Source organism: Platichthys flesus, chromosome 12 (genome assembly GCF_949316205.1).
Source record: "Platichthys flesus chromosome 12, fPlaFle2.1, whole genome shotgun sequence".
Lineage (NCBI taxonomy): Eukaryota > Metazoa > Chordata > Actinopteri > Pleuronectiformes > Pleuronectidae > Platichthys > Platichthys flesus.
In genome coordinates, this window is record NC_084956.1 from 7,879,736 (window position 1) to 7,951,824 (window position 72,089).

Here is a 72,089-nt window from a genome sequence, read left to right on the forward strand (position 1 = left end):
CCAGCCTTGAAAGAACCATTAAGATGTTTGACAGGAAACAATGGTACTGCTGATTTACAACAACAAAGTTTTGATGGACATGGAAGGATGCCACGTTTTTTCACAGTGAGGAAACATTATTTTTCACATTTGGAAAGGTAGGAAACACTCAGTAAAATGTCCTCTGACAGCAGTGCTTTGTTATTTCCTTCACTATCTATTAAATACTGACAGGGCATGTTTCCTATATATATATTTTACTTTTTCCAATCTAAGTAATGTTTTGCTGCCGTCTAAACCCTGTGATGTCAAACAGGCCCGATGCCAGGAGCTAAGTGACTAAGGGGGCTGTTACATTTACAATTGCATTTATGTTCACAATTGCAAGGCCATCAAGAAGCAAAATAAGGGGAACAATAAGGCTACTGTTTCAAAATCAAAGAAGCTGTGCTTGTTGTGGAGATGTCCTGCAGATGGTGGGAGTAGCTCGGCCTCAGCTCGCTCGATCTCAGCATAATCATTGGTGCTGGAGCCACTGGTTTGACTTTCCTCACTAAATCATTTTCTGATATCCATGCTTGTCCGACTAAGTTTTCACTGTGAATCTGAGGGTAAGCAAACAAGCCGGTTACAGCACATGCTTGATCTGTTGAACTATAAACAAGCTAGCCGGTCATTTCCAGTCCTTCATCCAAATAGAGCTGTCCATGGTTCTGAAACAACAGCTGAGCAACAGTCACATGTGTCTCGGCCAAGTAGCCATGTGGAGCTCGGCCTGATGGCATGTATCCTCTATGTACCTGGTTTTTATTCCAGCTACCAGACCCTCATCTTCATCTAAACTATCAGTCCTGCAATAAAAGCAAATGTAAATATTAAGTCCTGCATTATATTTCCAGCATCTGCATAGCTTTTGTAAATAATGAAGCTGTCTTTGTTCAAACAAGATATGTTTGTGAATACAATAAACACATAAATGCAGGTTCCAGGGAAACAAAGTTAACTCTATTAAAGAGAAATAAAACGCTTTACCCATTTGAGTTACAATATAATTGCACAACATGCAACAACATACCAACATTCAAAATGCATCTTTTTTGGTTGCAAATACAATGATTCCTGTCTGCATTTCTGCTGCGAAACAGTGTTGGAGCTTTGCAAGTATGACCATATTTAACCTTCTTTAACAGGCATATCAATTTTGCTCCGGGCTCCTAGTTTAATGTTTTGCATGTCACATCCCCAAAGATTAAAAATGAATTTCAAAGATGGTAAATAGTTTAAAACGACAGACACACAGACGCAGTTAATGTTCTGAGCCGGATTGTTATGTTTGTGTAATTAGACTTTTATGGGCATTTATCAGCTTGCGATGGTATTTCTTTGTGGCTCATTACATGCTGTAATTAATCATTGTGCAACGTGTCTGCCTGATCCTATTACAAATGTTCTTTGCATGACCGATACTCAATTTTTCATCGTGGCATGTCTCTTATTCAACTTTTAAATTAGCTGCACTTTTAGGACAAATGCGCATCTAAATGGTGGATAATTACAATTCCTCCTTGAGATTAATCTGATTTGTCAGCTTTTCAAAAATTATGCATGAAAATACATGCTGTTAATGTAAACCTTAATTGTTGAAAATGTATAAAGGAGGTATACAGGAAACACAGAGGAAATTATACAGCAAAAGAAAGGGGGATTTAGCCATTTTTGTGAGAGATCTGGTAGAATAGAAGTGAAACAGGGTTTACAGTGACATCGTGCTCCACCACTGGAGACAGGCCTTGGCGAGCAAAGGGTTCGTTATAGCCTAGTAAGCAAACAGATGTTAATGCTGACGTTAGCTATGTGGCCATAGCATATAGCCCCTTTAAATTAGCACATAGGCACATTTTTCAGTTTCAGAAATAGACTTGTGCCTTCTAACGAATGAAAGAACAAATAATCCAACTTCCTATGAGATTGTCGACTGAAGCAATTTTCTCCGCACACAGCGAATTATGAGACTTTAATTAACCTGCACAAGTTGCACATTTAGGCTGTTTTGTGATGAAGCTTTTACACTGGGCTGTATCGAGCTTATCGGCCATTTGAAATCCAGTTTGCATTGATTTCTGTTGTGTTGTAGGAAAAGGCCACCAGCAATCCATCAAGTAATGTGTTTCATGTTGATCATAGTGACTTCAGCTACCACGGAAATGAAAAAACAAACATAGCCTATGTTGCGTTTCCACTGAAACGGAATAGGAGATCATTTGACCTATTTGACCTTAAACAAGTGTTAACAATGTGCTGTAATGTGAAGGACTCTGCCGCTGGAAAAAAAGGTTTTCAAATTAGTTTTTATCTATGTTAATTCCCACTTTATACCATTAAGGGTGTAGTTTTGTAAGCGCAGCGTTATATAAATACTCAAATACCTTTGTAGCTGCAGCATAAATTATGTAAATGTTTTATCAGCTCTTGTCATGTGAGGTAAAGCAAAGAAAAGCCTCAATCTGATCATTTACATTCAGTGCAAACGTGAAAAAAACATTAAAAAAACTACAATAATCAGTTTACAAGGGCAAAACCTAAAAGAACTGAAGTTTGTGTTTGGGGAATATTTCATCAGACCAAGAGACACTGAACGTCACTTAATGACCGCACTGCAACCTTGAACACATTCTCTGGGGCTTATAAGTGATACAATGTTATCTTTAGCCCTGAATTAAATGCAAATGTTACTAATGTCCTTAGGAAATGTCCCTTTGCGCTGAATTTAAATTCAAATGTAACCCGAAACTAGTCGGTTTAATTAATTTGTCTTAACTCTGCCCCGCACAAATATCAAATGTCTTTGCTCGGTTTCTGCTCCAGTGATAGTGTGTGTGTGTGTGTTTGTGTGTGTGTGTGTGTGTCTGTGTGTGTGTGTGTGTTTGTGTGTGTGTGTGTGTGTGTGTGTGTGTGTGTGTCTGTGTACCAGGGCATGCAAATTCAAGTGTCTAATTCTGACTTTGTTTGTGTCTGCTGGTCTCATAAAAGAAGACTCTATTTATATGAGACATATGCTGAAGAGGGATCCAAGAATTTCTCACAGGGACGATGGCGGAAGATGCAGGAGGAGGGGCCCTGGCCTCAGCTGAAATCTGATTGGCCCCTGAAGTGCCCCTGTCCTGTCAGTATTGTGATTCAAGTAATTGTATATGACAATTTGTTAGTTTTTTATTTTCTAATCTTTTTTGAAGTGTGGTTTTGCTCAAAGTTTTAGAGCTAACAGTAAACAAGGAAAGTGCTCATCTGAATCAGAAGCTGTGCACGGAAGCTGGACATATAATTGCCCCCTCTTTGTAAACTGAGGCCCCTTCATGGCCCCCGATTTAGAAAAATCATATCCGCCAGTGGTAGGCGGCCAGCAACATTTACAACGATGGAGATGTTTGTGCGTAAAACGAATCAGTGGAGGTCAAAATCGCCTCCTCTTCACAACTGCAGTTAAACGTAGCCGTAAACTCGGGGGTCTCTGGAGTACCAGGGCCTCTGACGCCCGCCCCCCCGTTTCCCACCAGCAGAGTGGCAGTGAAGCAAGCGTGCATGAGTACGAGTGGGAGGCAGATTCACTGGGATACAAAACAGTGGCCGACTGCGCCTGATGCTGACACATGCAGCAGGATCGTCTTCTCCTGCTCCGAGCCTTGCTGACACATCCTGAATATGCATTGCCTCATAGTTACTTTATGGAGTCTAACACGTTTCTCCGGTGTTATTAGACGTGAAATCTGTTCACTGTTTAAAACCCTCTCCAGCACAACCAGGGTCTGTCGGACAAATGTTAGTGGTGAATAGTTTAAAGGGAAGATTTTTACACAGACTGACCTGGGCACAGGCTGTGACGGTCTCTTTGTGTTCCTCGTGGCATCCCTTTGATATAGGAGTGAGAACGACTGCTCATGTGTGTGTTTGCTTCAAAGTATATGCTTACATGTGTGTGCAAGATGAGTGTCTTACTCTGCAGCAAAAGGACACTCAGGAGTTTGCTGCTTCCATAGTGTGCAACTGATGAACAGTGATGCAGTGTTTTGTTTCTGAATAAATACTGTTGAAAGCTGAAAAATTCTTTGTTATGAACATACCGAGTGTTTTAAATTCCCTTTTTTATTTTATATATGTTTAACGCGATAAGAAGTGGTTTCAGACCTGGTAAATCGTTGTTTACTATACAGCGATGATGCAGCAAAAAACATATATCAAAGCGAAACATACAATATTATAAAATGTTGCTCATAACGGCAGAGAGAGAGAAGCTCCGGCAGAGTGATGCCGAGCGAACCTGTAAAATCAATATTTGCCATGTTACAAGCCCAGATACCTCGCTTGTAAAAGTTTACTGTACGGGCGGATTAGAATGATGGAGGGAGTCACGGGCCGGCAGATTTATAAGACGGAGAGGCAGAGACGGGGTGAGGAAAGGAGACGGAGAGAGATCCCCTTATCTATTTTTATGTCATTGATTTATTCACACATGGAAATGAGGGCAAAACAGTATTTCATCAGTGATTAAAACTCGATAGGGAGATCGAGCCCCTGTGTCGTTGTCTTTGCATATTCATTTTGTTTCACATTATAGAATAATTGCACATTGATTACCCATGTCCGAGGGCCGATCGTTACACGGGAGGAGAGGGAGCATCTCCTGAAGCCCACTGCAGAGCCCGAAAGACAATTACATCCTTATCGAGTAAAAAAGGGATTGTGATGCAATGATTTTATAATGAATATTCAGCAATGATGAATTATTAAGTTCAAATTTGTCCACATAGGACATCTTTTATCCTTATTAATGGAGTTAATGAAGTCGTCAAGCAAAATTACAAAGAGGAAATAAAAGAAATATGAAAGTAAGTGGATGAAATTCTTTGTGGATTCATGAAGCAGCATTATTGAGCTGTGAACAGCCTGAGTGTGCATTTCACCATCAGGGAGGTGAGCCACGCTGCAGTGGAAACAGCACACTGATGTCAAATGCAAACTTGTGACACTGGTCACACTTCAGGCACTTGCAATTAAAAAGTTGTTTATCACAGCTCCTAGTCATTGTATTGAAATGCATGGCAATGAGCTGCAGACTTTTAATCAGACTTAGGCAGCGCTAAGAATGAAAGTATACGGATGAAGGATGATAGCCGCGGCTGCTTTCCACTATTAACTTCATGACACCCCGGCGAGCTCCGGTGAATATTTAAAAGGGGACATTAGTTAATATTGTGTTTTATTTCTACAGCAGCTTTAAATATTCAACAATTTGGGGAAACAGCTAATTGACACCTACTTTAAACATGAAGCAAGTGCAAGCAGCTGATTGTGTTAGCTTAGCATAACAACTCTAAACATAGCCTGCAAATACAACTCTCATTCCTACGCTTCAGTTTTTGTGTTAATAAAAAAGGTGAGACATTATTTGTAACAACCGCTGGTGATAAAACTTTGTGCAATGATAGTACATCTACTATGCAGTACTGCATGAATACTGCATTTACACTATACATTTTTATCATGATCTATATTACTTACATCTTCTTTTAGATCTGTGTTTCAGTTGTTATGTATATTGTTTTATACATACCCATTTTTTAATAAACTTGTTCAGTTTCTTTCTATATATATTGAACTTCGTATTTATAATTAAAAAAAATCACTATCTGTATATATATATTTCTATTTTTGGTTGTTTAAATAACGCATGCAATTATTTCAGTTTCTGAAACCAATTGTCTCAAGAAATAAAATTTTATTCTGGCAATTTTGTATAATTCCTTTACACTATTTGCACTTGCCTCCTCACTGTGGAGTCTATACAGAATAATTCCCCGGCGAATAATATCATTTTCTGTTATTTGTGGCCTCTTCTCTCCTTTCATCAGCTGCTCCAGATCTGTGAGCAAAGCTCCGACTTGCAGCGTATACTCTGTGTCTCTCCTGTATCGAGGGCACATAAGTCACCTGATGTGTGCATGACATGTCTGCGGTGGAGGAGGAAAGGGCGTAGCAAAAGTCACTTGATTGCTTTCATTTTGTTTATGTCCCCCCCCCCCCCACACATTTGAAGATCTCTATTCTTAGCCCTGTCTCTGCTGCCTCACTCTGTCAGGACACTCTGCAGGGTTTTCTCTCCCTGCCAATATTCTCCATTACTTCTCTTCTCCCCTGCTGCTTTCACCCTCCAGATCTCTCTATTTCCCCTCTCACCTCCTCCCCCTGCTCACCTGCACTCCGGGCTGCAAGGGAATGACCTGTGCATGCAGTGATTTGCAGCTGAAGCTCATCGCAAACCAGGAAGTCAAAGCTGTCATCTGTGTTTTGATTTAAACAACTGTGTGATTGTGTATATTGCTTTGGCTCTTTCACCTTTTGTCATTACCTCTGGCGTAATTCGCTGAAAAAAAGGGGGCTTCATTTTCCAGCTGCACGCAAAAGCCATTTCATGCATATTTTAAGTGTCTTTTTAAAATTTAAATAAACCTCGGCGACAGTCGATGCTGTGACTGGTGATTCGCAATGCGTTTAAGGGGCGATGTGTGCACGTGTGGTCGTGCAGGCTGTGAGGAATGCGCTCAGAACGCGCTGGATCTTTTTCCTGTGGCTAAACGCGCATAGCGATCTTTCATGACGGTATAAATGTTTGTTAAAGTGCTTTGGGGCTGCTGTGTCATCTCAATAGCCTCCAGCAGCCTTGAGTTTAGCTCACATCTCTGTTTGCTGAATATCAAATGCAGGCGTATAGCGTGTGAAGAAAGAGGATCGAGGTTTCAGGACAGAGGCAACGCATCCGAGACGTATCCTGCTTTGCTTCACCTGCGTTTCGCTGTGGATGCGTAACTATCAAGCTCGCTCTGCCTTTTCTTTTTTTTTCTATTTGTCAGAAAAGAAGTCTAATCTACAGTGAAATGTGACGCAAAGGGTAGAGTCAAGAAAGAGCACTTAGCCGACTTAACCCCAGACAACCCGACCCAGACCTTTCTCTGCCATATTTAATTCATGCTGACTAAACAAACTATGCAAATTGATACTGCACTTTCTTTATTTATGCATCCTTTGAGCAAAACCGGTTGTGTAACAGCCACAGCTCTCTCATCTACAAGCACAGATGTTGTGGTCATGTCCCATATGTTCCTCTGCAGGTTTTTCGGTTTTCTATCGCATTCATTCTTTGCATCGGTGCCACCGTGGGCCTGATGCTACGTCCCGGCACGTGAAGCTGCTGCTCAGAACAGATGCAAGTTTGACAGCAGAACACAAACTACTGGCCACTCAGCAAAAGTGCAGCATTGCTCAAGGACATGTCAGAAAATCTTCTTGCAAGATCTCAAAAAGCTGCAAGATCTTCAGTATCAGCTTCCTCTCACAGGCCACTCACCCTGTTACTCATGTAATGGTTTTAAGCCATGGGGTGACAAGTTAGCTGATGGATGAGGTGATTATTTCCCTCCCTCGCTACACTCGAGGACAGTCCCCAGCTCCTAATTGGTAAGAGAGCAGACGACAAGAGCAGAGAAGTCTCAGTCCCTTTCTTCCCTCTACCCCTCGGTCCCTCCCTTACTACTTCCCCAGTTTCCAGTCATTTAACTAATCTTGTTTTATCCCCTTGTCGACAGACGCAGGACTCAGACGGTAAAATGGAGTGTAGTAGAGATAACTTGCATGGCAGGGCCACACTAATTTAATGGGAACAGATGTTTCCTCCTGCTAGAGTGACAGCAGATCCTTCCCCGGCTCCCTGAAGGGAGGAGCGGACACATTGCAGATGGTTGGTGCGCCTGTGGTCATCATTACTAAGACCCAGGTTTAGCCGGAGCTCCGGTTCTGTTGGGGTTGTAAAAGCAGTGATGGACGGAGACAACTTCCTCTCAGCCGTAGGTGTCACGGGTGTTGCAACACCGGCACTTTCACAGAAACATGATTCCATCTCCCAGCTGCACACTTTCACTGATGGAATGAAACAAGCTCCCCAAAGCATACAGGGTAATCCATTGGTCAAGTTAGATTAATTCAACACCCGTTCAGCCAATCTATTTCACCAGCCCAGCCGGCTGGGGGAGATTAAACAGAGATGATATATAAACACCTCAAATAGCCACAATATCTCCGATACAAAAGCTGCCATCTTGAGCAATCGGAGTCTGAGCAGAGGCAACCAGGGGGTGGAGCTGCAGTAGCTAGCTCAACCAATTCTGACCAATTGACCAATCAGTTTCAGTTGTCAATCATAAAAATTCCACCCTGTTTTCATGGCATCAAATGACAAATTAAAACCAAACTTTGTGGGAATAAACACCTGCAGATACATCAGTGGGATTGAAACTTCCTAAAGTGATAGAAAACATTTTGAGAAAAAGGTAGTTGACATTAAGGCAAGATCTTTAAAGGTAGGTCCCTGTCCCATCCACTTACATGGAGGAGGCATCAATGACGTATAAAGCAGCCAGCCTACAAAAGCCCATTGAGAAACTTTGGCTTCACTTTTGGGAAGTGTTCACATCGTTCATCTTTATGTATGGAAATGTTATATAAGGAAAGATTTTACAGACTAATCTTAAGTCATTCCTTAAAGCTATAGTATGTGAATAGGAGTGAATATAGAACGTCCAGGTGAAACGCATGGTGATGTAATATACATTTTGAACCCAATATTGTTTGCATGTGGTGGTGAAGAAATATAGAAATGTAAGGTGTGTGCTTTAGACCATAGCCAAAGGTTGAGGGTGTTGTGATGCTCATGTTTGACCCCTAGAATCCCCAAATTTTAAAATGAGCTGCTCCACCCCTGGTAAGGGAAGCCCTTGGATGAAAATGCCTGAAAAAAAGGCCTTTGTCTTAAACCTTGAAGCAGAAGCAGTGGTGCAAATGATGAGCGATAGAAGAGGCAGGAGAGAGAGACAGGTGTGCAAACACAGTCTGCATATTTCTGTGGTCGTCCTTGTGTACGTCTGTGAAATCCTTTCTCAGCGTTTGCACTGCATGTGTACGTGTGGGCCTTGCTGTATTTGTGTCTGTGGGCATCGGAGACACAGTGTCCCGATCTCATCACAGGAGATGGACTCCGCAGACAGTGAGACAGCGGAGCCTGATCGACCCACACTGCAAAACAAACGGAGGCAGCAACAAGAAGCATTAACACTCCCTCAGAGGGAGTGTGCCTGAAATGTATTCCTCTCTGTGTCCCTGTGTCTCTTTGCAGGAACACCGTGAATCTCTCTCCCTAACACAATCTAACTCAATTCTCCCTGTTTGTGTCATGCCAAAATAAGAAAGCATTTCATCAAGTCTTTGAGTGTTTGCCTCACGCTTGTAACTCGAGTTGTCAGCTGTGCTCCGCAGGTCAACATCACACCACATCCTCCGGGCTGTAGCACCACCATTCATTTATCTTTCTCCTTTTCATTATCCTAAGTTAAATATTAAGGGGTGAAAGATTGTTTTCATTAAAGCTGCTTTTAATATATTTTTTTACAATATTCAAAACCCCACTTCGTGTTTAAATCAGGAATATCAGCTTGAAAACATGGAAATAAGGTGTTTTTATGGATTCTGGCACAAGATACGGTCGGAAAACAAATGGATTAAAAGCAGAGTCAGTGTAACTTCTGTGATAAACATGATGAAAGTGTTTTTAAGCACCACTTATCAAGTACAGAACAGTATCACTGTATATCCTGGGGCTGGCGTTGAGGAGAACTCCGATCCTGCATCAAACCTCCTCCAGATATCTGAGTAGTTTTTGCTTTGATAGCGCCGTCAGTTCCTTCTGCACTGATTTCCCCCAGTGATTGCACATCCTAACATTTTCAACTGAAAGGTAATCCGTTCAGGTAAACAATGATTTTTGGCAATCACTCGTCGTGCCTCTCTCCCCAAACCCATCTGCAGAAACACATTTTATGATACAATCTACCCACACTGCACAAACGGATACTCAGGGATTGTGTCGGCGCGGAGCATAAAAGCTGTGTTTTGCGTTGCATCTCCCATGTGTGTGTTTTTTCTTCATGTCTTGTATTTCTTGCAGAGTGAGATCGTGATCGGGTCTTGATGCTTCAAAGTCCAGTTATCACACAATATATATCCCCCCCCAGCCCAAAAGTTCTCAATGGGTTTCGAAGTGGAAAGACTCTAAAGCAGGACTGGTGAACCATAAGGTCTAGACCCAGACCCAGATCCAGACCCAGATGCTAGGAGCTGATAGATCACTGAGAATAGACTTATTTTGAGTGTTTTGTTTTTTATTTTGTTTTTACGCAAAGCTTTTTACTGTGTCTTTTATTGTTATTTGAAGTGAGAAAATCACATTCTATTTTTTAGTGCATATTCACAATTCTTTCAGTCCACTGAGTAAGCTGACAATAAACATTGCTCAAATGATATTACATTATACTTTCTTTGATTTAACAGAGACTTGTTCACTATGTACAGATGTTGGTACATGTAATCTTGCACTGAATCATAATGTTCTGCACAGTTGCTTGAGGGTTTTTTTTCTGTCTGGACCTCTCTGAATTTTGATTGAACACCCAGAGGACGACTTCTGTCTCCGTGTCTGCTGTTATCATGGTATATTACATATTTATGCCACATAGAGACGTACTGGTTCGTCCTCCATGATACCACAGCCCATGATTTTCTGGATATGGCCATTCATCCACAGACATTCAAGGGAAAAAAAACACAGTTTAGTGTTGGTGTTACATGATTGTGTTATAATGTATTCACCACATTAAATTAAATCGTATCTCACAATATGCAAAGCCGCCTATAGAAGCCATTTGTTTAGCGGGAGGCCTTGTTTTCACAGAACTGAGAGAATGGAGCTTGAGCACCGCTAACGTCCCCTGACAACAACAGACGCATCCAATGTAAAAAAAAAAGCCGTGCCACTTCTGATTGTACAGTATGTTCTTCCCGCTCCATGCTACCCAATAGGCGAGGATGCAATTTATGTGCATATTAAATGCGAGATCACTGCTGGTTTCGGGAAAGAAAAGCTGTCATATTCGTGAGAGGATGTGCCAATTGGAAAGGTCACAACTGTCTATAGGGAACAAATGAGGCCGGTAATCGTTTCTCCTGCCAGCTTTCCACGGGCACATAAAAGACCAGGTGCTTGTCGGGAATCTTGATGATCCCTTATAAGTGAAATCAGTGACGCGCACCCGGCTCAATTAAGCAGCTACCTGCCCCAGCAGGGACTGATCCCATTCGCTGGTCGACAGGAAAGAGACGTCCCACTGTGCGGTGACAGCATCCCAAAGAGGAGTTAGACAGATATGACCGGCTGGAAAGTAACTGAACGAAGTGAGAACTGCTTGAAACGTACTCGTCAAGGTCGTGTGTGGCGGCGGCTGAGGAGGATTACAGAGCCTAATGGACAGTGCTTGACTTTAATGAAGAGCCCTGATGAGGAGGCAGATTGGTCCCCGTCGGCTGCCATTCCCATTTTCATGGGTGCCCAGATGCATCACGGAGGGAATTTCATGGCTGGTTGCTGACCCCTGTGGAGTAAATCCACATTTGTGTACCCAGTATAAGTGTCAGTGTGTTTGTCCATTGCACTGGTGGTTTACAGTAGTCGATCCATTTCAGTTAGAACGAAGGGTTCAGCCTGGATTGTCTGATTCCTGATCCACACCCGGCCGTGTTTGAGATTTCCAACATGGGGCACATTCACCAGCACAATGCACTGTAAATGGGTTTCAGGCTGTAGGTCAGACAGGCTTACACACACAGGGCTTATATGAAGTGTAATCAAAAGGATGTTAAACTCACCCATTAGAGGGGAGGGGAAGCGTCTGACACAGCTCTTTTGTAATCTGCAGCGCAACCAGAAACTTGAATTGGATTGTGGTCCAGTCCGTGATACATTTTCTTATCAGTTGTTGCCGTCGGGGGCCCCGGCAAAAAGAATGACCCCAAAATAAAGAGGAGAGATGAAGGACAGCGGGGACCTCATGCTCGCCCGTCACCTCCTTTGAGCTCAGAGACACTCGATGCGATTTGACACCGGTGCTTTATCCCGCCCGAAATCCCCTCCCGACACCCACTCTGTGAAGGTTAATGGGGGATAAAGCATTTTGTTATAAAGCTCACAGCAGCGTCTTTTCACTTGGTCGGGTGTTAGAGCCAACAGGCGGGACCGAAGGAAGAATTTACACCACAGCCAGAGGCCACTAGTCAACAACATGTCACCGTGGCCCGTTTCAGAAGAATAAAGCTGCAGGTACAAAGCTGGGGATGCTCAGAGACCAAGAGCATTTTGCTGCATTTCCTCATTCTCTGTGCTAAATGTTAGATCCATGTATTGAAATGTGAGGGAGAAAAACACAGAGGCTGTTTGATTAAATGCACATTGGGAAGTCCCTCTCTGAGCTGCGATGAGTAAAGGGATAAAGGACAAATTGGTTTGTTTAACAGGGCAGAAGTTTATCTGACCAGAAGGTGGAAAACCGTTTTCCTCCCTGAAGGTCTGAAGCTCTCCTGAGCTTTGAGGAATTGACTGTACCTAAAACATAGTGTCTGAACGAGACCCTTGTGAAACCAGGAAATCACAGTACATTGAGAACCTGAGGTCTGACTCTATAGCGGGCGCAGAATTGATGAGTCAATGATGTCACTTTAGAATCGGTGTTAATCTGCCTCCGAAGGCCCTGACGAGTATTTAAAACACAATCAATGACCACACAGTGATTGCTGCTATAGAGATGCTCTTTGAAGATCCTTCATTTGTGAGATCTTTCTTAACAGGTTTAAATGCGGCTGATGTATCCACCTCATTCCCCTCACAGTGCCGTTTGGTTAATTGGAGCACAGCACGACGGCTGACGGTCTTTTTTTCAACTTCAATATTGAGTGAGTCTGAAATAATTCAATTATGTAGCGAGGTAAATTAGATGAGTGATTGGGACCTTGTTGCAACTTGGTGAATCACTGTTCACCGTTCAGCAATTCTGCATTCCAGGAGGTTTAGGAACTATTTATAAAGCAACACTGCCCCCTGCTGAAATGTGGAGTGTGCTACTGCTGCTGTACAAATCATACGGAGCACAAGCTGCAGCAGGCGACAGCAGTTTGTGCGTGTGTTGCTGACCTGGACTTGGTGCAGTAGAATGAATATTTATGCAGAGACTTGATCACTTTGAATGGTTTCAAACTGGAAACACGTGCATGTGTTAGCTGGAAACTCCCAACCAGTGATGATGGTGGTGCAGCATAGAAATAGAAATTCAGCTATAAGCATAGCAGGCTTTTGGTAAGTTACTGTTACATAATCACAATGTAAGACAAATGATTGCTTATCTGTGACCGGAATCAGTTACTGGTAAATACTGAATCAATGCAATCAGATGCTAAACTCTCACTTCAATACACTTGATGACAGGGATTTCCATGATACCTCTGATGCATATGAAGTATATATTTATTTTTCCTGTGATATGCATAATCTGCCCTTAGATGTCAAAGTAGTTATGACATAGTTAATTTGAGACACTGCTGATTCTTTCACTTTTTGTCCGTCCTAATTGTTCTCAACATAATACTTCAGCTTTTTCCACCAGAATCGGACCAGAATTACACCATAAGCATTTTTCATTAATATTTATAAAATGGCATTATCAAAACAACAACAAACATCTGTGTTTTAATTGACTTATATTGACAATAAATGTTTTCATTTCCTTTAAGTGATGTTTTTTAATAGACCAAAAACTACCAAACTGTTATGACTGTTACAGTTTAAACAATAATGATTGAGTCAGACAGGAAAGACGCCTGAGAATAACAGATCCCCTGACTGTTTCATTAAAACTACAACAAATGAAAAAGCCACCCTGCTGATCTCAGACTCATTCAAGATGGAATCACACCGTGGTCACTTACACACTGGTAGAGAAAGACTAATTACTGCCTGAGTTCTTTATTAAAACAACAGCTTGTTTTTCTGAGCCCCCGGGATCCAGTGACCTTTAGTTTTAACTGGTTTTATCTGTTGTCACCATCGGTAACTGCAGGTGTCACCCAATCAAATGGGACTGAAATGTTCCACGTTGCCACTTTAAAATGTATTTATTTGGCAGGAAAACGACTCCATTAACTCAGCGCAGCTTCCACTAGAGGTCAGCAAAAATTGCCCAATTATACTAAATGATTTGTTTTTGTACCTTTGAAAAGTCAATAAAAAGCCACAGAGGATTATCCCACATAGTGTACAGCAGAGCATTAGTCTGTCACATTTTCTAACTGTGATAAATAACGGCAAAACCATTTATCCCCTGAGATGCTCAACAACCTGTGCAGAGTGGAAATTCGCTTACTGCACATCCTGGGGACAGAGGAGCTTTTACCTTTGCTTCCCTTTCAAGAAAACTGCCGTCACGCTTTTCTTGGAAAGTCATATTTCTAACTCACGAGCCAGACATGCAAAAGCCACTTGCTGTGAACAAGTAGGGAACTGTGACTCATAACCTGAGCAGTGGAAGCAGCAGCAGCAGAATAAAGACATATAACAACCTGGATGCACAATTAGGGATGAAATATATATTCAGTTTTATTCATACAAGTAAAATTCTTCAAAATAGTTCAAAACTGAATAGACCAAATTGATTGTATGAACACATTATTGCGTTATAACACATGATACATCTTCTATGAATTGTCAACGTTGTTTTCTCCATTGTCTCAATAGATCAAATCATAACTCTATTCCCTCTTTGCTCATATTCCCAGTTTCTCTGAGCAAGTGAAGTCAGCATGACAGGTTCACTGTAACCAGCAGATGGCTCTATCCAGATGTGCAGAGGAAAAGTGTTTGGGCCACTTCTTACTTCACTGTAAAGGTTGCCCCTATTGATTTTAGGATGTATTGACCCAAAGCACTTTATTTATAAATTAAAGTAAACAAAAAGAAGATGTATTGACCCAATGCACTTTGTCCTTTATTTATAAATTAAAGTAACAACAAGAAGATCTCCCTATAGCATTGGGCTCTGAAGTAAACAAATATATGTCAATGGATATGTAAGTTTGCACTGTGGCATCGTATGGCCTGAAATAAAACACAGAGTTTGATAAGGTCAATGTGAATTCATGATGCAAACCTCAAGAGGGACACTGCAGGAATGTTAAAGTCTTTCTTAATATATTGAGCAAACGTCACAAGCTGAAATGCCAAGCACCATATGGCGAAAAACAGACAACAATGTGTGTATTTTTTTGACGCACAAAACTGCCCTTTATCTTCCAGCGGTGGAGGAATGTGAAGGATGCGGAGTGTCCACCTGAGCCGCTGCTGTGCGCCCGGGGGAGGGAGGGTCTCCACCGTTTCCACTCCGGCTGCCATAACACGGCTCGGCTCGGCTCAGGCGCTATAGTCAGGGGGGAGAGGGAGTAGACGACGGGCATCCTCAGGGAGATCTGCCGGAAACATGTTCACCAGGGGAACGTAGACGCGTGTTTTCATCACCGGCTGCGGTCAGATGATCCGACAGCCGCGCGCCGTTTGTTATTCTCAGAAGGAAACAAGAGAAGACGTCGCGGCGAGCAGGGAAGACACAAGCAGACTTCACCATCATGACCACCACCACCATCGTCATCGTCAGCCGCTGCGCCGTGTGAGGCGAGGTCATCACCGCAGAGAGCCACGGTAAGAAAAACAAACCCGGTACCTTTTCATCCATCTGCGGATTTATGCGTAAACCAGCGACCGGCGTGTGTCTGGTTATTTACCAGTGCAGCCTCGTTGTGTTTCTTCCCCCCCCCCCCCCCACACTCTCATGGCAGCTCTGATGCATTATGCTCCATGTATCTTACAATAAACCTACCACATTGTAATTCACTAAGATATTACGCGTTTGCTCCAAACACCGTCGCCACGGAGGAGACGCAGGCCAGCGGGGATCTGTATATCATGGGTATTTGTTATTTGTATTCCGCCCACGCCGCCTCTCCTCCACACAGACAACATGGACCATACCGGGTAAATATGGGTTAGTGGAGCAAATCCTCACGCCCTGCAACCATCGGCGGGCCCCATGTGATGCCCCCCAGGCTTTAATCGATACTTGTGTTTTACATTTACAGCAGAGCCATGTGAGAAATGGCTGTTTAAAAAAAAACCCATCTAGACCGGTTTGAATGGGCGCATCGAGCATGCAGCATCCTCGCTGGTCTAGACTGATGATGCTGCTACACGTAGTATACATGTCGTAGTAGACAGGGGCCTGCAGGCTGCACACGACAGCAGCCATGCTGGATACTTCAGCATCGTCAGATAACACCTGGGAGTTAATGCACAGGCATGTTGGAGTATCAGTTTCAAAACACACCATTTCTTCGTTTCTCTGTATATTTGCTTCATTTCCCATCGTAGCAAAAATAGTGACACGTCTATCTGGAGCACGTGAGCAGGAAAAGATTCAACACTTGTGTTCATATATGTATTAATTATAAATGTCCCTCATTCACAATAACTCAACCTTCACTTCCGTCATCGATTGGACGCCCTAATAGAAGCTGGTTGTTAATTTTAGAATTACTTCATACTCCTGGTGTTTAGTCTGAATACCAGGCGACGTAGCCCACTTCTCTGTCCCCCTGGGAATACGAGAGCTATAGATAGACGCACGGATTAATTTCCTCATGATGACTTTTCAATATCCTAAGGTGAGAATTATGCCCATTGTTTTAAACACACACACACACACACACACACACACACACACACACACGCACACACACAAACTGGCCTGACTGTGACTGTTGGCCGCTTTGAGTGTTATACATTGATATGATACACTGATGTGACTGTGTGTGTAGGCAGACCTTAGTTATTGTTAAGTCAACATGACTTCTCTGATTACACTCGTGAGATTGTCCATGAGCTGGAGGGGTAATGCACAGGTTGCCATAGATGACGGATGGTGATGGTGGTCAATGCGAATTCAATACTTCAATTCAAGTGTAAACATGTGAGCTGAGCGAAGAACTGAGGAAAAAGCAAACGAGGGAGAAGAGGGAGTGGAGGTAGAAGATGAAGTATATGTCAGTGTGAGCATATTAATGTGGCTCACAATATTTTAACATCTAATTGGTCACGCGATGGCTCTGGAATCCATTTAGTTTCACGTTTCAGACTAGAATGTCAAAGGCCAAATCCCAAAAGTCCCTCATGAAACCAACTTTAAATTCACCTCATCCGGTTTACTACTTTATTTTGCATTATCTTGATTAAACTCTTTAATCATGACTTGAACCTTTAGTCATTTGCACTACTCAGAGTTCAACCTAACCATCTTTTATTTTCATTAGATTTTCTGGATAGTTACCTTTCGTAATTCGCTGATTCGACCTGTCTGACCTTTGTCACAGTTGCCATCTTTACCTGCCTACTGGACATCATGGAAACAATCGTATACCATCTCAGATAAAGACTTTATTAAAGTCTATGGATCGTCTGCATGCACCCACTGAGTGCCATAAGCTGTTTGGTGAAACAAAAGGAAACATTATGAAACACTTGATTGCACTGCAGTCTGGCTGTCTCTGCAGTGGTGATTATGATGAAGGGTGTTGGATGTAAATGAGTGTGCTCCTTGTGTATGCAGCTGGATGTAGGCCAGGCTCTGCAAGAAACACTCAGTCACTGCATCCACACATTTGAATGAAGAACCGTCCATTTCACTGTCACGACCAAATTTAGAAAAAAAGTTTCTTATTTCACATTTAACCTCTGACTCTGAGTCTGGCTCCTGTTTGACATATATCATTAGCACTGCTATTTCAAACTCAGCTGCAGGCTCTTCAGCTGACCAGGACTTGTGGTGTTCATGTTGTCGCTATAAGGGGGGGAAAGCAAGTGTCCATTTTAATGTCGGCTGATGCTAATAAACAGATAGAGATTTTTCAGGAGACACTGGGGTGAAGCAGTCCTAGAAAGTAAAACTGAACAGAACCATACACACGGTGAACCTGAGAGATCAACACACTAGTATTAAAGAAAACTTGTGCAAATAGACACAACACATGCAAACGGACAAATCATCTTCATCAATTTGACAACACATGCGTTGCAAGTAGAAAACGCGGTGCAAATACTCACAACACAAACAAATACTCACAACCCAACCAAATACACACAATACTTAAATCGTCACAACACCACTGGGAGTGTTGATGGGCAAAGCTGAGAGTAGTTGGCCAATGATCTCTCCCTGGATTCAAAAGGCAGCAGAAGAGATGCCACCCAGTGGAGGACAGACAGTGACATGAAGAGACACATGAAGACACACATGAAGAGACACATAGAGACACATGAAGACACACATGAAGAGACACATAGAGACACATGGAGAGACTGGAGAGAGCTGAGCAAAGAAACCAGCAGAAGTTTCTGGTCAGTTTAAGTTGTCTTTATTCATTTATTGGAGACCCCAGTGCCAATTGCCACAACAACCAAATCCACACAACACAAATGCTGTCCACAGAAGCAATACTCACAATAGATAAATACTCACAACACAACCAAATATCTTGCACCAAACAAAACCTTGTAACACATACTCACAACCCGTTTTGTGAGTATCTGGATCTGTTGTGAGCACGTTGCTGTTGTTATGAGTACTTGGATTTGTTGTGAGTATCTGGATGTGTTGTGAGTTGTGAGTCAGTATGTTATGGTTATGAGTGAAGTGCATTGGTTCTGTCAGTGTTTTTATCACTTTGGTGAAAGGAGCTAAGTTGTTATCTTGTGTTGAGCCGAGTGTTGAAGCTGTGATTGCGATGCTTATTAACTCGTGTCCCTGGTTTCACCTTTACTCTGCCCCAGAAGTGTCATTTACAGAGTTCTCAAACCTGAGGCTGGGGATTACTCTGCTCATCCTTTGATATTAAGCCATAAAAAAAGTATTATATCTCAGCCGTTAGAGCCAAAGCATTGATGTTCGTGGCCCAGGTCCCGACCTCTTCAGTCGCCCTGTCAGTCATAGTTCAGGATTCATGTGAGCAGGGAGTTATATGAAGTCTCAAACTGGCTCATCTTTGCAGGAGCACTGAGGGAGAAACATTTGTGTATTTGGTCAAAGACACAACTCTTTCCTCTTTATCTTGCTTTTTGACTGCCGTTGACTTTTCTGCACTTTCTCTGCAACCGGATTTACAACCGTGTAGACACCCACCATCGTCTGAACCCGCGTGCAAGAGTGAAATTAGATTTTCTGAGCCGACCGTCAAAACTACAGTCTTGACTCACTCTTGACACTGAGCTTCATGACTGGTTGCTGGACCTGTCTGCTCTCTGAAGACCTAGTTTACCCCCGTTATGAATAAAAGTGTGGATTCATCATATCAGGAAACAACGTGAGACTCAGGGGTAAAAACCATCAATATTGGATTTGGGTGTCAGGATGACAACATGCGAGTGGAGTGAAAAACTTTATCTTTATTGAATTCACTGAGTATGTGGGCTTAGTGAATCACTCAAATGCGATTTGTGCATATATTTTGACCACAGTTAAAGGGTTAGGGTTAATAACAATAGCATATTTAACTTATTTTCAATTATTAACAGTGATAATAGATAAAAGAAGTGGCATTATAGTCGTGCTTAGCTGCCGTCCTGTGTTGCCTGTTTGGGTATGAATTAATGATTGAAGCACAGAGTGCCGGGTGATGACTGCACTGCCGTAAAACTTTAATGATCTGCATGTTTCCCCTCTTAGTCAATGGGCCGAGTGGCACAGAAATGAAGTGCCTGTGCCTGCAGTAATCGTATGTGCCGTGAGCACGTCTCCGTCTCTTTTAGACCGAATGTGCAGAACAATGCTCTGTTTGAAAAGATGAAGACAGGTTCATAAATGTCTCCCACAGGACTTATAGGCAAGTAAAATACAGTATAAATAGCTTAACGTATTTTATAAATTTTGTATACCCATTATCATTTAGCTGGGGCTTTTTAAAATGAATAACCATATATCATGACTAGCCCAGTTCTCGTATTGTCACTTCAGTAAGGCACATTACCTATTTTATCTATTATTTATATCTTTGTATCGGTGCTTAACTGAACTTTTCTTAAACCCACTGTATAGCAACGCTGCTCCTTTAAAGAGCAGCCACAGTGTGAAAGAAAGCAGCAAGCTCCACTTGGGAACTGAAACAGGCTCAGATCCGGAGATCCCTGCTAATATTACCATTTCTGCCTGGCCGCTCCTTCAGTCATCTTTGATTGACAGGTTCAGTAACGAGATTTACGTTTGTGGGCCAGGTCAAAGGTCACCCCCGAGCTGTGTATAGAGAGATTTTTTTCCCCCATAAAGGTTTTCAGCTTGACCTTTTTTAGCATCGCCACATTTACCACATCCACATAAAGAATTAATGAGTCGGAGAGAAACTTTTATATATAAATATACAACATAAGGGCTTGTAACAGATGATTTATAGTAAATGTAAACTTCTCTTAAAGCGACGCTATGTCACTTTTACTGAGCAACAGCGACCCCTGCAGCCACATGTGGGAACAAATTGTGCTTGTTAGTGCTTAAGTAGTTTTCATATGGAGAAAAACAAAGCCTATCAATGTTTTTAGTGGACATATTACTTTGTTCTCCCTTACACTGGATTTTAACAACTAAACTGTGGATATTACCCATGATCCTCTGCTTCCTGAACCAGACGAAGTGCCACTGTAACAAATACACCAAATGCTGTTCTTGATGTTCCTAAATTACTCAACGTTTCTGATCTACAGCTCAGCATTACTCTTGATCTTGCTGGGCCTGATTGTGACAATTTACACTGCGACTATCAGTCAGTTACATAATTCTCATATATAGTATATAGTGTTTCTTTAAAGGTTCAGTGTTCAGGATTTAGTAGCATCTGGTGGTGAAACCTCATATTGCAGGCAACTTAGTATCTATAGACCCTATAGTGGCCTACAGAAAATTTAAAAAAGTGAAAGGTTTGGTTTGTTCCTTCTTGGATACTGTGGAAACATGATGGCATCCGTAAAGGAGAACCTGATATGAAGAAAAGTTAGTTAATATAATATCTAATATTTCATTTCTGCTGATTGATCCCCTAAGTCCTACACCCTTTTTCTTAAATTTCTAAAGGAAGATCATTTCAGCAACAAGGCAGACAAGCAGCTTCAAAATATTGATACGTGTTGTTTCAAAGGCATTAACTTGGTTTTCCTGCCTTGAGTGATACTGAAGTCTCTTCTGGCTTATGGACTTAAACTGACTTTTGTTTCTTATAAAGGAAAGAGTGTAATTTGTGTCTCAGTTGTCCCCCCAACTTTATGAAAGTAAACTAAATCATATAAAGGACATACATTTCTCAGGTTAATGTAGGTGCCTTTAATTTTTATTTCAAATACAAAAGAATGCAAAATTAGTTGAGTAGTTCAGGGGGAAGAGAGGTGTTTCCCATACGTCGTCCGTTCATGTCCCCTCGCCGCAGCTCAGACTGAGGCCTCATCCAGCCGGGTCCGGTGACTCATTCACCTCCTCTGCTCTCCGCTCGGCTGCGTCACGCCGGCCAAGTGTTAACAATATGGCTTTGTGTCTCACACACCTGTGGGCAGCGGGGCTCTGGGAGAGTGGGAGTGGGTGGGCACGAGGAGCGACGATTGAATAACAGCACAGTAACGTCTTTGTTTAAATAGTGAGGAATTAATTCCAGCATAGTTTATGTGGTGTCCGTGTCGCACTCGAGGACGGATTAAGGGCCGTGGGCGGTTGTATATTTAATTTGGAAGAACAGTTTGTGGAAACCACTCTCGTGCTTTTACAGTTATTAGATTTGAAGAAAATTCTGGCCTTGGCACACATGAGGAGCTCACACACATATTTTAATTTGGTACAAATTAGTTTTGCATGGTTGAAGATGAATAGCTTGATAATGTTTTTGCTTTGCCACAGTGGATTCTGTGACTTGCAGCAGAGGAGAGAACGAAGCAGTAAACAGACATCGGGCATGTACAGCACAAATGGCTGGGTGTACACACACACGCACACACACACACACACACACACACACACACTCTCAGAAGACATTACATTGACTTACATTGAGATCCTGTAGATTTACTCTAGCTTTAATCAATTACTTGTCTTACACTAACCCTAACTTAAACCAAACTTGAACCTAGCCTAACCTTAATTTAACCTTAAAACATGTCTTTACGTGTAATGATTTATGTTATGGGATCTTGCTCTTTCTCCCCATAATGTAATGATAATGTATGAGTAATACCTGGACCACAGACACACACACACACACACACACACTAACTCTGATTAATTGCAGTTCATAGTCGTACTCTAAAGACAAACCACGCACAGATGCATACTCCCACTCACTCCACTTCTCTGTTGTTGAGTATTACCACATTTCAAGCTCGTCTGTCTCAGTAACATGTAGAGTGGCTTTGGATTTGAGTTCAACCGAATGTTTTTCTGCTTTCTTTTTGCAGGTCCTTCTGATCCCTCTGTGCCTCGATCCCAGTCTGAAGCTCCAACACGCCTCAGAACGACCTCAGTCACCGCCACGCACCTCGAGTCATCTCCTTATCTCGCACTTTTATCGAATCCCTCGGAGAGGATGTGAGTAAGAGAAAGCCTGCGGGTAGAAACACCCCGGTAAATCCAATACAGTAAAGGACGTGGTGTCACGTGGATGCTATGGACTGAGGGGGGTCAACTGAAACCAGATCTCCCTGGCTCTATACTTGGAAATGTAAGTCTTTTAATAATCCATCGGACCAGAGTGTATCTCGGGGAATCAATTGCTATTCATTCCATTAATGGGAATAATCCAATAATTACAGTGTCTGCTTTCTGGGTGAGACTAATTGGATTTCACATCATTTCTTCCCATTGATTATTTTGACCTTTACCCGAGCAGCAGTTTGAGAAGGTGAGCCACAGATACACTAGCATCCTCCACAGTGTCGTGTCTCTTTGACAGGAGGTTTTTTCTATACGATGTTTCGATATTTTGAAAGACGGCATTGTTCCAAAGCCTCTGTTTCGGTAGATAAAGCAAGTGACTTAACAGACAGTGCAGCTTCATCCTTTTTACTGCGTCTGTCTGTGTACCAAGGATGTCTTCCATTATGGCTGTTATCTCTGAACCCACAATCTAGACATTTATCTCCTGCGGCTCCCCTCCTTCCTCCTCTCCTCCCCTCTCATCCCTCTCATCTCTGCTCTCCTCGCTTCTTTGCTGCCACACTTACCTGACATGTGTTTGTGCTCTCGCTCCATCCTTCTCCTCGGCACTTGACAATGGAAGCGGTGGCTCTTTCTGCCGTTCTTTCTCTTTTTTTGGGCTCTCTCTTTGTTCCTCCTCTCTTTGGAAACAACAACAAAAAAAATGTTACTTTTATCTCTCTGGGTACAAGACATGCCATCCATTCTGTGCCGAGCAAAAAATGTGGATCTGTCTTTGAAGCTGTATTGATCTAGGGGAAAACTGAGACAGGATTGGATGCTGTTATCTTTCTAATACACTGTTTTTATATTTCATATCCACTTTTATCCTTTCTACCAATAAACACAGAATTCTTTATCTTTATTCTAAAGCAAAATGCTACTCGGCAGTACAAAGGCCATCCATATTGTTAACAGTATTCTTTGTGCGTCGCTGGTGTTTGACACACATACGCCGCAGTGTAGCTCCAGATCAGATCAGAATCCATAGTTCAACATGCATTACATGTGGCAAATATCTGCGAGTGCTTGAATACACAGTGTCACTGATGGCACGTGTTGAATAATTTAGATATCATGCATTTTTCAAATCAGTGATTTCAATTGCGGGGGAGCTTTTAGCAGGGTCGGGTCAAAGGCTTTGTTTACCTGCCATACATCATATTTCAGTCGCTGTGCAATGGGGGACTTGTGGTGTGGTGGAGCGAGAGTTTACAATTTGGTTGAGTGTTCATGGAGTAGGGTTGTCGGTCAGATGGCTCACCACTTTGGTCTCGATGGACATATCTCATGGTAAATACAGTATATCCACTAACATGTGGTTCTGTGGGTCCATTGAATGATGGAATTTTCTACATGTATCCATAATAATAATGTGAATCAGCAATGTAAGTGCAGATTTTATTTAGGTTGAGCTTAATTCCTTGCATGGAATGACACGTGAACAGCACATACTGTACCAATGGAAGTCAGGTATATGATTGAAGTGTTTTCAGGCTTTTCACTACTATACAGATTTGAATATGACATATAACAACCTTATCGTCAGCCGGTTCTCATTGGAAAATCATCCTGTCGTTGCTTTATCCCTGTTTTCTCATCCCTGTGATTGAATGGCGACCTGTGCAGGGTGTCTGACCCCATGTCAGCTGGGATTGACTCCGGCCTCCCCCGTGAGATAAGCAAAAAGAGATTAGCAGTATAGATAATCTGTGGAAGGATAAAATGTGCATGTCATTAATTATTTAAACGAGGTTTAACTAAGGTCAGGAGCTCAGCAGGGAGGTATAATGCCCGTGCTGTGATTTAAGTATTCCAAACCATGTAGCGGTGTTTGCATGGGGACGTGTTTGCGTTGTCTCGAACTGTGATATTTACGTTGAAGCTGAGGGAAATGACAATCTGCCTTCCGGTGACATCCTGCCACATGTTGCATGATGGGATGAAACCTTCCACATTCCTTTGGTTTGGCGTTTCTATTTCTGATGTCAGTTTTCTTTGAGGCTCCATTTCAGGTTGTTTTTTTTGTGTGTGAGCCGCGGTGAGGGAGACGTTCAGAGTGAGGCAGAGCAGATTCACTCTCGGGTGCTGGGACTCCTGGGATTGGAAGTCTGCAGAGTTTATCTCACTCAGGTTTTCTTTTTCACTGAAGGGGGGGGTTAGGTTTCACGCGGAGAGCTTCATCATCTCCGTTCGTAATGTTAGCGTTACGTCATGCGCGAACGGGGCTGATGTGCTTCTGCACTCCAGACTCAAGTGATGCAGCATAATTTAATTTACTAGGAACGTTTATGTCAAGCAGGTGCTGGGGGTTGAGGTAAGCACACTGATGTTAGTATTTCATTAAAACAGAAAGAGAAGCAGGGCCCTGGACTGAATGAGGCAATAGCTGGTGGGAATGGCGAGGCCAATTATACCGAAGCATCTTTTCCTTGTTTGGAACGGGTCTCTGCAGCAACTCATCTTTCATATGAAGGTCGGATGATGTCACATGCTAATTAAGTTATATAAATAGTGTAAAGTAAGTGGCATGAATAATGAGGTCAAAGTGAGTCATGGCTGCTTAAATGAAGAGGAATGTCGACTGTTCAAGAAGAATCCAGAGGATAAAAAAAAACTAAATCTTCACACAAATCAGCGTTTTAATGAGCGACGGCAGCTAAAGTCGTGTCCTCGCCATGACTCTGCAGTTTTCTCACTTTTTAATGCCTCTGAGTTTGAACTGAAGATGTTAAGATTGTGTTTACTATCAAGGACTTTTGATGCCTTGTGTGTCTAAGATGGCACTGAAAAGCTTTTCACGGTCAACCTTGAATTTGAATTTGATGCCAAATATTTGTATGAGCACTACAACAGCTCTGGTTCTGGACATTTGACCTCCAAAAATGAGTTGATGAGTGACAGTATAGTGTAATAAGATGTCTGATATTTATACTGTATCAACACATAAGACTCATCTCTATATATTTCTCTTTTCCAGCTTATTTTTTGTTTTGTTTGTAAGCAAGATTATGCAAAAGGATGGAAGGATGTGGTGCGATGTGGGAAGAGCCCGTTCGATTTTAGGGGGCAGATGCTTTTGTTTTTTATTAATTCGCTGATTTCAATTATTCATGGTTCTTTGTCAGTCTTGTTTAGGGGACTGATATTTATGAATGTGTGTATGAATTTGAATACAAAATTTTGATTTAGCGAATCTAAATGTGGTTTCACAAGGGGACTGTTTCACCTTGACAGAGACGTGCGCTCCACTGAGTGCCACTCAGTGCACTCACTTATAGCGGTGGCACATTCAGCACATTTTTCATTTCACTCCTTTGATTTCCTATATATATATATATACGCTGTGCATACTGCAGCTATTGCCAGGAGATGACAGATTCGCAGTGGCCTGTGCAGTGACCCGTGTGCACAGCGTGCCTTGCAGCATGGAGCCACAGGATGGGTCAGAGTGAGTGGATGGGACTCGCACAGTGGGGTGGAGTGGGGAACAGGTGCCGGCGCTGTCAGCTTGTTAGCACCGGACACAGAATTGGCGCCTCCGACAGAGTGAGGCCCATATGCAACACATAGCCTTTGGCTGCGGGACGTATGTGCAGGAATGCATACATGTGAAACGAGAAAATGTGTGTGTGTGTGTGTCTGTGTCTGTGTGTGTGTGTGTGTGTGTGTGTGTGTGTGTGTGTGTGTGTGTGTGTGTGTGTGTGTGTGTGTGTGTGTTTTTGTGTGTTTTTGTGTGTGTGTGAGATTCCTGTCTGGCAAGGAGTATTTGAATTGTAGACTTGAAATATAGGACATGGATATGAGGGAATTAAAGGAGGGTTTTAGTGCACCAATGTGTTGCACTGCTGCATTGAGAGTCTGGATAATGAGCAGAGAACAGAGCTCCTAATTTGTTGTTTTTATATGACTTTATAGGTTTTGACATGAATTTGGTTTTTGAGCACATTATTAGAGGATTATTATGTAGATCTGTCTTCTACAAAAGCTGTGGGAGATATAGTTATGTGAAACCCCCGGGGTTGTGTGCAAGACATTCTCTGAAAGATCACAAATTAGGCCCCTAGATGAACCATTTCTGGAAGAACTAAATTGACACAATGAATTATTCCATCCAGTCTCATGGCCGCCATAACGAGTAGGGAAACTTAGAACAGAGGATGAATTAGGGCACTCAGTTCTTGCTCCTCTCGTTTATTCCATCAAAGCCATTTAGACAGATCTGCCCCGTTCGCCCAATTTAATCTGTGATTTCTCACCCTCTCATTTGGAGAACGAGGAGGGAGGAGACGGATGTGAGTTTGGAGAAACGGGCTGCTACATTTTTTGGAGATAATAAGACACAAGGATAATGTGTCGGAATCAATTTAATTCTGGTGAGGTTGAGAGGAAGTTGTAACGGGCCTTCCTATTGGAAAGACGCTCCCGGAGCTTCGCCCCCAAATAAATCAGCAGTGGCTCCCGGCAATGAAATAGAACAGAGGAAGACTGTGAATGTGGTTTAGAATAAAATGATGGTTCACTGCAGAGGGATGGAAAGAGATGCTTTAATGAAGAGACAAAAAAAGACGGCAAGATGAGATTTAAGATGGCAAGTTCTCCCTGTGTCTGCAAAGAGTTCCTGTGGAGACTCCGGCTTCCTCCCTCAGTCCAGAGCCATGCAGATTGGGTTTGGTTAATTGGACACTCGAACTGACCGTGTGCTTGTTTGTCGATGTACGTTGACCTCGCGATTCACCGGGGACCAGCCGGGTGCAACCCCACCTCTCACCCACTGCCAGCTCCCACTTAGCAAAATTGTTTTGTCCCCAACTTGGCCCACATCCTTTATCCGGCCCACATCTCACATCTGGCCTACATACCTTACGGACTGTCAGCACTTAGGCGGTTTGCCAGATCTGGGCCACAAGTAAAGCCATAGCAATTCCCCATGTCAACAAAAGGTGGCCCGGATTAAGTTTGTGCTACTTTCACCATATTTTCCTCATGGGCCACTTTAAATTCACATCCAGATTACACCTTACCTAGACGCTGCATGTTTTCCGTTCAGGCAACAAGAAGGCTAGAGGTGTCCCACATTCCTATGCTATCTGAGTCGCGATAGGTTCTAGCTCAAAAGGATATGTATAGATGACGGATGGATGGATGAAATAAAAGGAAACAACACCATCTGCTCTCCTTCACATACCAGACAGTACAACCTATATACATATGTTTCCACAGCACCTTGATTTAACCTTGTCGAACAGCATCACTATTCTGTTGAAAGTAAAAACGAGATATGTTGTCCACTGTATTTAAGAACCGGCGTCACCGGCGTGGATCCCCTCTTAATGTCCCTGAGCTCGATGCTCTGCCAGGCCGAACCCACATCAAAGTCATCAAAGCAAAATGAGACGGCTTCTGACAGAAAACACCACTTGAGCTCAACTCCACTGTGAAATCCAGCAGCTCTTGGGGGTGTTGTGGTTGTGTGTCACCTGCGCGTTCAGGCCTCCCCCCCGGGTCTGATGTCTGAACGCCGGGGGTTATTTGATATGCTGCTGCTCTTTCAAGTCGGCCTGACAGGACGAGGGCTGCGAGCAGATTTCCCACAAGGACCTTACCTGCTCAGCAGAGAGAGAGAGACACAGACATCACTCTGGAGCCTCATCAAAGCTGAGCTGCGGCTGCTTCCTGCCCTCTGCCAGCATGCACACATTTCGTATTGGTGTGTCGCCTCCTGGTGGAACATTTGAGGAATTACATGTGTATAACATCTGGGTAAATTGTTCTGTTTTTCCTCCTCAGTGACAATGGTGTTGTTTCTGATCGGGATCTCCATCGCCGTGAACAATTCATCTCATGAGAACCAAACTGCAGGTAATTGAGGCATGATCTAAAAAGTAATTGTACATAAAGGTGAGATGTGAAAGTGAGATCCTAACTTTTGAAAGATGAAATCATTTAATAATTTTGTCACATCAAATCACATCTCATTTTTGGATCAACATCTATTTGCAAAAGAAACTGGGGGAGTTTTCTCTTTATACTTAGATTTAGTATTTGATACATTTTGATTTCTTTGACAGTCACATTATAACCAGGGACTGTTTTATTTAACTTAAATAAATAAATAAATCACACTCCTTAATGTATTCAGGGGTTTTGTTTCTACATCGTAACTTTGTCTCAAACATCTGATTTCAAGGTAAAATAAAAAATATAAATATATATTAAATTCACTCATTATCTTAAATCTCAGATTATTTCTCAGTCAGGTGGCTTCAAGAAAGAAAGAATCCAACAACGTAAACCTTCAATTTAACCTTTTGACCTTTGAATGGAGCCACACTAACAGTCTTGATTCTAAGCTGAGCTAAATGTGTCCTGGCTGTAGTTGCTGACACGAGAGCGGTGTGGTTAGTTTTGATCTGCCTGCAAGGAAACAAATAAGCCCAACTGTTCCCTATAAATAATATCACATTATAAATATAAAAATATGTTTTAATGTGTTTTGGGATAAAACTAATATGATGCATTTGTTTGTTTGTTTTTATCCAGAGAACCCCACCCACCAGGGGGATCATGTGCTCCCCTCCACTCTGGTCATATCCCTGCTTCTCATCGTCGTCGTCCTGCTGACGATCTACTGTCTGAGGTGAATCACAAGTCTGCACATACACACTCACTTCCCTCTATTTCACTGCTTTCTCTGTCTCCCTCTATTCTATAATGTGCGTGTTGAGTGTGTGTGCTGGGTCAAGCCATCAGGGCGGGGGTGGTGTGGAGACAGGCGGCGTGCAGTGGCTTATGGGTAGACAGCTGCACCTCCTGTAAGACAGCAAACAAAAAAAACCAACTAGGTCAGGTCGGGCCAGGCCACAAACACACAGTCTTCCTTTCAGACGTCAGGTGGCGACATGAGGAGGAACAGCTTTGCCTCTCTCCGATGGTTGATATCAGTTTTTGGTGTTTGTTCTTTGCCTCAGCTTTGCTCGACGGCTCAGGGTTCTCTAATCTTTAGCTTTTCTTTATTTAAAAAGGTCTACATCTTCTCTTTTGTTCATTTCTCTCTCTGTGTCATTACTGCAGGTTCAAAAACCACAGGAAAGCTCTCGTTACCTCGGTGGATAAAAAGATTCCGAATGGCTTCCTGGAGGAACAAGGTACTGCTGTGCTGTACTCAATATAACCGCCGGTGCATGAAAATGTAATGCAGTCTTTTACTTTTTATCCCTTTTTTTAGTTGATTTGTAGATTTACACTCTTTATGGACTATAGGAAAAGTTCCACCATCTGGAGTTCGACGTAGCTGGCGAGGTTTTGGAAAATCTCCTTAGCTTTCCCAGCACGTAGGGAGCCATATACACTTCCACTTCAAGTAAAAAATAAATAAATAAACACAAAGGCCAAATTCTGTTTCAAGCAGCAGCAGCCGCAGCACCACCATGTTTACGACTCAAGAAATCATTTCTGTCTCGTAGCCACAGAAGTAGGAAATCTTAATGGCCGTCGGGCTTGTTTTTGCAGGTGCTACGAGAGCTTGTAATGTTCTCCATTGGGAGACGTTAGCCGTCTGACCGCCATATATTCTTTGACACGCAGGAGAGCAGACAGTGGTCCTTCTCCCCCGGTCGCCCTCGCCCTCCAAGAGGTACTTCCCCATCCCGCTGGACTCGCTGGAGGAGGAGTACCGGTTACGCTCCGCGGACGACGGCAAACTCTTCAGAGAAGAGTTCAATGTGAGCCCAGAGTTAGATTTTTTGGACTTTACATTATGTTCTGCACCTGGGTATACAATTTGTTTTTTTGTCCTGCAAGCACAGAGCAAGAAAACTAGAAATAAAATGTTATGTTAGTCGGCTGTGTACCCGTGGTTTTTATTTTGACCTCAAAGGAATTGGCTTCTCTTGTTATAGTCGCTGCCGTGTTACTACCACCATGGGTCCTTTGAGGAGGCGAGCCGAGAGCACAACAGAGAGAAAAACAGATACCCAAACATTTTACCATGTGAGTGAAGATCCATATTCTGCAGCAAACAATATTCATGTGACCTTTCGCCTTCCAGTTTTATCCACCTCTAAATCTGCAGGAGAAGGTGATGTGGGCTGATATGAAAAAGAAGAATCAACTTTTTATTTACAGGTTGTTGATTTATATTATTTTCTCCTCTTTTTTTTCCATAGACGATCATTCACGAGTGGTGATGAGTCATCTCGATGGACATCTGTGCTCTGACTACATAAACGCATCTTACATAGACGTGAGGGTGACTTCAATTGGAGCTTTAAATGCAGATCGGGCTCCGAACAACTGATCACTGATTGTGTATTTTGTTCACGCAGGGTTATAAAGAGAAGAACAAGTTTATTGCAGCACAAGGTAAATGTACATTTTTGCTTGGTTTAGTATTTTTGGGCAGCTGCGGCTCAGGGGTTAAGGAGGGTCGTCCACTAACCAAAAGGTCATGGTTCAATCCCTGGCCCCTCCAGTCTGCATGCTTCATGCTGAAACACAAATTGCCCCTGAGAGGGAACAAAAAACGCAGAATATATATAAGGTGTAGGAATGTGTGTGAGAATGTGACCTCTACTGTATAAAAAACATATTTTAAGTCATTTTTCACATGCATATAATTGAGTTTATGACTTAATTCTATTCCCGATTTTGTTACAGGCCCAAAACTTGAGACGCTGTCCGACTTCTGGCGGATGATCTGGGAACAGAAAACAACAACGATAGTGATGCTGACGAATCTGAAAGAAAGAAAAGAGGTTCATTTCAAAATATCCTCCTTCTGCAACCCCCATGGCGTAGGACGTGTTATACATCGAACTTTGCACAATCCACGTGAACCCCCTTTTTTGTATTCTCCCGAACCAAAGTCATAAGCATAATTTATTTGACCCCTTTCCCAGACGCTCCGTACAAAGTGTCGCCAGGCGTCAAATTTGGCCTCACAGGGACGATCAATTGAGAGCTCAACAGCAGGTTTGATAGGGCAGAGTAGAGGCATCGGGGATCAATGGCGGAATAATTGTTGATAAGATCCTGAGAGGCTTCATGATAATTAGTCTGAGAATCTAGTTAATGAGTTGAAACGTAGCTGTGAAGATCGTATTGACTGACAGAGTCGCACAACGTCCCCGTGATTGCTTTTCAATTGGACTGTGAAATGCACAAGTCGCACACACGTTTCTGTGCACACAATATACGCAGCGATACAACAAGCTCATGTGCGCGTTGCAGCTGTTGTGTGTTGGTAGAGGCGTTGTGGGTTCAAAAAAGGAAAAGCTTGTCATCGTTGTGATTCTCTCCTCAGGACAAATGTTATCAGTACTGGCCGGAGAAGGGCTGCTGGATGTACGGGAACGTCCGGGTGGCGACGGAGGACGTGACGGTGCTGGTGGACTACACCATCAGGAAGTTCTGTGTTCAGTATGTAAGTACAACAGTTGAATCTGCCAGGGGCGGAGCTAGGATTTTCAGTCAGGGCCCATACGGGGGCCACAATTTGTACTCGGATCAATTAAATATCTAACATCCATGCAATCATTCTTTGTTCTTCAAAAAAGCTTTGAAAATAAAATAATTAACAAATGGTTATATATATTTTTAATATTGTAAGTAAGTGGCTAGTTTATAAAAAGACATACCAACGTTAAAGGAGCTCCTCAGCCGAGCTCAATGCCCCCCTGGCCCTGCCCTAGCCCCACCCTGGCCCCGCCCCTGAAATCTGCATATCTGAACATTAGTGATATTAATGCTTCACCTCTTCAACATAATTATTATTTAAAAAACATATAACAGTGTCTCATTTGCTCCAGCATCGACTTTCTTCACAACACATCAGTGCAAATGTAATCACTGTTATACTTGTACAGACAGAACAAGAAAATATTCCCCTAATAAAAGAACTCAAAATTAAGACCAGTGTCACTTTTATTTAGACTGAAAATAATAATAGTCTGTTTTTTCAATATGGTTCTTAATATAGTTCTCATTTGCATTAAACATCTGTTATGATAATCGCAAGATTCTTATTAAAAATTTAAATGAAGCAAAGCTGCAATTAGATTGTGCAAAAAAACTAATGTTCCCCGTGAGGAAATAAAGACATTTTAGCAAACGGCAATAATATATAAAATATAATGAATAAATGAAAAGCAGAAAATTAAAGAATACACTGCAGGTGATAAACACAGCATACAATTATCAGTGTGTTGGAGTATTTAATGTACAGTAAACACTGTACAAATCTGCAGTTCTACACATCCTGTCGTCTTTGCATGTTTTTTACACACAGGCGGTATCATGCGTTTTCCCTTCTGGTGATTTCGATTGCCGAGCTCGGTGCCATCCCAGTGCACCGCCGAGCCCTCAGATTGAAAAAATTCACTTTGTTCCGCTCTCCATTTGAAGACGCTGAAGTGCAGAGATCCTCCCCGGCTCTCTGCAGCCCACCGACCGGCTGCGTTTACACTCAGCTCCCTCTGAACAGAGCAGAGCAGCCGAGTGTTCAAGAGAATGAAATGAACGTCCTCCCGGGAGACGGTTCACGAGACGAGGACGCAAACCGGAACACGTGTTCAATAATTAGACTCTGGTATAGACAACAAAATGACAAATGCATCTCGCAGGTCGTCTGAGGTTACTTCCCCCCCGGCAGGTGACAGCGCTGTACTCGACTGGCTCCGTGAAGACGAGGCAGTTGAATGATGGCTGTCTGTGATATTTCTGCGCAGGTATGACCTTTTTGTGTGTCTGTGCTTCACAGCAGGGCAGCGACGGTCCCCGGGCGCCGCGGCTGGTCACCCAGCTCCACTTCACCAGCTGGCCAGACTTCGGGGTGCCGTTCTCGCCCATAGGCATGCTGAAGTTCCTCAAGAAGGTCAAGGCTGTCAATCCGTCCTACGCCGGACCGATTGTTGTGCACTGCAGGTGAGACGCGTAGCATTAAATATAGATATGGTTTACGAGGAGAAATATGAAGTGAATCTGAGTCCGTTGCAGAATCGCTGCACAGTCTGCAGAGGGAGAGTGCAGAAGCTTTTTTTCTTCTTTACTTTACTTTACTATTTATCATTTTAGACGAGGAAACACTTGGGAGGTGATAAATATCTTGTGTTTCAGCAAATATGTGAGTGAAACTGAAATGTGTGGTGTAAATAATTACCTGCTCCAAACACTTTAAATAGTGCTTTTGTCTGAGGTACTTTTTTTTTTTAGAGAATAAGAGATTGAAGGGAAAATGCTCAAATTTTATGTATTTAAAAAGGTACATTAAACAAGTTAACCTAGAGGTGAAATTAGTTGTTGGTTAAATGTATTAAAAAAAATTAAGTAAAGGTTATTGTAGGTGAACTAAACCATCAGCACATTTATTTCTACCTCTGCCAAAGAGGTTATGTTTTCACTGCTGTAAGTTTGTTGGTTGGTTTGATGGTAAAGTAGATAACACAAAAATAGGGATCCCCTTTATCTGTGAACCACAAGGCGTTTCTCTACAATTGTGTTGATTTCACAGACGATATTTTTAAGAGATTTATATTTATGAGTGCAGATCCGAATAAAACTGTGATTTGAGGGAATTATAACGTGATCTCTTCCAGTCGTGTTCTTTATCGGCTCGCCTGGTCTGTGCGTTTGTTCGTCGGATCCAATCGTTGTAAAAAAAAACACTTAAAGAAATCTGCAACTGATTGTAGCAACTGCCGCAACAGGTGCTCGGGGACTGTTGTTCTTGAATGGGGCCCAGTGAAGAGACCTGGACGCCCCGCTGTGGAATCCCAGCTCTGGGCTCCCGGAGGTGCCGTCCGCTCAAATGACTCTTGTAAATCTATTAGGACTTTGTTTGGGCTTCAGAGGTGAAGCTCTTTTACACATGCTCCAGGCTGACGTCTATGTTTGGAGCGCGGTAGGGATGGAGCGGCGATACACGAGCAGCGAGACCGTAAAAGCATTTCCCTGCAATTATATCAGCAGCGTTTTTTCTTTTTCTAGGAAAGAAAACAGTTTCTTCTGCGATGTTGTTGTTGTTGTTGCTCTTCGGCCGATGTATAAAAAGCAGTGTCTGTGTGAGAGAGACAGTGAAGACCTTGGGCCTCCTTCTGGTTTGTGCTTCTGCAGTGCCGGGGTGGGGAGGACTGGGACGTTCATTGTCATCGACAGCATGATCGACATGATGCACATGGACCAGAGGGTGGATGTCTTCGGCTCCGTGAGCAGAATCCGAGAGCAGCGCTGTCAACTCATCCAGACAGATGTAAGTGTTGACCCTCTTCCGATCGGTTGTTCCTCGCGCTGACAGCTCAACTCGCGGCACAAAACAAGCGAGGACACGCGGAAAGAAAACAACCATGTCAGTGTAGGAAATACTTTGGGGCGGCGAAAAGTAGCTGCTTCCATTTCCTCCAGCCGTTGTTCTTTTTTTTTCCTCTCCCCCCTCAGATGCAGTACTCCTTCATCTACCAGGCTCTGCTGGAGTACTACCTGTACGGAGACACGGAGCTGGATGTGTGCTCCCTGGAGGGCCATCTGCAGAGGCTTCACAACACCAGGGCGCCCCACGACAGGCTGGGCCTGGAGGAGGAGTTCAGGGTACGAAAGAAAAGGAGCTCAAACATTTCAGTCAGTAATGAATCGTCCCCATCGGCCTGCGCCCTGCATGGGTGTGTTTTCATGGAGAACTTGCCCAGGGTGCCGCTCGTGGCAGCAGTAACATAAATAACAATGCTTTGTATCAACTAAAACTTTATATGGCACCACCATCTGCCACGTGGAATTTATTGGAGCTTGGTTAAAATTTCTCATTTTTTGTTCCTCACAGTTCCCTCAACACTGAAGGGAAATTACCCCCCAATGCCTCCTCTGCTTTTCCTTCTCAACCATTAGGACATGTTTTTGTCCGGTGTCTGTCTTTTTTTACTTGTTAGCATTCTTTAGTTTTTGCCCTGGCATCAAAAGTCCCCCCCCCCACCCCCCCTCCCCTTCCCCTGCAAAGATGTAAAATCAACTTTTTGATCATGTCATTCATCTCGTGTTCTCTCCCCCCCCCCGCACCCCCCCCCCCCCCCATCCCCCCTTCAGAAGCTGACCAACGTTCGCATAATGAAGGAGAACATGAGAACCGGGAACCTCCCCGCCAACATGAAGAAGAACCGCGTGCTTCAAATCATCCCGTGTAAGGATCACTCTGAAACGCCCGAACCCTTTCATAATACATCACATCCGAGGCAGCATCAAAGCATCACACTGCCGGTGATTCCCGCGGATGCCGTACACAGATATCTGGCTAATCAGTCAGATCAGTGTCTGTGTGATCAATGACATCGAAACAGGGGCTTGTATCTCCGGATGAGGGGGTAAAGCTCGGGTACAACTTTTCACAGGGAAAACCTACAAAGATTGAAGTTTCACTTTGCAGTTTTTCCATCTCTCAGCCTCCTCCATCTTTGATTTTATTAGGAAAGTCTTTTTCTTTTCGCAGATGATTTCAACCGAGTAATACTCTCAGTGAAAAGAGGACAGGAGTTCACCGACTACATCAATGCCTCCTTTATTGATGTAAGCACTCCCTCACGACCTCCCGTATGGATTTTTTCCCATAGAAGTGTTTATATAAAGCTCATTGTTGCCTTTTACAAACAATGCAAAATATTATGTTTGCCGCACTCTCAAGTCTTGTTTACCGGATGATCTGCCCTCCAGGGCTACAGGCAGAAGGACTATTTTATCGCGACCCAGGGCCCCTTGTCTCACACGGTGGAGGACTTCTGGAGGATGGTGTGGGAGTGGAGGTGCCATTCGATCGTTACGCTCACCGAACTCAAAGAGAGGGAGCAGGTACAGTGTGGTGCTCGTGCAGAAGTAAAGGCATTTCAGCTGCACCTTTTCGTATCCCGCCGCCTCACTTCCTCGCACACATGTCGCTGTTTTAGATTGTTTGTGTTGTGAAAATATGGAACAAATATATAAAAAAAAAAGGCTATAAATCTCTCAAATGTACCTCGATTTGTTTTTCCATCTGACCCTGCCAAACCAGGAGAAGTGCTTCCAGTACTGGCCATCAGAGGGCAGTGTAACATTTGGAGATTATTCCGTGGAGCTGACTGCTGATACACAGTGTGAAACCTTCACGCTCAAAGACATGGTGCTCACCTACAGACCAGTGCGTAACGTTTTTATTTCAACCATTACAAAAAACAGTAACACACACATTTTTAATCAATATAAATTCCTGCAGACGAGGCATTTCAAATTGTGGGGAATGTCAACTTTTTATTTACCATTTTCATCTTGACTTAAATATCTGTACGTTCTCCATGGTCACCAGGAGAAGAGGTCACAGCACGTGCGACACTTCCACTTCCACGGCTGGCCTGAGATCGGGATCCCGGCCGAGGGACGAGGGATGATCGACATCATCGCGGCCGTGCAGAGGCAGCAGCAGCAGTCTGGAAACCGTCCCATAATCGTGCACTGCAGGTGAGGAGCCTCACTCTGACAACCCTGCAGCTTCACACACACTTTCCTATACAGCGTGTTCCATTATATATTTGTCCACTCACCTTTCCTTCTCACCCGATCGCTGCAAACGGAGTGATATTGGAAGCGGTTGCAGTTTTTCCGGACACATTTTCTCTTTTCTACAAATGTCTGTAACAATAAATTCCACATTCTGCCTCAGTAGACCTGGTGTTCTCTGCCTAAACCATTTATGTGATCCCTTATAAAGACTTAGCAGTGGGAGCTTTGATCAGAACCTAGCTTCAGGTGAAGTGATTCTAAAGCAGCATGCCCCGGTGGGATTGATCCAATCCACTGATTCACAGTCAATTAAAACCTCTCAAAGTGAAATCTCCTCTGACTCCCACTATGATTAATCTGATAAGATGAGCTAACGACAGGAAATGGTGTCATCACTCTCTCCTATTCCTTCATCACCACTTGTCTAAGAGGGGCTTTTTAGAGCTTTTTCTCCGCCCCTCGGGAGCGGGGCTAACCCGCTGCAATCCCCAACGTCTCTCTACACTTCTCCTCCGAATCGCTCTCGCTCCCTCGCTCTGCCCGTCTTTCTCTCTCTCTCTCTCTCTCTCTCTCTCCCTCCCGCCATCATTGTAAACATTGACTCAGTCAAACACAGAGCTTCCAAACTGATTAGTGTTAGCGTTTGGATTAGCCTCTCTTTAAGTGGGGATGATTATTAGCACTATTACCCAAAGGTCACCTTTTTCTCTGGCAAACTTTTTAATTTGAATGGAAAAAAGAATGCGCTGCTCGGATTGCAAGAGTTTAATTGAGGCATAATTGTTTAAGAAATTTGGTTAGAATTAAAAAAAATCAGCTTTTCTAAATTACCTTTCTTTTCCCCTCAATAAATCATTGTCAAAGTTGCGTCCAGGAGGTGAATTGTGTGTTTTGATTGCCGATGGTTTTGTCGTATCTTTCAGTGCCGGTGCGGGTCGGACCGGCACCTTCATCGCCCTCAGCACGATCCTGGAGAGGGTGAAGGCTGAAGGCCTCCTGGACGTCTTCCAGACAGTCAAGAGTTTACGCATGCAGAGACCACACATGGTTCAGACTGTGGTAGGTGGAAAACAACTTAATATCCAAACCTGCTGCGCCAGAACTCTCTGCTTATCCACACTTGTGTTGTTTGGAACCATTTTTCGCTCACTAACACTTTTGCCTTTTTCACTCTCCCCTTCCAGGAGCAATACGACTACTGCTACAGAGTGGTGCAGGATTTTGTTGACATTTTCTCAGACTACGCCAATTTTAAATAGCAGCTGTCAGATTTTGTTTAACGTATAATTTGGTCGGACTAACTTATGCAATTTTTTTCTGAATGTTTTTTTCTACACCCAGCTTTCTTTTTCTTTTCTTTTTTACATTTTGCACAGATGTAAAAAATTGTTGTACAATACTGTAATATAACTGAAAACATCTGCGCTTCAGGTGTCTCCTTCAGGAATGTTTGATCTTCAAGTATAATAATGTAAAAAATAGAAAAGAACAATTTTACGAGTGTAAATGCAACGTTGTTAGGGTCAATAAAGTGTGTAAGAGGATATAGAGGAAATACTCAATTGTGTGTTGTTTAGAAACACAATACACAATTGAGTATACTAATGTTTTACTCGCTACCTAATGTGTTGATGTGTTGAAGATTAGGGTATTTATTTCTTCTTTATTATTGACCACAATGCCTTTGGTTTACATGACTTATTATTACTTGTATTTTATGCTGCCACTGAAAATATTGGATTGCCGTGAGGAAAATAAATTGTGTGTGTGATAAGTCGGATGAGCTGATTAATGCTGAGGGATATCCTGTCTGACATGTGTGGATAATATTTATGATTCAGTTTTTAGCTCTAACGAAAACAAAGAAGTCGTGATATATCGCTTTCTGTTCGACCTCACTTCTGTCTGTGAATAACTTAACAGCTGCTGCCTGTTGCAATTTTATTCAACTTCACCAACTTTCTTTTTTTATTATTTTCTTTTTGCCTGTGGCAATATTACTTAGTGGATTCGGCGCCTGACGCTGCAAAATGCAATTAGCCCACATTGGAACAGGCAGAATATGATCCATTATGACATGAATCCAATTGTGTCATCCTTACAAAAGTTTTGCAGCCACGTATCAAATCCATGCTTCCAAAAATATGATGTGTATATATATATAAATATTAACAAGCCAACTGTACACTTTTAAGTTTGCATACAGCAGTGCCATACTGATTAGAAAACAGCTCTGATCATGAAATACTTGTCACCAAGTGACACAATTGTAATAAGGATAAGCCAGATGTTTATGTTTAATTGAAATATTATAGATGCATTTTTAAAAGGTGTATTGTTTCTGAATGTGGTCTCATGTGTGAGGATCATTTCATTGTTTTGTAAATTCACTCCTCAAAATATTATATTATAAGCAATTGTACCATAGTTTTAGTTTAGCTTGCAGATGAGTGTAGGAATCTGGGTGTAAATGAAGCTGTTGATAATTGATGCAGCTGAACCTTGTTCGTCCACAGGGACGGAGATGAAAAGGACGGAGATGAAAAATCTCTGGGACAGTGAAAAAGTATTGAAATCAAGAACCAGTGCTCCGCCAAAATATGAAATATGCATGCACAGGCATTTGGACATATTTCGAATGTGATAGTAAGTCTTAGTTTCATATTTAAACACAGAAGACCCAACATTTCTGCAAAATCAAAAGCATATATTTTTGCGAGGCTCCTGCTCATTTCTTTGTAGAACACTAACAGGGAAGCCTGAAGTTTGGGTGAATAACTTTCTACTGTGTTTCTACTGCCATTATTACAAAAGTCATAAAATGGGTTTATGGCACGCTGATCATTTTGTTTATTTAGTGTACATAAATTCCTGTTGTGGTCATTAATCATCACTAAGGTTTACTGCATTGTCGACTCCTTTTAATGTACCGTCATGCTGAAAGAATAAGAAACAGTAATATTTGGCGACAGCCAGGCCTTGCAGCCGCTGTAACATAAATGCACAAGCATCTTGTTTCAATGATGTTTCTGCCTTTCCAATCTGTATGGGTTTGAACGACTGTTTGTTTGCTAAGAGCTGATACCAATAAATAATAGATGAAGACAAACGTCAGATTCCATCTTAATGTTGTCTCTTTTTTTTGCCTCCACACACATGCATTCAATACAAAGATTTTTTTCATGTATATATATATATATATATATATTTAATGCTGTTTGAGCCCTGGTGTTGTTGTCAGCATGTCTGAGCACTTAGCCTCGTCCATTAGTGGTATTTTGTGTCCCATTAGTCAGTAAATGTGTCACACCTGCATAGTGGGGATTATAATCCTGCCAGCAGCCTTGTACTACACCTATAAAACCCCTCTCTGGCTAATGCACCACATGCTAACAAGGCAAACACTGAGGTGAGTGAGTCCTCTGTGAAGTCCAGCTCAATGCCTATTAAGTTAATAATTACATTTCCTATTAATTTACTGTCTGAACTGCTGTTTACTAATCGCTTCATAACCCCTGGTCTGTGAGATGCATGTGTGAGGAGATCATTACAATATGTGGCTTCCTCTGCAGCTCTGATGGAAGCAAGCAGCAGAGTGGCGGTGCAGGTGTTGCTGTTGACGTTGATGGTTCAGGTCGCCCTGTCCCAGCACTGGTCCTATGGATGGCTTCCAGGTGGGAAGAGGAGTGTGGGGGAGCTGGAGGCGACCATCAGGGTGAGTGGGGTTCTTTACTTTTTGCAAATGAAGATATAACAGATATACCAGCGCAGTTTAACCCGGTTGCACTTTTCTTTCTTTTGCTTCGTGTTTTGTTGCATTGTTTTCACATCACTCTTTGTGAAATGTCCTCTATTGTGCTCAGATGATGGGCACAGGCGGAGTGGTGTCTCTTCCCGAGGAGGCGAGTGCCCAAGCCCAAGAGAGACCTCGACCATACAATGTAGTAAGTGCTTATTATACATAATTTATCACCAATGTCTACTTCAATTGTACAATATTAATGTACACTACACCGCTGTGTGCAACCGCGCTCCAAAGCAGCAATGACAATATACAAACTGCTCAATGACTGTTTTTATTTTTCCCCTTTTTTGTGCCTGATTGAATATGTGCATGCGTAATTGTATCCTCTTTGAATGCTGCCAGATGTGCTGCTAATGTGCTGCGACACATTTGATATCGTATATATTTATAAATAAATGAAAATTTGAAACATTTGCGAGATTAAATATTCAGGCAGCAGTTCAAACTGTTAACGGAGATTTAATTTCCTCAGATTGATGATGGTCCCAGGCACTTTCACCGAAAGAAAAGGTTCCCTGATAATTGAAGAGAAGGAAGCAACACACTGTCTTTACATTGTGATGGGTCGGAATGCAAGATGTTGACTTCAATGAATGTATTACACAGATATTTATTAAATGTTTGTAGCATTTTCATCAGTGTTGGGTTGTAATAAAGATTTTGAAATGTTATGAAACGATTAAAAGTGTTGTGTTTAATTCCAGATCCGGTCATTAGAAGACAAACGATGTTTCATATGTGTAAAATGACATCTTTAAGGACTTTAAATTGATTCAGTTGTCTTTGTAGAGCAGCCACGACCGACAAGCATGACAAACTCGTGACACAACAATCTTAGCATGACAACAGCTGGTGATTAGGCCAATTTATTAGAAATCAATGACTTAATTGAATTTGTTACAGTTTTGGTAATTCCATTTTCTGCCACACCGGTCATGTGCATATGCAATGTGGAGAATTACCCCAGCAGATTTTTTTTTTTATTGTTCTGCCACCTGAATGTTGATTAAACCCCCGAAATGAAAGCGACTCATCTAAATGTCTGATGTCCGCCGCAGCTCTCCTCCAATTTTTCGGATAACTGCATTCATCCAAAACAGACAAAGTGCAGAACTTTCTCTTCCCTCTCTGTGAAAGCAAATTGGTGTTCATTATAAAAATTGGAATTTCATATCAGGAAAGGAAAAGAATCAGCAGGGGGCATATGTTTTAAAGAGAACTCATTTTCTGGCAAAGCCCCACAGACAGAGCACCATACTAATCGCCTGGTGCATAAGGGGCCGGGATTCATGAACTGTGCTGACACCGGGGAGGCCCCGCATTGTTAGAGCGTGGTTGTAATGCACACCAATGAACCCAAACCCGCTGGCACAACTGGGAAAAGGTGAACATTATAAAGCACATAGAATTAAAGAGAAATTAAACCACATTCCATTGCACTTCCAGAACAATGCTTGTTCATTTGTGAAACTTCACATCGTTGGTTTAATATTCATGCTTGTAATTTGCATAACACAATCATTCCCTTTGATGAGCGGAGACTTTAGAATCTTTGTGAAAAGTGTTTCCATTCTTCGACTTCTTTCACAAAGTTTCGCGAAGACGACGTCGTCCGGCGCGTTTTCTGTTGAAAGTCGCAGAGTGAGACTTCCTGGAATTGATTTAACTGACTTTACACTCATCGTTATGGAGTTTTCAATAATTTTGCCACACGCTCATAAAAGATAATTATATGCTCTTATAGCATTCTCTAAAATATGGTTTTAATTCAATTTGGTTTACTTGTGTGAGAATAATTAATGTTGTACAGATAAAGCATGAAATCCCATAAATTCCCTTTAAATAATCCCAGAGCATTCGCAGGGTGAAAGCCAACTTTCTCCCTCCCAGTGTCCTCATCAAGGACCTGCCTAATTGCACGTATATCAGGGCAACAAAACCTGCTGGTATCTATGTTTCCAAATTTGATTTAACCTCACTTTCTCCTTCCCGGACCCCCTGGTGGATATTCACTTTGTTTACCTCAAATTAAACTTCATATTGTTTACAGCCTCCCGGTCCCTGAACATTTTATAGCATTTTGGAATTATTTATTTATTTATTTTTTGTAATGATTGTAGAGTTGGGATTCATTTGAATGTTTCCCTCATCTGCATGAAAATTATATAATTAACTTTTGATTAACCAGCTCAGTTGAGCCGGTTCCCCCATGAACACTGGTGAATAGTACCCACCGCATTTTAATGACTGTTTTCCAATTGAGTGGCGACCTTTTCATCAAAGAGCCACAACTGGGGCTAAAACAACAGTAGAAAATAATCACGGCGAAGACAATGGCAGAGGCCGACAGGCTAGGATGTCACCCTTAAATATAACAACACGGATGAAAGCCACCTTACTGCACGTAGTGGCTGTGGCGAGAAGCCAAGTGCTTATGTTGCTGGATGCCCCATTGTTAAAGCTGTGGAGGTCACAATCCATTGGCATATAGAGAGGGAAAGGACAGGAAGCCGAGAATGGCCCATTGTTACGTGTCCTTGCTCAGAGGGAATTCCATTATGAAGGGCAATACATTTTTGATACTTTGATTTTTGTGCCATTCATTTGTTTGACAAACAGAACATATTTGGATAATGGCTCCAGGAAAGCGGGGGTCTCCGAGCTCCTCCATCCAAGGCCACAGCGCTGCATTAACACACCTGCCAATCAAGCACATTTGAGCAGATGTGCATCCTCGCGCGGGCCCACCATCAAATAAGCATCCCATCATATGCATAAAATAGTTTTCATTTCATCACAATTAAGCTGCTAGCACCGTGTGTGTTTCTGACGGGTCACGGGGAAACTTTTATTGAAGCAGAGAATATAATAAAGTCATTTTCCAGGTGCTTGTTGTGGCTCTTATTATGAACAGGATGATAATTTCCCCTGGAGGAATCTGGCGCTGCATATCAATTGAAGTTTAGTGTGGGTCTTACTATGTTCCCGCAGGCGATAGTAGAAGGCAAAGTCATCTTCAGAGAGAGTCTAAATGTCAGGGAGGTCTTCAAACACTTTTTTCCCAGAGCCTTAGTGAAAGGGGGTCTTTGGAAGTGCGACGTCTTGGAATTGATACATTGGAGGTGGGGTACAGAGCAGGGGGGGGGGGGGGGGGGTGAGGCCGTAATGTGAAAGCAGTTGACATGAAATTTAATTGGGGGAAAAGCATAAATGTGGAAAGGGTCACGGAGAAATGAGAATATGGCTGCTCCCAGCGAGCCGCGTTCTGGAGGCGAGGCAGTGGCTCCCAGCGCCTCTCACTCACCGCTCACTGTCGTTTCCCCGTGTCGCCACATGGTGACGCTCTTGAGCTGCGCGCCCCGGATCCGGGGGGCCGTCGCTCTCTCAGCAATTCCATCACTTAAGTTGCAGAAAACTGTTTCTTTCTTTTTTTAAATCTAACAAAGACTTCAATCCGTCATTCCCAAAAAAAAACTCTGCAGAAAGGATTATTAATTTTTCTCCCCGCGTGCTGACTGATGGAGTTTGTCTTTACAACAGGAAGGAGAAAAGTGTTTTGTACAGTTCTGAATCCGAGCTCACTGTAAAATAAAAAACGTTAAAAAATCCACATAAAAAGCGTGGCATCTGTGGAAAGTCATGAATTTTCCAAGTCTTATTAGTTTTGCATTTGCGAGGTGTTAATTCATTTTATTCTCTTTCTTTTTTCTTTTTTTCTTCCAGTGTGTGAAGTTGCAGTGCAGCGAGCTGTACGGTAGCGTGTACAGTATATAGCAGTGAATTGGCCCTTCCTTCTTCTTCTTCTTCTTCTCCTCGGCTGGCAGGGAACCTTCCTGTTGTGATCCGACTTCTCCGCTTTGATCAAAGAACAGTGTTAAAGCACTGGGAGAAGGAGGAGGTATGAAATATGAATGAATACAGCTGTGTTTTGATGGATATGTCTCAAAGTATCCCAGTAAGAGACTGCTAAAGGCCAGGAAATCTGTTTGTGTTGTGGAAATTGACTCTTCCTCGCTTGATTCTCCACCAGCTTCATCTCGGGTAGCTTTTCACTTCATATTTTAGAGCTCCTTTGTTAGGGAAAGAGATCACCGCCTCATCCATGCACTTGTAGGAAACTGTTCTAAGAGGCCCTGGTTCATAAGATTTATCATTAATGATACCAGTTCCTTTGTTTGGTCTTGAAACCACCTTCTGAACAAAACGAGCGCCTGCCACGAGACGAGGACATTTATTATTTTTCTAGGGTAGACCCAAAGTTCTCGCAGATGGAGCGAGATCATATGTGAGGTGACGGAGGCTTTGTCACTAGTTTTGTCTGTGATTCCATTTCCTCTGCTAAAGCCCCATCGGGGAGCAGTGACTCATCTTGAAGTTGGAAGTTGATACTGTGGTGTAAAAACTAACGTTCCCAGCTGAATTAAGAAACTATCAGAGCCCGCGCAGATCTCCGATTCTTCAGAGTTAGATGAACTCATCTCTCACGTATTACACTTCTTTAATAAACAAAGATAATAAAAAAGATAGGCTCATAAAAACACAATTATTAGGGGAGGTTGTAAAAATGAAAATTGGTGCCTATAGATGTGTTTTGCGCCACATGACAGCGCCGCAGTCTTATTAGCAATCATTTAGAGGACACCTCCAGTCATTTAGGACTATATTAACTAAGATCCAGGCTTTGGCCCCGTGGCAGGATTGTGTCTCTGGACGACCGACAGGTTCAAAACTTTCTGCCGGGGCTTTATTAGCCTCTCTAATAGCGGGGCTCCCCGAATGCCAGGGTCCACCTCTGCTGGGAGTGAGGGCTCAGATCCTGTCAGAGAGGGGTCGCACTAACCAACTGTAATCTTTAGGGTACTCCACTCCCGCTGACCTACATCTGACGCCGGTTTTATCCCGCCCACCCCCCCCCGCTTACCCCCAGCCACTACCCTTTCCCTCCCCAATCTGGTGTACCCATCCCACCTCAGTTACGCCACCCTCGGCTCTCCCTCCCACGTCTTACCACCCTTGTGTGATAGCACCCCCCCCCCCCCACACACACACACACCCAAACCCCGCGCCACGCTCGTTCCAGCCTCGTCCGGCTGGCCACAGCGAGGAGCACGCCTTCTCCTGTGGTAGCGGCAATTAGCAGTGTAAAGCAAGCTGTGGAGAAGACTGGATCCCTGTCCACGTTTCAACCCCAGATCACGAGACTCCAGCACGACTTCAAGGCAAAGCATGCAATTAGCTACAATAATGATAATGTGTTGTAGGGGAACAAAGAGAGGGTAAAACAGACTACTGGTGTGAGGGAGAGTGGGGTGCTAATAGTAGGGGGGGTTATTTGAATGCCCCGGTGCAGATAGGAGTCCAAATCAGACTGATTATCAAACGTATGATGAATTACATTATTCCTCTAATTATCCGTGCCTTTTATGTGTGAACCAACTGAGTGAATTTTGCATTCCAGACATCTACGGCCAGTGGTCTTTGGGCATCACACTGGGGTTACCTCTTTTATTTCCTCCAAGAAACACACAAGGAGTTACTCATGTGGCTAGGCCGATGGGAAGAGAAGAGTGATGCACTAACAATTTTTCTTTTTTAGTTGACTTAATTAGATATACTTTCAGAAAATATTTTGGCAGCGGTACAGGAGCAGGGTAAAAAAAAAGGGGGGAAGTATTTGGTTTGATGTTCGACTATCGCAGATGTGTTGACACAGAGTCAGAACACGTCGGAAACAAACCACGAAACCCAGACCACGAATAGCAGCATTTTCAAGTCAAGGCTCTGAGTGGCTAACGTGGAGAGGCAGACCGGCAGCCTCGGTTGCAACGCAAAAAAAAAGTCCATTCTCTCCTCCGCTGTGAGCAGAGACCATTCCTACAGTCTCACATCCAGAGGTTTATAGAGGATATTTTGCTGGGTGTTGTGCAAAACGAACCGTGTCCCCAGAGCGGCAGCAACTTCACCTTGGCGGAGTAATGCTGTGATATTCTGTTTATTCTTCACTCACTTCATTTTACTCAGAGGAAATCCTCTGGAGATGGCTTATCTTGGAGCTGGAACAGGTGCACTCTAATTTACTCCTATTGCTTGGGGAGCCCAGGGGCCCCTGTAGAGAAGAAAGTAGCGATGTAGCACACTCCACTGTAAAGCACAAACAGCCGGAGAAAAGAGCATTTAATCGAAAGGGAAGAAAACTGTGAGCTTTGACTGCAGCCCTATCATTTGGATGCAGAAAGTCTTTCTCTTTCTCTCCCCCCCCCAGTCCTCCCCACTTTATTTCTTGTGTTTTCCCGAGGAAAAAAACACCCGTCATTTTATTTAACTTTCATTTGTTCGACACTGTTTGCTTTGCTTGAAACTGTCGTGCCACACTTGGCAGAACACCAGATGACGTGGGTTGGGGTGGGGGGTGGGGGGATGGGGGGGGGGGGGGGGGACCCGGCGTATTACCTCGGCATAATAAAACATTTCCTTCGCCACTCGCTCCTGAAATATCCGCAGCATTTACGGCTTAAAAAATACTTTATGGTATCTATGATAGGTACCACTTTGGCTTAAGTGCACCTAAATGCATGTGCTACGGCCTATTTGTTCTGGTAATGCAGCACATTTCCAGCCAGGAGAGGAAGAAGAAGAAGAAAAAAAAAAAAAGTTTGTTTCATCCTTCACCCTCATTCCTGCGTTCACTGCAAAAGAGCTAAGCTTTCAACTTTGAAAATTTACTCTCCAATTCCTTTTCTTTAGAGAACTATGGTTTTGAAGAGTGAGGCTGGTATGTTATTTGTTCGGTATATTATAAGTCTGAATTCAGTCAGTATTTTTGTTTTGTGTTGTTCCCCTCGTGGGAATTATGCAATCAAAGCAGATGCCTCAAGCAGTCTAGAAAGCGCCCCTTGTGAATAAGAGAAAATCTTGTACACAGCATTTTTTGTGTGTGTGTATGAGGAAGGGGGGGGCATGACAACAAAGCAAATATATGGCATTGTTCTCTGTACTATACCCGTATGTTGCGCCTCTTTTTTTTTTTTTCCTAAAGCGAACGCATCACACCTGTGTTCATTTTTTTTTTAAAGGGATGTCAGAACATTTGACTCCATTCAAATGGAATTTTTTCACAGCGGCACAAGCAGAGTGTGTGTACGTGCACGTCCTCGCCTGACGCAACGGAGGGTTGAAGAGTCAACGCGCTGGAGCTCCATCCTTGGAAAAATAAGTTTTAGAAGACCGCTGTTGCTGGTTGGAATTTCATAATGTATAAACAGATATTTCTCACTCAGGAAAAACAAACAGCAGCGAGAGAGACAAAGGCTTTGGCAGGGAGGAGGAGAAAAAAAACACACAAAAAAACAGAGTAAACACAAAGAAGACAGAGCAACAGCCAACAAGGACAACAGGAGAAATATCATATACACTTTTAATGAGTGTGCCTGCCCCGAGCCCCTGTTTTTAATCACCTTTCCGTGTGACATAATTTGCTGCGAGATTGTATATGCTTGAGGGACTTTCAGTTCTTGTCAACTCAAGAGCATTTGAACCAATCAATACCTGTCTATCCTGTGGCACACTCATAGTTGGCCATTAGGAAAGAGCTGCTTAAAGTAAGCTCAGCCAATACCATTAGCCCTAGCCTAAGGGCAGTTCCATGCCTTAGTCAGGGTAGGCACCTGCCCCCGTCACCCCCACCTCACCCCCTGAACCCCCCTCCGCCCCTCCCCCCACCATTAAGAACCTCCCCCGAGACATCATTTGGACACATCGGCCAAAGAGCACTTCTTTATTCCCTCTCTTTTCTTTCCCTGGCTCCACCGAAAATCAATACATCTCCCCTTTTTCTTATTTTCACAATTTTGCCTCAATATTATTCTCTCCTCTGCCAGAGACCAGTGGACTATCCCTGTTTTTTTTTTTGTCTTTTCATCTACAATTTCCTGTGACTAATGTCTGCGCACCTCATGTTTCAGGGGGGGGGGGGAGAAAAGAATTGGAAAATAATTAGATTTGCTCGTCACTGTGGTATCAAGCGGAGGTCACGTGACGCACCGACACATTTTAAAAATAGTATTGTCATTTTGCATTTAGTCGCTCACACTCTGACCCCTATGGATTTCAACCTTTCTTTCTTTTTTTTTTGTTCACAACACATTTTGTGTGGTCGACCGAGCTGCTTTGCAAAGTCAGCAAATCGCAGTTTTCGTTTGTCCGCCTAAACGCCTCACACTTTGTTTTTGACACTCAATGAGGGAGACATCAGCGCTCAGTTATCTACACGGTAATGAGTGAACTTCCTCTGTGTCAGTGTTTCTCTGCTCCGACCACGTCATGATGCCAAACCCCTGAGAAAAGACCAGTGCGCAGAGTAATGTTTCCTGACTGCTTCTAATTTTATTGCAAGGCTGTGACTCCACACAGCACAAAGTTTCAGAACAAATGATACAATATGGTGTCCTGCCTGAGAAGGGCCTCGCTCTGTCAGTTATTGCCCTTCCAACCCTCTATTTCCAATAGAAACGGCGAAAGTGGGGTACTGCCCTAAATCTTGGCCAGCGCCGTTTACAATAATAACTCTGAAGAGTGATAGCCGGTTCCGCAGCACTGGCGATTCCTGTGGCCGCCTGTATCGATCGGGGGTCCTAATGAGCAGCAGCGGAGCTGTGGCTAATGGTGTTGTGTCTGGTGTCCGTGGTAAACGCCCACGTTGAGATTATCATTCCCAGGGGGGACTGAGAAAGGTTTTGCCAGCCCAAGCCCTCAGGGTGCGAGCGACACACTTCAGGGGTCAAGGTAAAATATCAAATGAACAGCCCGGCCTGTCCCTCCCCTGCTTTAAGGACAGCGCCACACCACACAACACTAAAGCCTCAGTAACCTATGTCATGCAAATACAGGCGGCTTTGATATTTTTCACTGCATAAACAAGAGCACATTAAAACTGGAGAAAAGTTATCGCCCTGTTGCAAACTGACTTTATCTCTTTAGCTCTTTGTCCAGTTTCTCGACAGTCGTTGTAAAAAGCCATTAGCGGGGCATTGATAGCGACTTCACTAAACTGCCAAACTGTTATTAAGAGACCTCAAATGAGACCTGGCTTGACAGACTGATAATGGCTTATTTGACTTCAGAGATCGCCCTGGCACAAACACTGCAGTCCCCTTCACATACCCTGGGCAGTCGTTGTCCTTTGCTATGCACGGCCATTCTGGCGGAGTTGAGTGACATCCAACAAGTTCAGCAGATTCCGAATGTAAGTGCACACCAGACAGTGCCCAGTGTCTTCAAAGAAGAGGCTGAAACCAGTCTTATTGTAATGAAGGGAGTTGTTGCTCCCTTCATAAACCAGGCTGGCAAATTCGACCTGCTGTCAACTCACATGTGGGAAGGAGAAAACTCTTTAAAGCTACGTGGACGATTAAGTCTCGATAAAACTGCAGCAAAAAACGCGCGTTTATGTCCAAAGCCACCTTTCTGTTTCAGCAAACAACTCCTCCATAGGTCCTGCTTGATGGTATTCAGCTCAGGGTGCACCAGTAGGGCACATTCTAATGAAGTCGACCCAATGCACAGCACATCTCGGAGTCGTGCCCTGTTTGGAGTCACACTTCCATGTCCTGGCAAATGCTGAGCATGTAAAACAGAACTGTCAATTATTCAACATGAACAGGAGGATGTATGGAGTGACATGGGGGGTGGACAGGGGCCGACTAAGCCTCGGGCAGAGAGGGGGTACCACTTTGATGTGAGTGTGTGGGCCTGCAGAGTTGAGCAAGGTGCACTGGGTAATCTGCTGGAACGCCCCCACCTCGACTCCAGCCCCACCACTCCTTCGTTTTTCCCATCCCTCCCTCCCACTGCTGAGACTCTCCGCGCCCTTTATGTCCTGCTTCGTTTTCCCGGCTGACGCGCAACGCCCTGTCTTGCTTCATCTCCGCTTCACACATTCATAAACAAACCCACACACACACACACACACACACACGGCGAATTCTGCGCACACGGTGACATGAAAGCACGCTACCCCTTTGTCCGTTAACGAAACAGGAGCAGGCAGCACTTGTTACAGATAACAAAGTTGTGAATGGCTGATTTCGGAGGAATCGCGTTGTTGCAGTGTCACAGGAATGGCATTACTCATTTATACAATGAATACCAAAAGTTCCCCTCTCTAGAGTCTCCTCTCGTAGTCATACAATAGCAAGCTTAATTACATTAACTTCTGAGAAGAGGGAAGTTAATGGATGACATTTTGCTACACCACGAGTGCTCCTTCCAATAACAATAGAAACCCAAATAAGGCCTAATTAATATGCATAGCGCAGCCAATGAACTTAATTGTCAAGTTGCTTTTATCAACCTGTCAAAGGATTGACAATTAAAACAGCCTCCGTTAAAACTTTAATGAGAAGCAAGTAGGAGAGAGGGATGATGAGGGAACAAAAAGACGCAGGCTTCATCCGTCATGAAAGACGCTACAAGACAACTACCCATTATTATTTCCTATCAGGATAAAACTATGCAAATCATATTATGCATTTTTAAATAATGAGTCAATGAGTGATATTTAATTTATTACCTATACTCTTAGAATGAATATTTAACGCTGTTTTTAAGTTGATGAATTCATTTGATAATTTAGCATTGAGCTGTAACAGCCACTTCTTTTTTTTTTTTTTTTTAAGACAGCCCTTCGGTATCTGCCCGGAAATCCAGCTCAAGTAATTGTCGCTTTTCAAGTTCAACAAGTAAACTTCCCTAAAGCCTGCGCTCGAGGAATGAGGAGAGCCTCGTGGTTTTCTTCAGGTGAAGCCTGAGCAGAGGTTCCTACCTGGACCTGAACTGAGGGAATAGCAGCGTTTTGAGTTTTTATCCCAACATTGACACCAGCATGTCTATGTTCCAGAGGGGAGTTAAAACTGCTGACTCACTCCCAGTGCGCTGGTTGTTGTTCTCCCTTACAGATGTGACCGTTAATAGGCCTGCATCCATAATCATTAGTGTGTCTCAGTGCACAGGTACCCGATGGGCCCCGTGCGTCTGCCATTTGGTCTCGGTTCACTGTGCTTGCCTGCAGATGTGAGCGAGACACACACCTGCTCAGGGGCTTTCAAACAGACCGGCGCCATCCGTCACAGCTCACGCTACACTCGCTCTGTCGGAACAAGGCCTTGGTTCCGGTCCAACGGCCCTCAGACTGTAGGTCAGCGGCCGTCTCTCGTGATGAACCCACCCCGCCATGAATCATATCCTCTCGTCCCTTTATGCCCGCTCCGCTCCTTCCAAGCCCAACCCTCATCGGCCCCCGTTCATGGTTCGTGCCTCCCTCAAACAAGCACTCGAGTGCACCGAGGTAGCTCAGGTGAGCCAGGTAAAGACAGCACCTTAAAGAGAGACATAAACTAATGATCATGTTCCCCCACATCATGCACTCCCCGTGCCCACGAGCCACAGTGCACTCAATAGAAAAGAGGGGGAAAAATGACGAAGAAAAAAAACTTGTGTGGGTCTTTCACGGGCATCAGGCCACGCTTCACACTACATTTGTTGATGTGTGCATGCATGTGCATGTCTCATGCCAGCCCGCCTCCCATCAAGTCCTAATGAGGCCAGCTGGCTCTGTGCTCGGACCAAACCAAACTGGAGAGACGGCACAGTCCTGGCTCTCTCTGCCTTGTACACCCCACCTCCCCAAAGCCTCCCGCCCACCCTCCCTCTTCCCCACATATCTTGAAGAACCATGGACGGCTGAGCACACACGGCAGATTTGGAGATGGCCAGTGTGTTTGTTAAAATCGACTATGTCTCCCAGATCCCTTGGCCGGGGCCTGAATTAGAAAGTCCAGGGTTGCAGCCCCGGACCTGCCTCCCTGGTTGCCCACCTCTACAGTGTTTTCCTGCATTTGCAACAGCAGCGGTGAAGTTGAGGTGTGCTGCAGAAAAGCGGAAAGGAGGAGATATACCCCGAGGCGCAGTCAAGGGAATATTGGTCTTGACTATGGAAAGAGAAACACCGGCAATGTTACACATACCTACAATAACTACAATAAAAAACTCAGACAGATAAAACAGACTCTAGACAACGTGTCATAATAGATTTTTTTTTTTTATAAATCTTAAAGAAATCCAGCAACACACATCAGCTGCCATGTTTCAACTTTATGGTCCATGAGCTGCTCTCTTTTTAAGAACTGTATCATCAGGTAGATCATTTCTTATTAGACCACGGCAGTTCATTTCACTGTAGACTAATTAGAGCCATTTCACATTATTAACAAGCATTATAGGGACCACAGAGGTCTGCAGAGAGACTGGTATTGTCCAGGCTGTTACTTGGCATCCAGTCATGTCCATGTGGGTGAGTAATTCCCACTCCCTCGCAATGTCTCCTTGACAACTAACAATAATAAACCTCCTCTTAGTAACACAAGAAACCAGGCACAACATTTGCACATGCAGGAGAGCACCAACATGTGTGTGTATTAGCAGATACACACACACACACACACACACATATGGTGGTGCTCGCACATACAAAATGGGCCCCATGCATGCATAAGCGTGTTTACATCAAGATCAATTTGCAAACAAACGTACACAAGCAGCACACATTCAGACTTCCTGTCCCCTTCACCCGATCAGCACCCAGATCATGTGTAGTCTGGAGACAGTAGACTGTGAGCAAGTTCTTTGCCCAGGAAGAGAGACTGGACCGGGGGGAACACCTTAACAGGTAGCCCTGGGGTGCTTACCAGAGTTCGGGCAGCCAGGGGGGGGAGAGTGGCTCTGGGAAGCTGTACCACCACTATCCTCTCTGTCCACTGATTATGAAGCAGGTCCCAGACGGGTGCCTTTAGGAACCCCCCAGGCTACTCACAGCCTCCCTCTCCTCTGTTACAGGATCTGTCGCTGGGGGATTCGACTGAAGTGCGAAGAGGAGTGTATGTGGGAGCCGTGCTGAGAATTCTAAATAGCTGCGTTCTGATTTCATTTGTTGCCTCTCTTTATAATTTAGCTCGGGTCTCAGATTTGATGAAGAAAAATTTGATGCGTGGAACTGATCATTTCGATTTGTATTCCCCGGTTCACCCTGCCGGTCCCAGTTGTTGAAATAGTCAAAAACTCCAATCCCCAAATTGCCCTGCTTTGTATGTGCCACACAGAGCCGAGAGGAAAAGGTCTCAACATTTGGGCTCAACTGTAACCCTGTCTTGAGTTATGATGACGTCCCAAGTTTACAAAGGCCCTCTGGCTTCAAGCATGTCTGACATGGTGTGCGTGTGTGTGCGTGTGCAAATACTTGCAAAGTCCAAAAAAAGGAAGAAAAAAAAATCATAACTAATGAGCCCATTTAGCGCCCAGCACCTGACTTTGGCCCGTGATCTCCAGGAGACATTAGAGGCAATTTGCCATCGACTTCAGGGCTTGTGTCCCAAACGTTATCAATGAGCTTGTCAGGTAGAGACCTAACCTCCCTTTGTTTCCTCCTCCACCCCCCTCTCTGCTCCGGTCCCCCAGCCTGCTCCCCGGGCCCCCGAAGAGGAACCAGCGGCATGATGTCACACACCTGTTTGGCTGGAGGCTGCGGCCCGGCAATGCTTGCAGCCGTGGGTGTCGCGTTGGCACCCCTTGCTCCCCCCTTGTCGCTGCCTGCTACGCCCCGTGGATGTGTCAAAATGGCAGATGATGGTTGGGGTGTGTGCAGCTGCTTGGGAAGAGGAGTGCCAAGGGCGCTCATTTCCTGCGGTGAGTTTTAATTTGCTCTACTCGCGTCTTCTGAAGAACGCTGCACCCCCCCCACCCCCCCCCCCCCGCCCAAACACACACACATTCATCTACTCCTATAAACACAGATTATACCTCACAATACACACTCTTGCAATAAACACACACACTGTATACAAATCTGCCACCACCTAAGGGGGCATAAAACCCCACATGCCCAAATAGAGGTGAGTGCAGGGGGGGGGAGGATGGTGCCAGATTTGAGTTTTGGTGCCGCACTTTTTCTCGAAACTTAAAAAACTCCAAAACAGAACATGTGCGCTCACCTGATCTAACTGGCGCATCAACAAATCACTTCTCGGAGGTGTTCAGCTGGGTAAGAAAGAGACAAGTCACAAACCTGCTGATAGAATCCGCGGCTAGCGCTGCTGTGGCATGCGAGGGGTCCATGTCTCCTGACATCTGCTATGCAGTTGTCACTGGTAACTTAAATCCCCATTGATCAGACAGCTAGAGTGAATTTGTGTTGCTGTTTTTTTTCTAACTCCCACTTTGCGAACAAACCCATTTTCACACGGGGCGCACGCATATACCTGACAGTTACACCCAAACAAGCCTCGCTGTTTACTCGAGAACAAACACATAGACGCCAACCAGCAAATCTATTCTCAATACACACATCACCCCAGACGTAAAGAGATTCAATTTTCGCCTACCGGGAGTGTTTCAATTTTTTTTTTTTTACGCAACCATTTTTTTTCTTTTCTCTCCTGTGTCAAGACAGCTGCCTTTGATGTTAGCATCTAATATACAGGGCTAAAAAACTCTAGTTTGCTGTGAGCTGACAGATAAAACAGTGCAAGACGCCATTACCCTGCAAAGCGGAATAATGAGGAGACCTGAACACACAGAAGACAGGAGCCCAGTTGAATTACCGTGGTCTCTCATCCAAGGTGGGAGCTTTTTGACAGCTTTCCAGGCAGCACAACACATTACCATACTGACGCTGCTCTGTAGTGCCAAAGAAAAGCTTTGATGAAAACATAACTGGGAAACTGGGAAATCTTTATACGTGTGTGAGTGCGCTTGTGTGCGAGAATGCGTGTGCGTGCACGTGTGTGCCTCTGCAGAGCTTTGTGTGTGCACATGCATGTTTCCGTGTGAGCATGTTCATGCATGCATGTGTGTGTGTGTGTGTGTGTCTCTGCGCTGTGTGTTTGTGCATGTCTGCGACTGTTTGCGCGTGTGTAACAACAAAGACAGGACAACAATGGGAAACCAAGCAGTGTCAAGCTGCAACTTTATGTTCTCTAATTATTAAGTGGGTACTGTATTCTTGAGTCCGCTCCTATTGGCCGAGATACAAGGGCTTAATATTTGATTTATATTCATGTTGATGATTCGGTCAAATTATCACAGTATCAAACCCAGTCGACAATATGTCTAAAAGAAATTCTTCAAGTGGAGAGTAGCGCTGCCAAACGCATTCTGCCATTTCATTAATGTGGTTAGCTGGTTAGTTATCCATATTCTAACGGAGTAGGCTTGATGTTAGATCTTTGGCAAGGACACCCTGTACTGAGGTTTGGCACGGTACTGTGCCGCAGTATGCTGCTGACTCTGGGTCTTAACGACAGGCTAAACGAAGCGGGCGTTACGGCCCCCTGGATAGGTCATTACTCGTCCGTGGCCAAGAGCTAAACTGGAGCAGGGCTTTTTAAAGAGGGGAGCAGGTGTGTTTCACCATAGGGGCTGGAGCCGGCCCAAGACCAAACAGCCTTAACGGTCTTTATCTCCTTCATAATGAGGCCACGCTCTCCACACACCCGGACTCTGCCCACATGGGCTAATGCTGGAGGTATGGAGACCCAACCCTCCCTCCGGTTAAATGGTGACACTTTCAAAATGACCCGTGCCCCGAGCGATGGAGAAACAGTGGCATGTCATGAATGTCTATGGACACAAAAAAAAAAATATGGGGTGCCGCGCCATATCTGATGTGTTTCTTAAGAATTCCAACCGGTTAATTTTCAAAAAAGTGTTTTCTGACATCTATAAAGTAACTCAAATGACGAGTTAACTTTTTCTTGTTTAAAGGTAAAATGTTCAAATAACTCTGAGCACTGGATCAGGGCCTGTGTGTGTGTGTGTGAGGGTGTGTGTGTGTGTAGTGTGGTGTGGTGTGCGTTTGTATGTGTGAGTAGCTGCGTACGTGAGTGTGTCTGAGTGGTATTGTCCCTCTCCTCTTTCACCTGTCTGAGTAGGTTCTCTGGTACGGTCCCTGTGCTCCCCACAGTCTTCTCAGTCCTGTCAACCGAGTTGAACTTGATCAACATCAAACGGCATAGCATTCAAAAGTATTAGTGTTCTCTGTTGATGGGCCCTCTTGCTATCACAAATCAGTCCCCGAGCTACTTCATTATTTATCTCTAATTCATCAGTGTTGTCTCCTCGCACACGGGCAGTAATACACACATATACTGGATGGGAGCACACACACACACACACACACATTGCACGTTAATCTCTACTTACCTTCAACAGAGCTTTCTGTTTTTGTGTTCACAGTTTAGCTAAAGAAAAAAATTAAAAAATCATTTTTATTTGTGTATTTAAATTTCACCTCAACTTATCCCCGGGTCAGTGCAACTGGAAACATATTCCTGAGGAGTGATTAAGCTCATGCTTGTACTTTCAAAATGCTGATTATTGTGAGGACCCCACAGGCCCCTGTTTTTTTTTCTCCGAGCATTCTGGGGATGTGAGTCCGAAAGTAGCCCCATGGTGCCGCGACCTCTGACCTAGCGTGGGCGATCCCACCAGATGTGGAGTGTGTGCTGGGACAGTGGCGAGGGGCAGCTCGGTCTCACGCGGGGAGGCCCTGTCTCCCCAAACTGCCACAGAGAGCATGGCCAGAGGGGCTCTGTCAGCACCGTTATCAATCATACTCCCTCCCTGTCTCTCCCTCTCTCTCTCCCTCTTTCTCTCCCACTTTTCCTTTCTCTCGCTCCCTCTTTCACACTGTTTCCTTTTTGCGCCGTCTCTCACTTTGCCCCATTCTCTCTCTCTCTCTCTCACTCACTCGCTCTCCCTGTCTGTTCTACTCTCCTTTGCCTTTGTTTTTTCTCACTTTCCCTTTTTGCGCCATCAGATTTGTTCTTTTCTACCTCGACCACTCTTTCGCTTTCAGTCGCCCTCAGCTCCCCCACTCCCACACACACACACACACACACACACACACACACACACGCACACACACACACTTTAACCTTCCAAGTGTGACTTTTCCCTTCTCCCTCACTCTCTTATCTGTTCACCCCTTGCCTTTCGTCAGTCCTGGTACGCACACTTTAAGTCTAAACATGTTTTTTTTCACTCGTCCTTTAGATTGACAAAGCAGATGCTCTGGAAGGACGCGACACATTGTTGTAACTCCAAAAGGAATACATACAGCGTGATTTATCATACCCAGGGAATCTGATTATAAAGATGAGGAAATGGAGAAGTGGACAAAAGAGCAAATAAAGAGGACAAAAATTAGCATCAGCAAAAAAAAAAAGAAGAAGAAAAGAAAATGTATATACATAGAGGACACCAGGAGGAGATATTCCCAAAGATTACGTTTGAAAATCTCTTTTTATTCTGCGTGTGGGATGTGATGCTGTGTAATGGGAGAGGGAGGCAGGGGTCATGGTTGGAGAAATAGACGCCAGTTGTCCCTGCCATCCGGTGCGAGGTGTTCTCTGACACATGGCACTTTGAAGGCCCCGGCCCCGCCTATCACTGCGATCCTTTACATCTGCAATCAGGGCAAATAGGTTACAGCCAGCACAACAGACAACAACTAAATAAACAACATACCTGGGGTGGATCCCCTCCAATTCCGGACTGCCAGTCTGGCTTTGGTGCATTTTTAAAACATCACTAGGTAATTGAACTCGAATGTTCACACTGACACATTTGCATGGGGGTAAAGGGGGGTTGGAGTAAGCAATGGAGCAGCTGGTACGCACCAGTACGACTCCGGCTCAACCAGTCCTTCTGACTTCATATGTAGCACTTAATTGGTTCCCAAGGCAAGAATGAAATATTTAGCTCGCACGTCCTTTAAAATGCGATTGATTTTGATCTGACAGCTGTGCCTGTCCCGCGCGAGGGAGTGAGAGAGTGAGAGAGAGGGAGAGAGGGAGAGAGGGTGAGGGCTGTCTGGGCTCGTTGCCTGAGAACAGCGCGACAACACCCACTCAACCGCACACAAACACCAGTATATGGCCACTGAATGTAAAGGATCACTCATAGATGCCATATGCTTTCAACTAAAGCCTCCTTTTAAACACCCCCTATTTAACCTCCAAGATGCAACGGGCTTTGAACCTCGGACGATCACAAGTGGAGCCTGTTTTTTGTCAGAGTGCAAAGTGTCCATGTGCAATCTCAATCGCACAATAGTGTCACTTAATTCCATTTTTTAAAAGTAAAATAAATGAAGGTGCGGTGTGACGGTGCCAAATAAAAAAAAAAATGAAATTGAAATTTTTTAAATAGCACTTAAAAACTTCAGTGGACTTGATCACACTGAGCGGGCTCCTCGTCTGCGTAGGTTCAGATACGACTCAAAAGTAATGCTCCAGCCAGAAGTGAGGCAGATATCCAATCAAATTGGATTAATGTCACTAATTATATGACAGAAATGAGCAGTGCAAGGCAATGGTGTGGTCACGCCATAACATGATAGAAATGCATTAAAAGGAAACCTGCACGGGATCCATGGCAGGGAACCTCCCCTCTGTCAAATTGACTAAGCTGCAAATTACGTACAAACGGATATATCCTTTATATAACAGCAGAGATTTTCTCCACTTTATCCTACCTGTCAAGCTCAGAACATCACAGGCTAATTCTTTATTAAGTGAAAGGGCATCGGGGACTAGATGATCCAATTTAAGTACATTGGGCAGAATAGAAGACTAATTAAAACCCATATTTTTACATTATTAATTTTGGAACTTCACTTTTAATGAATGTGAAATGACAGGCCTTCCATTTATACACACGTACTCTTTGGGCTGCTCAACAAGGGAATAAGAGTTACGGGTATACTGCAGGGGCTAAGGAGAATTTTTAAACATTCATGACAGGCTTAATATCAAAGTTTAGACAAAGGTGTGCATGCACAGCCAACTTCTTCTCCCCCCGTAAACATGGCTGCTAATTGAGTGTATAGGGTTTGGAGCCTCTGGTTTATTTGGGGTTGCTGTGAGGCTCGAGACAAAAAGTAATCAGGACGTCTGTTGCCGGGGGTGCAACCCTGTCATTTAGTCCTCATTCCTCCCTCTCAGCACCTGGAGAAGGAGAGAGGAAAGAGAGGGAGAGAAAAAGAGTGAAGCACCTACACGCCGTTTAATAATGTGCCCCATTTCCAGTCACCTCTGCTCGAGACCCGCTTCGCTTTTTTAGCAACGTCACCCTTAATTGTCCATCATGCCCTCTAATCAGACCGTGACCCCGTTTTAGTGCGAACTTTAATTATCTCAGTGACGAGGAATGAAAAAGCTGCTTCCAGCGCCGGCTTCCTGCATGTTCTCCATTAGTGCTGTGGTTAAATGTCAAAGGCATCCTGTCCCAAACACAGGGATGAAAATGGAATTATTCCCAATGTATGATCGTGGTTTAAAGAAAAAGCGGTTGGAGTGAATGGGTAGCTACTGTCTGGAAAAAGAAAATGTATGGAAAATGGGAAAGGTGGCTCGTGTGTTTACCCTCCATAAAAACAATTCTCTCTATGCACTTTTCATTCCCGACAGGCTAACGCATCCTCACATCCACAAATAGGCCCGAGTCAGAGGGCAGCGAGTTTGTAAAATTGAGTCAAATATACAAAACAGCAATATTTAATGGCTTTTCTTCTTTCACACCAAGTGACCCCTGCATGGAAACCGATCTTTTTTTTTCCTCCGGTTTCAGGAAACTCTTGGAAGGCAAAAGCAACATCCTGAGTTGGTGAGGAGACAGGAGAGGTGCTGACATGCCGACAGGCAGGGGATCCTGGGAAAAGCCACAGACAGGAAGAGCCTGACTGACTTTGACCCCCGAGGTCAAGGCTGGGGGCTCGGCAACTGAAAGATGTTTCCAAGCCACACTCAGACTATCATGGAGTTTTACAGGAAATGGCTTGGAAACACTGGATGCTGTGAAATGTGGGAGATCTTTTTTATCGCCTGCTCTTTTGTTTTTCTCTCTGTGATATAAAATGCATTTTGGCCCTGAGCTATATTTGACTTATTTGTTTGAGGGTTACTGTATGTAATTGAGTTGAGTCCATTTCTCATCCCTGTAATGTGGAAAACAGTATTTGTTCGGAGTGTGGATGGGCCGTGACTAATAGAATTAGAGCTGATGGGAAATGTGGAGATTTGTGTGACAGAAACTAGACTGGGACAAAAGCACAGTGTTACACCACTGCTCCAATTTTTGACATGTGTTTTGAATAGAGCGAAGTTTCCTACTTTTCTTAGCCTTTGTGCGGCGGGTCTCCGAAGGCCCTTTACAGTTAAACAAAATTGGGCGAGAGAAGATTGTCCTTTCCCGCAGTCTCGCAGAAGGACCCATAAATCAAGGCATCCATCGTTTGTCACACCTCTGTCTCCCAGCTCAGGGCTCAGGCCCGCCGCGTTCCAACTCCGAGGTTTTTTTACGGCACAAATGTATCCATCAACCCCGCCGAGTGGCCGTCAGCCGCCAAGCCGCCCCGGCGATCGATGGGTGGGATGGACCCTCCCTCTCGGCCTGTGTGCAGCTCTCTCTGCGTGGGAAGGGGTAAGAGGAACCTCATTTTAGCTGGTTTTAGCCTCGGGCCACTACTGTGATTTTACTCCATGCTCCTGGCCTGACGTCATTAAAGATGCATGATGATGGATACCATGAAGTCAACCTCTCCGAGGGGGTTTTGAGGTGAAGAGGGAAAAAAAAACTTGCTTGTTTTTCAGATCACACTAAGAATAAATCAAGACTGTTTAAATGTAGAGGTTGCAACTGGATGCATGTGACTAATCTTTCAATGCACATCAGAGGAGCGGGGAGTCAGGTATTTAATGGTGAGGAGGCATGCTTTGACCAGTTGGTGGTGCTCCTGTCACAGTGAATTCACAAGCTTGGCTCTCTCTGTGATTCAGATAAATACACACTTGGCTGTTTCCAAACTGGGGCTGAAGAATCAGAAGACAATGATGCAAATTTAGTTTCATACCAAGACATGCTTGAGAATCTTTTCTCTTTTTCCTCTTTTTACAAATAAAAATGTGTATTTGCTGTTACTAATTTTAGATTCCTTCACTCCCGCTCTTCATAATGTGATCCCCATCTTCTCCTCCCACAACGTGTACATGTTTAGAAAATGACGGAGGATATTCATGAGGCCCTACAACAGCACATTCTGAAGAATTAAGACGGAATGAATCCATATTCATATGAATCTTGGCTTATTTTTATCTCACAATTTCGACGAAGCCTTAAAAAGTTATTAATATTTCTCCATATGTGCCATGCAGGGATGTGTAACCTTGAATTTTCTATGTGAGGTGTGTGTTAACTCAATGCAAAAAAAAGTGGTGAAAGTGTGTGTTCATGTTCACTTAAGTGTGTGTGTGGTGTCTAGTGAAGAATCAGTGAGTCTCCGAAGGGAATGACAGGGGAGACATTTGACTGCTCTGCTCCTCAAGTTCAAAGGTCATGTCAAGTCCTGGATGAGCCCGAGGTAAAACGCTTCACGGGGCCCGTACCGGTCAATGGGTATCGTTTGCCTCCATAGCAAACAGCGCTGGCGGTAATGGGACCTCAGTCACATGTCAGCGCCTGGAAGAAAAGTCAAATACCACGAGGGCACGTCCGCTGCCCCCACAACACAAAAGGAAAAGTGAAAGAGATTGAACTTTTAAACAGCCCAATTTATAGCTCAGAGGTGTCATATGCACGGCAAACTCTCCAGGTAGCATCCATTAGAAGTCAACACCTCTCTCGTTCACTCACCCTCTTCTCCCAATCTCCTCTCCCACTTTCTCTTTCCACTTTTCCCCCGTCCCCCCCCCCCCCGCCCTCCCCTCCCAGTGTTTCAGCTCTCTGACTGTTAGTTTCGAGCATCTGCTTTAACCGGCGCGGCCCGTGCCGTCCCGGCTGGGGAGTAGAATCCAGCCCCTCACTGGAAGACCCTGAAATAAGGCCTTTATCAGCCAACCCCACACAGTATCAGGGGGCCCCCCGCTCCTCCAGCAGCCTCTGATGTGAAGGAGAGATGGACAGAGCTCTGTGGTCCTCTGGTCGAGCACCAGAACAGGATTCAGCCCATTGTACCATTCAAATTAAGCAGGCATCAAAAGGGAAGAGGAAGCTGTTGTTGATGTATTGTCTCGTGTTATTTTAACCGGCTTAACGCAAGCCTCTTCATGGTGGAGTGTTGTGGCGCTGGATGCCGATGATGATAAGTGGTGGATTCTCTGTTAAGACTGCTAAGCTGCTGTGCTGGCTGAACGGGGGGCTCTGGCTCCATTGGCTGTCGTGGCTGATTTTGGCTGTGGTTGAACCGTTTCAATAGGTTACCATGGATTTATCCACTCAAAACCGCTGACTTGGCTGTCCATGCTCAGCCTCTTCATGTCACCAGTGGGACGCCTGTTTATTTCATCACGCTGACATTTTTTGAGGAGATTGGACGGGAAAAAATGAAAGTTCAACGCAACCAGAGACAAAGAGAAACTTTTGAGTCGGTTGCACAGTTTCAAAACTCGCTCTAAAATCACCATCTTCCAAATGTTTTCTGGAAATGTGTTTTCTTTATTAATTATGCATTAGATCACAAATCAAGGGTTTTCTGAGCATCCGTATCATTTACAGTGTAAACCCAACAACCAGGAACCCAGGGCCTTCAAATCCGAAAACAAACACAGGCCTCTTTTTTAGTAATGATGCCAATAACATGTAAATCGGCGCCATAAACATGCATGTGAGAGAAAATATGGTTTCCATAGACTCAAATTACGGCATTTTATTTACCGGCCTGGTAAATAATCAGGCAGTAAAGACAGTTCAGTCAGCTCTGAGTACTTGTGAATAGCGCTCTCTCCATTCCGCACTGAAAGCTGTCTATTTAATTTCTCTCCTCCGTCCTCGGAGCAGTAGCTATTAAGTGCCTTCATATGTCAAGCCGGTGACACCTCCTCCATTCTCTTCAGCTTGTTTAAGCGTGCCCCGGTATTGTTGCCCGCCGCGCTTGACGTGTTAATAGCTTAATAACGTAATCTGGCAAATAATGACACCTCATCACAGAGACCAAGGCCAAATGTTTACAAGGGAAGCTGTAATGTATGATGACAGTAATCTGAATAAAAATGAATTTACGGGCCTCGTCTCATTTGCAGTAAATTTTCACTTCTCCCGTGCACAACTGATGCTCCGCGGACACCTTCCTCTGCTCTCTAGCTGTCTCATTACCCTGCCTTTCAAGTGGCGGGAGAGAGGGAGAGCGGCGGAGGGAGAGGAGACGGAGAAGGGGTGAGGGTGTGAGAGGGAGAGAAAAAGGGGGGGGGAGAGAAAGGGGGAGAGGAAGAAAGGAGGAGAGGGCAAGGAGGAGATAGGCACTGATAGAGCTTGTTATTTTCAAAGGCGTCTTCCTCTCCATTGTTTGCTGCGGAGCAGGAGTACGAGAAAAAAGGAGAAGTTCACACCGATTTCAAAAAAGTCTCACTTCCTTTCTGACAGATGTGGTGTCAGCTTTGCTGTTTAATTAAAAGGAAATGGAGGTGATGATTGCAACACAGACGTGATCTGATATGATAATGTATTTACAATCATCAAGATGATCGTCATTAAGGATGTGTCAAGGACGAATTCATTGTGGGATTTGGGGTCCTGAGCTGTCAAGAGTCTTTTTCGGAGGCAGTTGTGAGATTGTCAGGAGGACGCTGTGACTCTGACAGTCATAATTAATAATTTGCTAAAAGAATGTGATTGAGTTTTATACACTGTTTTGTCGTGGCCATTTCCAAAGCCCAGAACATTTATACCAGCAGCGGGAGCAAGAGGGAGAGAAAAAAGGAAAAAGAAAGAAGAGGCCCAGGCAGGAGACAAAAACACCCTTGATACATAAGCTATATGGGATTCTATTATTAAATGACTTTGAATTATTTCATGCACGCCGGCTTGAATTTTTCATAAGGGCTGCATATGGAGGGATCATCAAAACAAATTGTTCGATTTTGACAATTACTACAACAATCGCGCTCTTCTTTCATTGCACCTGTTTGAAACTGAATAATTTGAAGTCATTTTAATTGCTTATGTGACAGCTAATCATCAAGGCATTAATTTATTTATCAGGCTTCATTTGAACTTCCTCCTTGGTGATAACATATCCAGCTTTACTCTCCAGAGTAACAAGATACTGATTAAACTGTAGCAACCTCCTTCGGTATTATGCAGATGCCAGAGAGTGAACCCTGGAGTGGCTGCAGTAATAAGATGCATGATCCGCGCTAAGTCGAGATGAACCGAGCGTCGGCCGCACGACTGAAAAGCAGAAGAGAAAAAAAAAATAACTTGTTGATCCAATCATAATATTTTGAAAGTGAAATTGCCGCTCGTTAGGCCGGCTGTCGTACGTTTTTTTTTATTCTTAACATCTTGAAGATTCCGGCACGCTTTTCCTGTTTCCGGACCCAAAATGAAATGAAAAGAATCTGCCAACACGGCTCGCCCTAAATCAAAAGACAAATTTGACAGTGCTGAGCTATGTGACGAAGCACGGAGAGAGAGGAACATCTGCCCCAAACTCTCCGAGAAGCGGAGCATTAGCCTGAATGTTTCTAGCTGCTGGTGGCTCATCTGCACTTGGTGGTGTGCCGGGATTGGTGCGACGGCTTTGGGGAAATCAGCCACTGTTCTCTCTCTCTGGGTCCCAAGCATGGCCATTAACTGACTGCCAGCAGCTCTGGGAAGAGGAACAACAGATGCCAGCTACTGAAAAGCCTCCAGCTCTTCAGCTAAACCAATCCCAACTGAGTCGGGACGGGCCTCTGTAGATTTTTGGACATACAGCGAACAAATGTGGACATGAAAGGGGGAAGAGGAGGGCTGTTCTGGAGGTAAAGATTTGTTAACCCTCTTGAACTTGACAAGAGACGGGACCGAGGCACAGATTAGCCCTCTCAAAGCTGGCTTTTGCAAAAGGTTGCCGTGTGAATATGTGAATGTCGGTCTGAAGAGCTGCGTGTGTGTGTGCGTGTGTGTGTGTCTGTCTGTGTGTGCGCACATATGTTTGACTGTTTGTATGCGCCTGTGCATCTGTGTTTAAACAAGTTTGACTGTTTGCACATTCTATATGCAGACACGCACAGTCGTAATGACAGCAGCACATTAAATGGTGTGTAATTACAGCCACGAAACCATTTAATTATGTTGTAATTACATTTTACTTCTCTGCCGTTACCGTATCGTTTTCTTGAGAAAAAGATTTCTCTCCATCCGATGTCTGCACCCACCACTGTAACCAGCGGCGCACAGAAACACCCCCGGCTCAACTCCCATCTGCACCGAGAAGACAGAAAAGGGCAGGGACCCTAACAAAGTCCCCACATGTTGAAATGATTTGCAAACGTGTCTCCTCGCTGGAAATGCACGTAATGGGCCTAAACTATTATGGTGCTAATGTTACCTCAGAGGTGTGGGGGTCATATGTTCGAACGCTGCCTTCACTTAAGCAAAGACACATGAGGCAAGCCAAACGGCTCTGACCACATCCAGCCGCAGCGCGAGGAGGAAACGGGGAAATGACGAGACGGTGGAGTGGGAAGTGGAGGTGGAAAAGCCGGGCGGGGGGAGCAAGAAAGCACAAAGCCTGGGTAAACACAGCTAGGTCTGCATCTGGAACCAACTAAAAAGATGCTTAATAATGCAGAGCCGTACAGGCGGGCCCTGTGCAGCTGTTGTGTGCGCAGGACCATGAAAGACTCTCCATCTGACAGCTGGCTCCATCTAGCTGGCTCCATCACCCTCTGCCTCTCGTTCTCGCTCCCTCTTGCTTCCCTCTCTCCTCTGTTGTCGAGAGTGGCAAGGAGACAGCAGATTAGGGATTAGCCAATCCCTGTCATCCTCATCTGTCCCATCTGCCTGCCATGCCAGCCCGGCTCCGGATTCCAGGGAGATATGGGACATCGCTGGGAGAAAAAAAAAAAAAGATAGAAGACATAAGACAACATGAGGAGACAAAGTGGGAATGGGTGAGGGGGGGGGGGCAAGAACTGGGACCGGGCGAAATTACAAAGCGTGAACCGGGGGTGGGAGTTGGGGCCGAGGGGAACAATAGGTGCGTGTCGGAGTAGAAACATGAAGGTGAAGACGGACCAGTGGGAACTTGACTGGGATAGACTGAGACACTCCGCCTGTACAGTTTGGGGAATAAAAGATTGGAGACCTCACCAGTTCGATGAACTTCAGGCTACTTCAACAATTTAAGTCAATTCCATGATACACGCAGCGACTCTGTAATCTCATGAAACATTCAGCGAATCTGCCACTCTGAATATCCGGCAACTTTTCACCGCACCACTGTGTCTTAATCCAGGATTTCTCCGCTACAGGCGGCACATGAACATGTACATCATTTTTCCCCTCGCAGAAAATTCCACCTGAACAAAGCTGGCAGCCCTTTTACGGTTGCTAAAAATACTCCCATGTATTTTGTCTCGGTATCAAAGAGACCACTTGTCTTTTTAATAATCTGCCAGCTCATATTTGGCAGAGAGCAGGAAGCACACTCGGAGAAATAATTGCAGTTATCTGTTAGAGTCAATAAAACCTCCACAATTGCACTATTTGAGATACGAGTGCGCTCCTCGCCATGTGCTCGCCGAAACACAGTCCCGCTAAATGATTTAGATATACACTCACTAAGTATCTGCTTATACATTATGAGTGTAATAAGCTCCAGGCAATTGCGGGCTATTGGAAGCATCCGTCATTGAACTAAATAACAAGGAAACAAACTCTTGCACACATGCAAATCTGGTCCGCAGCCAAATAAATTCAGATATCAACACTCAGGCAAAAGCCTAAATTTCTCAATATTTTGCACACGTTTACTTATCTTCTGCTTGCACTCCAAATGCATTCACTGTATATTTACAAGTGTTAAAGTGAGAGATATCAGGAAGCAGCAACATTAGAGCTCTTGTTTCATGCCATAAAAACGGTTCAAACTTGAGGGACCAAGTTCTGCTCTGCACCAGGGGAATTTCAACAAAAAAAAAGTTAGCTCCTTTTTCCTCTGGAAAGGCACCCGGTAGCTTAACAGGCCCTCAGCTCCAGTACCTGGTTCCCTCAGTGCACACCTTTAAATCACACCCAGGATAGTTGCCTTGTCAAAGCTCTCTCAGTGAGCCAGGCATCTGAGAAACATTAAAACACTTCCTCATGCAAGCCCGAGCCTCCCACAGGGCAGCGAACGGGAGCAGAGCCTTTCTCTCAGGCCCAGCATCCGGGGAGGATACTGCTCAGTACCGCTTGGAAAGTCCCAGCTCGGACAGCGGTGGTTAATATTTTAATAGCCTACGGCTGAGGCAGTTATCATCCAAGTGTATTCTTGTTGGTGGATTTAAAAAACCCACTCTCTCTCACTCCCTGTCTCTCTCTCTCTCTCTTTTTCTCACAGTTAAGAACCCGATTTGAGTTTTTAATTATTCTTTTTTGAATTCCCCAACCAGCTCTCCTCTGTTCTTTTTCATTTGTGCTGTGCAGTTTTTCCAAGACTCGCACCCAGGGAATCCCTGACAGTGTCCTACTTAACTTTTCACTTTCTTTCCTGTGATTTGTTCCTTTTTTTCCTCCGGTTTGAGGGACTATCACTGATCAATCCGCGGCTTCTCTCCAAACACCTGCGTTTATATTGATCAGTCATCCACTTTCCCTCCTTTTGAAATGCGGGGAAGACTTGTCAGCGCAGGTAGAAGTGATCAAATCCCTCCGTGAAGCCACAAGCTCTCTGCTGTGAAATCCTTTACTCTGGAACAACGTTTGCCCGCAAGTGCTACGCTTTGGAGTTAAATGGGCACTAAAACAATTTCCCCCATTGAACTGGTCTCCGAACGCAACTTTGCAACAACTTCTGTTGTTTCCGCTAATCAGCGTTTCCTCCTGCAGCTCCTACAGCAGAGCACGGTGCACTCCTTTAATTTCAAACAACTAACAAACCAGAGGACAGGGGAATCAAGTAAAATAAAAGCAGATATAAAGTGAGGTAAAAAGACACAACAGAGACGTGTGCGTGTCCATGTGCGAGTGCTTCACTGGCATGTGCACGTGTGTATTTGCATATGTTAGCATGTGAACATTTGTTTCCATGCAAATGCAGGTCTACAGGTCTTTGTGTGTGTGTGCGTGTGTGTGTGTGTGTGTGTGTGTGTTTGTGCGTGCGTGTGTGTGTGTGCGTGTGTGGCTTCCATGAGCCAGCCGTCAGCACAGCCTGCAGGGAAGGGGCCGGGGTTACGGCATCAGCTGCAAGCAGGAATGAGAATGGCTGAGAGTCAGACAGACAGTGCCGTGGGTTATTATGTTTGAGTCAGACCAGGCACTCCTGGGAGCACCGAAAAAATATTGCTGTTACAGTTGTAACATTATCACAACAGAATAAATAAGAGCGGACCCGGGACACCCAAGGAAAAAAAGGATTTAAAAAAGAAGAATATATGCATGGGCTCGAGCCGAATTGGAATAATTAATTAAATAAATCTCATCACGGCACTCCCCTGCACACTTAATTGAAGTGCGCTAAACGCGGCGAGTGCTTTCAAAATTGAGAGGATGGGTCAATCCGAACCTCTGCACCTCCATAATGAAAGAGAAAAAGGAAGATAATAGCACACATAACCTCAAGCAATTAAAGGGCTCTAGAATGTGGTGAACAAGCTTTGCCCTCTTGGACACTGTTGACCCACAGTGCCCAACAAGGCCCCCGGGGAAATAAGCACTTATTAAAAATGGAGGAACAGCCGCAATCCCGCCGAGGCTGTAATATGCTATGGAGTAATTTAATTCTACTTACATGTATCACTTCAGCTTCCTGCGCCGAGTACGAAGCAATTCAGCATTTCATTTGACAAAATATGACCTGTCAAGAGACTGAATAATAACACCACTAGATCAGATGTGTGGACATGCGATACAGTATTGGTTCCAGAGGAAAAAGGTGCTGTCATTCATGAAGATAGCACCTCAACATAATTGTCATTTCCGCTGCTATCTTGAAACGCACGGCGTCTCACAATAAAAAGCAATACATAAGGAAGCCTCATCTACTTAAGGGATTATTTTGAAAGTCTCTCTTTACCCTCTAACAGACTGATGAAACATCCCTCCATGCTTGATTTGATCATCCCTTCATAAAGGAGAGGAAAAAAGTATACAGCGGGAATCACAAGTCCTGGCATGGGTTTGGGAATATTGGTTGTACCCTCCTCAAGAGTCAGGAGAATCCCTCGGTGTGGTTGCTCTTTCTTTGTGCTGTGCAGCTTCATCGCAAATAAACATACTGTCTGTTATTGTTTTCCCACAAGAACCTCCGAGTTAAAAAAGTGTATTTTTTCCTTTTGCTCTTCAAAAATGAAATACAGGTCAGTGTCCTACATAAGTTTTGCTGCAGTTTTTTCGGGAAAAACATTTTCTGCAGCGTGTTTTTAAAAGTGTAAGTTTGTGCTTTTTGCTAAATTCCAGAATTCGCCGTGAAGCCTTCCCATTGTGCTCTTTCCCGGGTTTAAATAATCCTCCCTGCTCAGTGTAAATAATGATCATGGTTATAGATATACGTTTAAGCAGGAGGGCGGGAAGAAAGAAAGAAAAAAAAAAAAACTCAAATGCAGCCATGAATAAAACAACTGCTGTAGGGAACAATTTGGGACGTCTGATTTTCTCTGTGGGTGTTGAGATGAATAAAAAAGGCCCTTCTTGAGCATGCATGTGTGGTTGTCTTTGGGAGAGCGGCCATGCCCCGTGGACAGATAAAGGAGTGATAGGACACCGGGGGATAGGGCAAGGACACGTGGCGGCCCGCCCGTGGTCATTGGTGACAAGACCGGGGGGACGTTAAACACACACACTGGGCTGACTCCACACTTTGATTTAGCGCTTTTGCCTAATGTTACAAAGGGGGGTTACAGAGACCCACTGGAGATGGGATCAGCAGATCTGGCCGACTGTCGTCATAAAGGAGCCTGCGGAGGGCTCAAACCTCGACTCGCAATCTGATGCGAGAGTCAAGCTAGCGTCCCTGTGTGTGTGTGTGTGTGTGTGTGAGGGAAACAGAGAGAGAGAGAGAGAGAGAGGGAAGGAAAGCGGGCTGGTCCACAGACCATAGAGAACAATACACACAGGGCATTTAATGATTCCATATTGATGCTCTGTAAATGGCTTAATTTGTCTGAAGACACACAGCAAAGGCAGGGCTGTGCTGAAAACTGTATTGACTCAAAACACATGATTTAATACATATTAATATTGGATGAATAACTCATTAAGGGATGCATCAGACAAATCGTAATACAGTGTCATAAATAGATTAAGGGCTTTTAAGAATTCAAGGAATACTGGATTATTTTTGTCCTGATTCTCGCTGAGTTACAGATGCAACTTCCTCCCATAAGTCTTGTATAGCGAGTATGCAGGTAAATAATCCTTGCGTTTATTTTGTATATATTTTTTTCCAGCTAGTTACTCTCACTGTGGGCTGGGAGCTGATCTCTGCTCCAGACACTTTCAAGTCTACTTAATGTAGCCTACACGGGCTTCACAGGCTGTTTCATGCTCTTATGGAAAACAGGCCTTTGAAATCCCTCAGCAGCCCAATCTTAATCTCATTTGTGAATATGAGCCGAGCCACGACAGGACCAGGAACATCCTCGTCTTCCTAAAGCACCGTTTCATTTGTCAGGAGATTTGGGGCGGTTGACACTGGAGGAGTGATTTAATTGATTTTAATCACACACCTGAGATAGGGAGAGCGGGGGGGGGGCCTGCCCTTAACGATTATTCAGAGGGCCCGTCCCGCGCCGCATCTCACCGGCTCCCAGCCCTCTGTTTGTTTTGATACATCAGCATTTTGATGGATAGGACTAAGATTATGAACTTACAAAGCAGTCTGGAATTTTAAACGTGACCTTGGACTTAATATGCCAATAAGAACAATAAAACCATTGTTTGTCAGAGGGAAAAGTGAATCTGAACCCCTGGCGTGCTTCCGCCAAAAAAAAAAAAGAAGCTTTTCCCAAGAAGCAGCATGCAATATGGATTTTCTATTTCCAAAT

General features: G+C 44.0%; 2 protein-coding genes across 2 annotated transcripts; both read left to right on the forward strand.

The window, feature by feature from the left end:
- Positions 1 to 28,507: 28,507 nt before the first annotated feature.
- LOC133966733 (receptor-type tyrosine-protein phosphatase epsilon-like) lies at positions 28,508 to 40,332 on the forward strand. The gene is made up of 19 exons (XM_062401771.1): positions 28,508 to 28,583; positions 29,265 to 29,361; positions 29,796 to 29,869; positions 30,309 to 30,445; positions 30,623 to 30,713; positions 30,890 to 30,966; positions 31,049 to 31,085; positions 31,380 to 31,477; positions 32,026 to 32,145; positions 33,481 to 33,644; positions 34,833 to 34,968; positions 35,154 to 35,303; positions 35,793 to 35,886; positions 36,193 to 36,269; positions 36,414 to 36,548; positions 36,748 to 36,873; positions 37,039 to 37,190; positions 38,156 to 38,291; positions 38,417 to 40,332. The coding sequence occupies exons 1-19, from the start codon at positions 28,517 to 28,519 to the stop codon at positions 38,489 to 38,491; spliced, it is 2,043 nt and encodes a 680-aa protein (XP_062257755.1). The 5' UTR covers positions 28,508 to 28,516; the 3' UTR covers positions 38,492 to 40,332.
- Positions 40,333 to 40,689: 357 nt separating this feature from the next.
- On the forward strand, positions 40,690 to 41,637 carry gnrh3 (gonadotropin-releasing hormone 3). Its single transcript, XM_062401286.1, has 3 exons — positions 40,690 to 40,947; positions 41,096 to 41,176; positions 41,510 to 41,637. Exons 1-3 carry the CDS (start codon positions 40,810 to 40,812, stop codon positions 41,561 to 41,563), a joined length of 273 nt encoding a protein of 90 aa, XP_062257270.1. The 5' UTR covers positions 40,690 to 40,809; the 3' UTR covers positions 41,564 to 41,637.
- Positions 41,638 to 72,089: the final 30,452 nt, after the last annotated feature.

Excerpts from the sequence above, each read along its gene's own strand:
- LOC133966733 (XM_062401771.1), top strand. The coding sequence starts at position 28,517 with ATGGTGTTGTTTCTGATCGGGATCTCCATCGCCGTGAACAATTCATCT. Across the intron at positions 30,446-30,622 it reads TCTTCAGAGAAGAGTTCAAT|TCGCTGCCGTGTTACTACCA; the intron begins GTGAGCCCAGAG and ends CTCTTGTTATAG. Across the intron at positions 37,191-38,155 it reads CCCATAATCGTGCACTGCAG|TGCCGGTGCGGGTCGGACCG; the intron begins GTGAGGAGCCTC and ends CGTATCTTTCAG.
- gnrh3 (XM_062401286.1), top strand. The coding sequence starts at position 40,810 with ATGGAAGCAAGCAGCAGAGTGGCGGTGCAGGTGTTGCTGTTGACGTTG. Across the intron at positions 40,948-41,095 it reads AGCTGGAGGCGACCATCAGG|ATGATGGGCACAGGCGGAGT; the intron begins GTGAGTGGGGTT and ends TATTGTGCTCAG. Across the intron at positions 41,177-41,509 it reads GACCTCGACCATACAATGTA|ATTGATGATGGTCCCAGGCA; the intron begins GTAAGTGCTTAT and ends TAATTTCCTCAG.